The 72,089-nt window shown below is 34.6% G+C and overlaps 4 protein-coding genes and 1 pseudogene across 13 annotated transcripts; all 5 read left to right on the top strand.

The window, feature by feature from the left end:
• The first annotated feature begins 10,767 nt into the window (after positions 1–10,767).
• Positions 10,768–17,349, top strand: ARP5 (actin-related protein 5). Of its 2 annotated transcripts, XM_078974202.1 has the most exons (12): positions 10,768–10,994; positions 11,121–11,191; positions 11,746–11,870; positions 11,997–12,041; positions 12,182–12,284; positions 12,349–12,458; positions 12,608–12,717; positions 12,802–12,892; positions 13,347–13,778; positions 14,077–14,204; positions 15,505–15,850; positions 16,606–17,349. In XM_078974202.1, the coding sequence occupies exons 1-12, from the start codon at positions 10,894–10,896 to the stop codon at positions 17,119–17,121; spliced, it is 2,178 nt and encodes a 725-aa protein (XP_078830328.1). In that variant the 5' UTR covers positions 10,768–10,893; the 3' UTR covers positions 17,122–17,349. The 2 variants fall into 2 exon arrangements, with proteins under 2 accessions (XP_078830328.1, XP_078830329.1); XM_078974203.1 differs by lacking the exons at positions 10,768–10,994; positions 11,121–11,191 and having other exon boundaries at positions 11,803–11,870; positions 12,177–12,284.
• Positions 17,350–25,150: 7,801 nt separating this feature from the next.
• LOC145015100 (uncharacterized) lies at positions 25,151–29,770 on the top strand. Its single transcript, XM_078973550.1, has 2 exons — positions 25,151–25,402; positions 26,199–29,770. Exon 2 carries the CDS (start codon positions 26,311–26,313, stop codon positions 29,620–29,622), a length of 3,312 nt encoding a protein of 1,103 aa, XP_078829676.1. The 5' UTR covers positions 25,151–25,402; positions 26,199–26,310; the 3' UTR covers positions 29,623–29,770.
• Positions 29,771–37,849: 8,079 nt separating this feature from the next.
• LOC145014533 (uncharacterized) lies at positions 37,850–47,214 on the top strand. 9 transcript variants are annotated; one of them, XR_013665555.1, is made up of 3 exons: positions 37,850–41,534; positions 42,325–42,643; positions 47,079–47,214. XR_013665555.1 is itself a non-coding variant. In XM_078972922.1 (3 exons), the coding sequence occupies exons 1-2, from the start codon at positions 38,362–38,364 to the stop codon at positions 41,497–41,499; spliced, it is 2,955 nt and encodes a 984-aa protein (XP_078829048.1). In that variant the 5' UTR covers positions 37,850–38,361; the 3' UTR covers positions 41,500–41,534; positions 42,325–42,759. The 9 variants fall into 9 exon arrangements, 6 of the variants coding, with proteins under 6 accessions (XP_078829048.1, XP_078829047.1, XP_078829043.1 ...); XR_013665553.1 differs by lacking the exon at positions 47,079–47,214 and adding an exon at positions 45,172–45,280; XR_013665554.1 differs by lacking the exon at positions 47,079–47,214 and adding an exon at positions 42,882–43,272.
• LOC145016500 (actin-related protein 5 pseudogene) lies at positions 42,211–42,890 on the top strand (annotated as a pseudogene).
• Positions 47,215–66,946: 19,732 nt separating the features above from the next.
• Positions 66,947–70,229, top strand: FZR3 (FIZZY-related 3). The gene is made up of 7 exons (XM_078974207.1): positions 66,947–67,700; positions 67,883–68,005; positions 68,096–68,200; positions 68,299–68,478; positions 68,822–69,181; positions 69,712–69,843; positions 69,922–70,229. Exons 1-7 carry the CDS (start codon positions 67,143–67,145, stop codon positions 69,973–69,975), a joined length of 1,512 nt encoding a protein of 503 aa, XP_078830333.1. The 5' UTR covers positions 66,947–67,142; the 3' UTR covers positions 69,976–70,229.
• Positions 70,230–72,089: the final 1,860 nt, after the last annotated feature.

Genomic DNA, 72,089 nt, shown 5'->3' on the forward strand with positions numbered 1-72,089 from the left:
CGGCTAAGCTCCTCCAGAAGCTCAAGCCTATAATCCACTTTCACAACCTTGGCAATGATCCTGAATGGCCCAATATACCGAGGGCCCAATTTTCCCCTCTTCATGAAGCGGATCACACCCTTCCAGGGCGAGAACTTCAGAAGTACCATGTCACCTATCTGAAATTCCAACTCCGATCGGTGTCTGTCGGTGTAACTTTTCTGCCGACTTTGAGTTGTCTGCAGTTGCTGTCTGATCTGCTGAATCTTCTCGGTAGTCTGCAAGAACACCTTCATCCGACCCATCACCCTGTGACCCACCTCTCCCTAACAAACCGATGTGTGACACCTCCGCCCATACAACAGCTCGAATGGTGGGGCGCCAAGACTAGAATGATAGTTGTTGTTGTAGGTGAACTAGGGATGAGATTTAGAACCGGAAACCCGGACCGGAACCGGAACCGTTAGAACCGGAATATATAAAACCGGTTCCGGTTCCGGGTTTAAAAATTGGCTTTATCCGGGTTCCGGGTAATCCGGGTTTGGGTCCATCGGGTCCGGGTAAAACGGGTCCAAAAAACCGGAACCGGTGTTTGGAATCGGAACCACTTTTAGGGCCGGAACCGGTTTTTGTGAAACGTTTAAAAGATGCATATCTCATTCGTTTCAACTCCGATTCACATGCGGTTTTTCCAACATGTAGATTAGAGTTTGTACATGTTTTTAGACTATAAATTTGCCATTTATAGTTTAATATTCATTGACTTACAGTCCCCCAAAGTCGAGATATCAAAGCTGGAAGTTTTTAGTTTTTTTGTATTCGGTGAAAGTTTTAAAACATGCATATCTAATTCGTTTGAAGTCGGATTGATTTGTGGTTTTTTGCAACTTGTAGTTTACAGTTTGTACATGAGTTTAGACTTTAATTTTGTCATTTTTGGTTTAACATTCAATGATTTATAGTCCTCCAAATTCGGGATATCAAAACTGAAAATTTTCAACTTTTCAGCAATTTGTTTTTGTACTTTGTATTATGTGAAAATGTTAACACATGCATATCTGATTCGTTTAAAGTCGGATTGACATGCGGTTTTTTCCAGAGTGTATTTTAGAGTTTGTACATGATTTTAGACTATAATTTTGTTAATTTTAGTTTCTTATTCAATGAGTTACAGTCCCCCAAAGTCGGGATATCAATATGAAAATTTTCAATGTTTAATCCGCTAAGTAGTAAGAAATTACCAAAAAATTCTGTTTTTTTCGGTTTTTCCGGTTCTAAACCCACTTTATCCGGTTCCATCCTACCCACTTTATTGTTTCCGGGTTTTCCGGTTCTAGACCCACTTTACCCAGAACCGTACCCGGAACCGAACCGGAACCGGTTCCTATATACCGGTCCGGTTTTCGGTTCTACAAAATCCCATTAACCGGTTCCGGGTTTTCCGGGTCCGGGTCCATCCGGTCCGGGTTTAGACCCACTTTCATCCCTAAGGTGAACTCCACAAGCGGTAGGTGAGAATCCCAACTCCCACCGAAGTCGATGACACACGCCCTCAACATATCTTCGAGGATCTGAATAGTCCGCTCGCTCTGGCCGTCTGTCTGCGGGTGGAATGTTGTGCTGAAGTGCAATCGCGTGCCTAGCTCCTCGTGAAACTTTTGCCAGAAATGGAAGGTAAACCTGACATCCCGATCACAGATAATGGAAACAGGAATCCCATGGCGAGACATGATCTCGCAAACGTACACTTCGGCCAATTTCTCGGCCGATGAACTCTCCCGTATGGCCAAGAAATGGGAACTTTTGGTCAATCGATCCACGATGACCCAAATGGAATCAAACCCCTTCGTCGTCCTTGGCAGCTTTGTGATAAATTCCATCGTGATATGTTCCCATTTCAACATTGGAATCTCCAGGGCTGCAGCTTGCCCTGCGACCTCTGATGTTTGGCCTTGACCATCCTACAGGTCAAGCACCTCTTGACGTACCAAGCAATCTCACGCTTCATACACGGCCACCAATAGCTCAAACTCAAATCCCGGTATATCTTGGTGGCCCCAGGGTGAATAGAGAAGTGAGACTTATGAGCCTCCTCCATAACCATCTGCCTAACCCCACCAGACATCGAAACCCAAACCCAACCGCATCGGGTCAGTAATCCCCGACTATCTTGCACGAACCTGGTGTTCTCACCCTTGATCCTCTCCAGCTTTAAATTTTCTGGTCGTATGCCCTCTATCTGGGCATCTCTGATCAAACTCACAAACGGGGAATCCACTGCTATCCTCATACATATCGTGGGGGTGGAAGACCCGACCGACTTGCGGCTCAAGGCATCCGCAACCACATTCGCTTTACCAGGGTGGTAAAGGATCTCACAATCGTAGTCCTTGACTACATCCAGCCACCTGCGTTGCCTCATGTTCAGGTTCGGTTGATCCATGATATGTCTCAAGCTCAAAAACTCATGTGCCAAACGTTCCCACTCAACCCTCGGAATGTAACAGGCGCGAAATATATCCCTGAACTACTCCCAAGTAACAGCAACTCTCTGATCATCAGTGTAAGACCCAGTCGTAAGTCTCCACCAGTCCTTGGCCCCGGACCTAAGCAGGTTCAGAGCACACCTGACCTTTTGGTCAGTAGAACATGAGCAAGTGAAGAAACACCCCTCCACATTTGAAATCCATCTCATAGCCTTGATGGGATCCTACGTCCCATAAAAAGTAGGGGGCTTTGTGTTATCGAAGTCCCTGTACTGAAATCCACTACCAACTCCTCCCCCTGTCGTAGATACAGCTGAAGCAGCTGTTGCGGTGGCTATCTCTACGAGGATTGCGTAGAGCTTATCAAAATACTCCACCTTGACGATCTTAATCGACCCGAACATTTCCGGCAACTCAGTTCGGAACAACGCAACAACCTCATCTTGCAGGATCGCTTGGATCCTGTCATCCATCTCATCTGGCCTCATCTGGCCGATAGTCTCGAGTGTTGTCAGCTCCCCCTGTCAGCCCTCTCCTGATCCTGATCCTGATCCCGAAATGGATCCGGTGACAAAGCACCTGGTCATCACCATTCTGAAACACAACACAAGGCATCAGATAACTCATACGAATAATTGGGGACCAACCCCCGACAAAACCCTAGGGGTTGTCACTTCCTTGTTACGCGTATGGGTCCTATGATTTCAGTAGTACGGGCCCATACTACCTTCCACACCTACCCATATTTGTCCCAAGTATCATCACAAGGCCCCAACAATACACATAATCATATCAAGCACTCAAGCCTCACTCCTAAAGCAAGGCTAAATGCCTCAAAGTTGGCGGACTCCTCCCAACAACCTATCCACCCACGAAACTTCCACCAACCCTGCAACACTAGTGTACGCTATCCATACATAACGCAGGACCATATAGACTTTCGAATATTCAATCCTACCCTAACCTCCCAATCAAACAAGAACAGAACATAAGGCTAAATCAAACGTTCTCAGGTTATAAGATCTTAATTACGTACAACCGTGATGCCTACACTAGATAACTACAATAATGGTGTCAATTTCATATAAGGAAAACCCTAGGCTAGCAGACATCATGTATCAAGCAATTCCATCATGCAATTCCTGAAGATTCCTAGCCTAGTACTAGCATGTTGTTCTAACATATCACATAATCAAATAATTGTATGGTATTTTGGGGTTTACTTACTGGCTCCGGCTGATCGTACACCTTGCATCGTCCTTTATTTATTTTGAAAACCAATTTCTTAAAACATTTTTGAAAACCTTTCCTTGATTTGAGACTGGATTCACACGAATGTTCCTCCAATTCACTCAAACCAAGGCTCTGATACCAAATTGTAACATCCAAAATTTCAAACCAATTTAAACTTTTTAAAACATATCAAGTTCATTAAACATTACAACTTGTTTTCAAAATATTGATTATCAGAGTTTTTCCCAGAGACATAAACACAATAGGAGGAGCTGTACGATCACATCTTGGCCTTGCCTCGATCCCCTGAAGTACCTGAAACAATAAACTGAAACTGTAAGCCCGAAAGCTTAGTGAGTTACGCCCCAAAATACCGATACACATACAGTCCACATAGCAACATCAACATTAACATATCATATCAATCAAACCAAAACAGCAAGCACTGGGTCCACAGATTTTACAAGCTGGACTACCCCTGAGCCCTCAGTACGAGTCTGGAATGCCTACTGGGCCCTCAGCTCGTATCTGGAATGCTCCCGAGTCCTCAGTATGAGTCTGGAATGCCTACCAGGCCCTTAGCTCATATCTGGAATACTCTTGGCTTTGTTGGCTACTACACGGATCAGTACAACCTCAACCCACCCCACATAACATGTCGACATGTAACATATAAATGCACATACAGGTAATCAATCAGTATCACAGGCAGTCCTACAGATCTACCCGACTAGCATATCAACTCGCATACATTACTGTCTCAACTCAACATATCAATAGCTACTAGGATATCAAATCCAATGGGCCGGAGTTAGTGCCTTACACCCTTAGTATAGTGAGAATAACTCACCTCGCAACTGACGTCAAAAAACCAGAAAGCTTCAACTCCTGGATCACCAACACCAACTTCACTACCTATAATTACCATACAACCCTTTTTTTCATAAGTTCCCAAATTATCAGAATACCCTCAGAAGTTAACTGGTCAACTCTTGGTCAAAGTCAACACCCACAGTCAAAGTTAACAGTCCATGTTGACTCGACTCATCGAGTTCCTTCTGGACTCGAGAAGTCATGAAATCCTTGATTGGCTAGCCGAGTCCTCCTTTAACTCACCAAGCTCATACGTGTCCAAGAAACGGGGGAACTTTAGTCGAATCGCCGAGTTTTCTAACGACTCGTCGAGTTCAATAAAACTTCAACGAACTCATCGAGTTGTTCATCAACTCGTCGAGTTCACGACCAAATTCATCGGGCTCGCCGAGTTGTTCATCCAACTCGCCGAGTTCACGGCCAAATTCATCGGGCTCGCCGAGTTGTTCATCCAACTCGTCGAGTCCTCGTAGACCTCCATCCATGCAGACGCTTTTTAAGCAATGGCAAGGCTCCAGATTATAGATCCAAGCCTCTAAGGCATGTTTATCACGTAAAGTTGCAAACTTTACGCACATGCAAGGTTCTAAAGGCTCTAAATGACCAATCTATGCTTCCAATGGAGCTCTACACCTTAGGAGAGTCCCATTCTTGCACAAGCTGGAAACTTTATGTACTAAGAAGCCTAAAGGAGCTCAATTCTGAAGTTACAACTTCAAATTTGAGGTTGCAAAGAAGAGTAGCTTCCAAACACACTATGAAAACCCTAGAAGTTTCCCAATAGAATGAATGAGGTTAGGGTAACGATTTATACCTTCCAGAAGATGCTAACCACAATAGATCTTAGGTCCTTCAAGCTCCTTATTTCTGAATGCTTGGTCTCCAAGCTCTTTTCTCTTCAAGAATTCCTCCTTAAAGCTTAAAATGCACAAGATGAGCTCACACACGCGATTTGGACTTTAGAGGGAAAATAGGCAGTGAAGGGGGGCTAAGGGGTGGCCAATGATCCTTTAAATAGGGTGAAATGCCCGAAATTTAGGTTTTCATCTGCTAGCTCCTACTTGTCGAGTCCCTTTGTGGACTCGGCGAGTAGATCACTAAATTCGCGATCCCACCTCGCTGCTACTCGACGAGTAGGGCAACCTTAACTCGTCGAGTATGACTTAAACTAAAGAAATTCTTTATTTAAATTCATACCTGAGAATCGGGGCGTTACAATTTTCCCTCACTTGAACTAGACTTCGCCCTCGAAGTCCTCTGGAATAAACAACGTTGGTCTTTAAAATCTAAAGTAAAAGTATATTACATTTTTAAAGGAAATAATCTAAACGAAAGGTGTATTATACTCAAATACAAACATGTGGATATTAAGATCTTTAAAACCCGAGATCATATGAAGAAGTTACGAAGTTCAAAACACAAGACCTAAACTAAAACATAATACCGAAATAACCAAACAGCCAAGGTCGCGATGGCCATGGGTACCAACAACCTCAAAGACATTATTAATGATTGTTCCACATGTGATGTCGTCAGCAAAATCTAAAAAACCGAGCACAATAACTGAATGTGTAAAAAGCAACGAATTATTTTGCACCAAAAAAACATTGTTGATTAAATATGTACAAATATATTACCCTATTAAATCATTTTTCCGGTTTACCTAAAGTAACCTGTTATATATATATATATATATATATATATATATATATATATATATATATATATATATATATATATATATATATATATATATATATATATATATATATATATATATATATGGTTAGGTTAATGTGAGACGTCCTAATTTTGTGATACCGTGAGACGCATTTTTTTAATTATTTTCTTTTTTTTATTTTTTTTAGTTAATTCAAGTTCCGAAAATAATATTTAAAAAAAAAAGAATTTTTGGATTTTTCCATTTATTTTGCATTTTAAAATTATTTTTAAGAATATGTCAGTGTAATATTCTATTAGAATATTTCACGTATTTTTCAAAAAAAAAATGGAATTTATTTTTATTATTTATTATTTTTTTTTAGTTAATTCAAGTTCCGAAAATAATATTTAAAAAAAGAATTTTTAGATTTTTCCATTTATTCTGCATTTTAAAATTATTTTTTAGAATATATCAGTGTAATATTCTATTAGAATATTTCAGTTATTTTTCAAAAAAAAAAAAAACGAATTTTTTTTTAGTTAATTCAAGTTCCGAAAATAATATTTAAAAAAAGAATTTTTGGATTTTTCCATTTATTTTTCATTTTAAAATTATTTTTAGATTTGATCTCACGGTCTCACAAAATTAAAATGGTTTCAAATGAATCTGAACATATATATATATATATATATATAAACAAGTTAAATGATAGATATGGATAAAATAAAATAAAATTTAGTGACTAAATATGTAAAATAAAAGAAATGTAATACATAAGTCATTTTCAAACCCTTAAAATTATTCTAAAACAAATGTAATACATCAGTCATTTTCAAACCCTTAAAATTATTCTAAAACCACCGGTTCAATTATGAAAACCGGATTTGATTTGTCGACTCAAGCGCCTTGGGGCATAAAAATGTTAATAGGGATCTTTATTCCATGATATTTAGATTTATTAGGCTAACATGTAAGGGGGCCACCATTCAGCTTCTTTGTGAAAAATGACTTTGGGTGCTTGAAAGTTCCGGTCAATGTTTTAAAACTCGCATTTTTTATTGATCCGGTATGATGATCGGTTCAACGGGTCAACTGGTTCAACCGGTTGAACCGTCGGGTCAACCCGGTGTATGGTCTTTTTCTATTTTTATATATTTTTATTTTCATGTATAATGCATAAACATATAAAACCAATAATTTAATGTCCACAAAGTTTATATATTTAAAAACATTGAAAAACATTAAAGAAACCGCAAACGGCTCGTTGTTTTAGCATTCGCTACTTGTTTCCAACTATCCAAACCCTATTAAAAACGGATCAATCCGGTTTTAACCGGTTCGACATAAGCGGTTGAACCGCGGTTTAGAGGAAACCCGGCCGGTTCGATCCGATTTGTATTTTTACAAAAAAACGATCTCAATTGACCCGCCTTCTACCCCGGGTCACGGTCCAACCGGTTGAACCGGCCGGGTCAATCGGGGTTTTAAAACATTGGTTCCGGTGTAAGCTATGGTTAGTTTTTGTCTGTAAAACTTTTTAACATTTTATGTTTGTGCGATGCAGATCACGCATAAATATTAGCCTTCACAGATTGTTTGTATTTTTGAAGACCTGCAGACCTAAAAATGTCTGTACGTCCTCTTCTTGGTGCAATTGTAGACCGTAGTCTTTTAACATCTTACTTAAAAAAAACACATATATCTTTATTTTTTTAGTTTTTTTGAATTTATATTTATTCCAACTTTATTAGTGAAACAATTTGAAAAAAAAAAGTTACAATATTTAAAAAAAAAAAAAAAGGTTCAAGGACACAACCATAATATTTTTGACAAATTTATAAATAAAAATTTATTACAATAATGGTTGTTGAAGTTGCTTATATAAATATGAAAAAAAAAAATCATAATACAATTTTATATTTTTTGTGTCAAATTTTATAAAACAATATTTAATACAGTATCATCAATTTCTTGAAAAAATAATTACGACACGTTTTTAATTGATTTAATTGAAAAAATCGAAGTTTATTTCCATCAATTTATGTATCAAATTATTTGATTCTTAATTACAATGTTTAGGTATAACTTTGCGATCAAAACTGTTGGTTTTTATCAAATATACACGATAATTTGTACCATTTTTATTTTCACTTTTTATACAATAATATATAAAAGTTGATATAGATTTGTTAATTATTTATAACAAAGTCATAAAAATATTTAAAAATCACTTTGAAGTTTTAAAAAAATCAGTTTATTTAGATTTTAGTTTATTTTAATAGTCTGCAGATGTTAAAAAAACAAACATTCTTCTTTTTTTAGACTGTAGACGTTTGGTTTACCTCTTCTGCTGCAGAGATCTATAGATACGGTTCACAAAGTGTAAACATTTTGCCTTAGAAAAAACAACCACCTAAGAAGTTAGGCTGTTAGGGCACGCATTTAAGGACTGTATGCAAATTTACAAAAATGGGTCCGCATAATATAAAATTTACAAAAATTGTCCTTTTATTTTTTAAACTTATTGAAAGATCCCTCACCTAATCGGGAATTTACAAAAATGGTCCTCGTCTTTCATAAAGTTGTAGAAATGGTCCCTACCTATTACCGAATCGACATAGATTGTCGATCTTTTCATAAGAGTACATAAATGGTCAATATATATAACAAAATAACAAAAAAGGCCTTATATAATAATAGAATTACATACACGGGCCTTATGTTCCATAAAATTACATAAATGGTCATTGACTAGTTATGAAATAATAGGAATGCTCCTTTATCTTCCAAAATTACTAATTTAGTCCCTATCAAATTAGCGATTTTATAGACATGATCCCTTGCTTCACATAAATTACAAAAGTTGACCTTATATAAGAGACCATTATAAAAATAATGTAAATAATATATTATTAAGGGAAAATGACTTAGGAGGGTAACTATCTCTTATCCGTGTTCACATATTGGCAACTTCTTCTTTTTTGTACATAATAAAACAACTAACTTGTTTTAACTGTTTAAATTACACCAATATTACCGATTAATACCTGTTTTAACCGGTAACTCAAAGGGAAAATGACTTAGGAGGGTAACTACCTCTTATCCGTGTTCACATATTGACAACTTCTTATTTTTTGTACATAATAAAGCAATTAGCTTGTTTTAACTGTGTAACATCCCAAAAATCATGAACAAAAATTCCGTTTTTAATTTAATACTAAAACCAAAATTGTCAAACTATTAATTTAATACTTCGGCATCGGGCTCCGCCCGACATCAGGCCCCGTCTGGCATCGAGCCCCACTCGGTATACAGATCTGTCTCTCTTAGGCCCCGCCCACTGAACACATGTAATCATATAACATGCTAACACATAAAGAAACATACTCTACCGTATCCCTGTCCTAAGAAAAATACTCTGCTAATAATGAGATATGGAACTTCGTCCGTACTCAACTAGTTCCAGCCAGGGCTGCAGCAGTGCAAGGTGAGTCTCCTCACTGTGTGAATGGGTCTAAGGCCACAATGTCATCCCATGTAGTCTATGAGTAGGAAGACCTGGGGGTTAGCCCTAGACATTGTATGCTAGTATGTTATTCCAGACCAAGGTCCGATGCCGGGCAGATGCCCGAGGAGTGTTTGCATGTTAGATTATACTTGTTGTCTGTGTGATACTTGTATGTGTCTGGTAAGGAGGTGAGTGTGGGCGATATCCCATATCTCATCACTAGCTGAGTACGGATAATGTTCCGTATCTCATTATTAGCAGAGTATGTTTCTTAGAACAGGGATATAGTAGAGTATGTTTCTTTATGTGTTAGCATGTTATATGATTGTATGTGTTTAGCGGACGGGGCCTAAGAGAGACAGACATGTATACCGAGCAAGGCTCGATGCCAAACATGGCCTAATGTCGGGCGGGGCCCGATGTCGGAGTATTAAATTAATAGTTTGACAATTATAATTTTAGTATTAAATTTAAAACGAAATTTTTGGTCTTGATTTTTAGGATGTTACACAGTTAAAACAACTTAGTTGCTTTCTTATGTACAAAAAATAAGAAGTTGTCAAAATGTGAACACGGATAAGAGGTAGTTACCCTTCTAAGTCATTTTCCCTTTGAGTTACCGGTTAAAACATGTATTAGCCGGTAATATTGGTGTAATTTAAACAGTTAAAAAAAGTTAGTTGCTTTATTATGTACAAAAAAGAAGAAGTTACCAATATATGAACACGGATAAAAAAGATAATTACCCTCCTAAATTATTTTCCCTCTTATTAATCAACCCATCCGTCGCAGTGCCTTCCGGTTTCCACTTTATAAAAGTAAATAACAAGAACATGTTTCTTGTGGTCAAACCAATAATAAACCTTTTGGGCCTAAGAATATTAAATATAGTGATCGGTGATATTTGGAGCTATTGGGCTAAACATGTTAGGTGGCCCAAAAACTAGAAAAAACCCGGTCTAAAACGGTGTTGAATATTCTCAGCAAACCGCCCGGTCCACTGTTAGCTTCTTCTGTGAAAGATGAACAGGTGATGTTGAGTTTGGACTTTGGGCGCTTGAAAGTTCCAGTGGAAGAAGTTAGGGCACGCTTTCTCCCTCTTCATCGTCGTCAAGTTTTTTCTGATAAAAATTGTGAGTTAAATAGAGCAAATGCCGTTCATATCGCAAACGCAGAGGCAATCAGATTACAATCTCATACCTGCAAGCTGCCCAATCGTCATCGACAATGGCGCATCTTATTTCAGAATTGGGTAAAATTAAAATTTTCTGATAAAAGTTTGATATTGGTCTTAAAGCTACTTGACACATCATTTGTACTGTACATGCGTTCGTGAGTGTGTTGATATTGCTATTATGTTCGTGTGTGCTGGTTGTAGATGGGCAGGCGAAAGTGAGCCTCGGATCATCTTTCGCAACATTGTTCAGAGACCTCGCCACAAGATAACCGGTATACTAACTCCTATTTTACAAGTTTGTGTTGATTGTGTGATTAATTGCGATGAAACACTTGTTCTCTTCCCGACCTTCTTATACTCATTCCATTTCGTCATTCTCAGGAAATGCCATGCTTTGATTTTGAAAATTCAAATTCTTTTCTTTCCCCGCTGAAGTTAATTGATTTTTGTGTGAAATATTACATGTTTATTATTATTTTTTCATTACTATGTAGTGACACATTGAAAAGAGATATTGGTAAATTAATAACATAATGTACATCCAATTAAGATTTCATAAGCAGAAAGTTTGTCATAAGTCTACACACATAGCTTCTTTTAATGATTGTAGTAACACATTGGAAAGAGATATTGATAAATGAGGGATGATGGATGGAAGATGTCTCATGAGCTACATTGAGGATCTCATTTTCTTTAGGGTTTTAACAACAGTGCACTTTTTTAGAGAATTCTTGTTAAGATTTTTAGAGAATTGATTCAAGAACGTATATGACAATGTGGAAAAATTTCATATGTTAGTAACCATTTTTTCTTTTTTCTCATGCAGGAGAAACAGTAACAATTGTTGGTGACCATGATCCTGCTTTACTAAAGTACTTTGATTGCACCCGTTCTGGACCACGTTCAGCATTCGATAATGATGTTGTCTTCCAGTTTGAGATAATGGAATATGTAAGCTTTTCATCTTTAGTAATGCTTCAGTTAACCATGAAAACAATCTTAAAATTGCAGATTTGTATGATTTTGTTTAGTTTTCTTTATCTCTGGTAAATAACCTTGGTTGCTTTTTCCTTGTAGATTCTTGACTTTGCATTTGATAGATTAGGGGCAGATGAATCTCCGGTACATCTGCATACTTATTTTGTTCCTTTCAAATTGTCATTAGATCATATATATAAGTATATAACCATGACATGCATATTTCTAGTTGTATTGCATTTGCTAACAATTTGTTATTTTCTTTGTCATTGATGTCAGAACAGATTAATCATCCTATCCTCATTACAGAATGTGCATGCAATCCAGTACAATCACGTAGTAAAATGGCTGAACTTTTATTTGAAACATATGGGGTTCCTTCTATAGGTATGAAACATATGATATTCATTATTTGTTTATTTTTCTTATTTTAACCATCTTTATTTCTCAGCTTTTGGTGTGGATGCTGCTTTCAGCTATAAGTACAATCAAAAACTTGGAATTTGTGATAGAGATGGTCTTGCAATTTGCTCAGGGTTTTCCACAAGCCATGTGATCCCTGTATGTGTGTGTATATATTATATAATACTGATATTTATATATATATATATATATATGTGTGTGTGTGTGTGTGTGTGTTTATGTAATTTTTGGTTATGTAGACAGTTTGACAAAGTTTCTCTTTACTCCATTGTCTGATTTGAATTCAGTTTATCAATGGAGAGCCTGTGTATGAAGCATGTTGTCGTACAAATGTTGGTGGTTATCATGTGACTGATTACCTAAAGCAACTTCTATCACTTAAATATCCACATCACATGTGAGAATAGACTTTCTTGTTTCCTTGTAATCATGTTTGAGACTTCCATGAGTATCTTTTGACATCTTGGAATGTATAAAACAGGGCAAGGCTTACATGGGAAAAAGTAGAAGATTTGAAAATGGAACATTGTTATATCACCCTCGATTATGCTTCGGAAGTTAGATTGTTTCAGGTTTTATGATATCATCAACTCTATATTTAATAATTCTTCCCTCTACTCTTCTAGACTTAACAAGCTTTCTAGGGCTATTTTCAAATTATTAGAATGGTGAGGACATTATCGTCCTTTGCACAAACGAGAGATTGAGTCTCTGTAAAAAAAAATCAAATTTTGTCCCATTCACATCAGTCCCACTCCCGGTCTGTAGTACAATCATGGCATTTACTTTATCTTATTGTCTCATAAGTACAACCTGTTCTGTCATGTCATGTCATGTCTAATGTCAGTACAACCTGTTCTGTCATGTCATGTCAGTACAACCTGTTCTGTCATGTCATGTCAGTACAACCTGTTCTGTCTTGTCATGTCATATCAATGAATCTTGTTAGTACAACATTCTGTGTCCTGTCCTGTCAGTACAGCCTGTCATGTTATGTCATGTCCTGATTGGAATTTAATATTACAGAAAGGGGGAAAAGAAGCTGAAGAGAAGACAAGGTGTTGGCAACTTCCATGGACACCAACACCAGTGGAAGAGCCACCTTCAGAAGAGGAGATTGCTAGGAAAGCAGCCTTAAGGGAAAAACATGGCCAAAGGTTACGGGAAATGGCTGAGGCAAAAAGATGTTCAAAAATTAATGAATTAGAAAATGAATTAAAGGGGTTGGAGTTTCTTATACAACAACTTAGACATGTAAATGGAAATGATATTCCATCTTTCTTGGCTGAGACTGGTTATATTTCTAAGCAAGAAATTGAATCTGCTATTGTTAAAGTAACACAATCATTAAGGAAAGCTAAAGGAGAGCAAGATGAGATTGAAGAGAAACAAGATCCTTCTGCAACAGAAAAGTATACCCTCATTGATATTCCTGACAATATGCTAACCCCAGAACAGGTATTGTGATTCTGACAAAATTGGATTTTGAAATTCCATTTCATCTTTCTTTTAATAAAAGACCAAAATACCCTTGTTATATAAGTGAAAAATATAATATATATATATATATATATATATATATATATATATATTCAGTCTTTGTTATTGAATCCCATTCCTATTTACAATTACTTTTACAAATTCCATTCCTTAATAAACATTAACACCACCCTTAGTCTTTTAATCTGTATTCTTTGTAAGCTTGTATGGAATTAGCTAACTTTGGAATATATAATATTTGTGGTTTAATTAATAGATCAAGGAAAAGAAAAGACAACTATTTCTTAAAACCACATCAGAAGGAAGACAAAGAGCAAAACAAAAGCGTTTTGAAGAAGAATTAGAACGTGAAAGGCGTAACAAGGAGGATGAACAAAGACGCCTGTATGTTATCTAGACCTTATCTTTCTGAAAACACATATCAATGAACCTATAATTTCTATTTTTGGCTAAATGCAACAAATAACAATGTTCTTCTATTACAACATTATACTTATCAACACATTTTTTTACTATAAAAACAATTGTTTTTCAAACTAGATTGCTGTAATATGAAGTAATGAAAGTATGATGATGTATAATCAACAAAAGGGCAAATTACAGAAGAATCATAATAGTTTGGGGAATTTTACGGTTTAACCACTTATACTTAATTTTTTTCCAATCAAAACATAAAAATTTAACATTTTTTTGAACTAACCATTTTGACCTGATGACAAGTCAAAATGGTTAATTTGAAAAATTAGTTGTGAAACTGATATATACCAGGTCAAAGTGGTTAGTTTGAAAAAAAGTCCAAAACTTTTGTAATTTAATTGGAAAAAGTGAAGTATTTGTAGTTAAACTGCAAAACTTCCCACAATATAATAGGTCTTTTTTATAAAAAAATATTTTTATCTGTTTTTTTTGTGGTTTGCCTCGAACAAAATAATGAAAGTACATTGCTATTTTTGGCATTAATTTGAAAAAAGTCTGAAACTTTTATGGTTTGATTGGAAAAATTAAGTATTAGTAATTAAACTGCAAAATCGCCCAAAATATAATGTTTTTTTTTTGGTAGTTTTCCTTGAATGAATCAATGAAAGTATTTCTTAATGTAACCGTTTTATTTTTCCATAATCTGAAAAAATAGTCTGAAACTTTTATGCATTGATTGGAAAAACTAATAAAGCATTATATATACTATTAATTCTCATTGTGCCTATGAATAGTGATGTTTTTCACTTTTGTACTTTTGCCACAAATGTTTTACATTTTGGCAGATTTAGTCCCTGCAACAATGGTTTTCCATTTTGACAGATTTAGTCCCTGCAACAAATGTTTTACATTTTGGCAGATTTAGTCTCTGCAACAAAGGTTATACATTTTGACAGATTTAGTCCCTGCAACAAAGGCTTTAACCTTTTGGCAGATTTAGTCCCTGCAATTTTCTAATTTATAGAAAAGCTCCTTCTAAATTGATTTTTTCAAAAACAGTGCATACGTGTAAGATTTTTATATTTTGGCACGTTTGACCCCTGTGTACAAAACTAATTACAAAAATTGTCCCCGTTGGCTTTTACTAAATTGCAGATAATACATAAAAAGAAAGAAAAAAAAACCCGACCCCATATGGGTTTTTTTCTACATAGTAATTAAACCGCAAAACCATCGAAATTATAACTTATTTATTTATTTGTTGTAGAGAGAATCCGGAACTTTACATGGAGCAATTGCGAATAAAATACAATGATTTATCTGAAAAAGTGGAACAGAGAAAAAGACAAAAAACAAATGGAAACAACCATGGAAATGAAAACAATAATGTGTCTGGAGGTGTTGGCCGTGGAGAGAGACTGAATGCTGCCCAAAAGGAGAGAATGCGTCTTTTGACAACCGCTGCTTTTGATAGAGGGAAGGGGGAGGATACTTTTGGAATTAAAGATGAAGATTGGCAATTATATAAAAAAATGAGTAAAGATAATGATGACGAGGATGATGGCCCCAATGAGGATGAAGCTGAGCTCACACGTGTTGCTTCTAGACTCCGGGTCAGTTGTTATTTATTTATTTATTTTTAAATATGTACAATGACTGTTTTACCCTTCATCGCTTGCAAGGAGCCCAATTCTCACAAAGAGCCCAACCAAAATGATTACAATGACCATATTGGTAGTGTAAAGGAAATGTTAAATCTTTATCTCCATAAAAGTAACATTAGCCAAAAAAGAAATGTGTAACTTGAGTGTTTTACCCTTCATGGATTGCTTTAAGTACACGTGCCCAATGCAATTAATGAGCCTAGCCAGAATGTGTGGATTGACCGTTTTACCCTTCATGGCTGGCAGCATAAGAGCCCAATGCAAACAAGGAGCCATCCCAAAGTGTAAATGGACCTTTTTACCCTTTGGCTGGCATAAGAGCCCGGTCAAAATGATTGAAATGGCTGTTTTACGTGTAAATGAATGGCTAATCTTAATCTGTAAAAGTAAAATTAGCCAAAAATCTTGAGAATGTCCGTTTTACCCTTCATAAGAACCCAGTCCCCACATGGAGCATAGCCACAAATGACCGTTTTACCCTTAATGGTGCTAGTGCCTACAACGAGCCCAGCCAAAAACATATAGTTTGACAATTTTACCCTTAATAGCAGGCATAGAACCCTAGTGCCCACATGAAGCTCAACCAAGTTGTGCAAATGGACTGTTTTACCCTTGTTAGATGAAAAAGCCAAATCTTTTTCTTTTTAATAAAACTAACATTACTCAAAAACATGTAAAATGACCGTTTTACCCTTGAATGACAGGAAATAGACCCGACATTCTTTCCAAAATCGGAAGCCAGCTCCTCCGGCAGCGAACCACCACGTTTCCGGCCTTTAACACAGGAAGACTTCCAGATTCTGATCGGAGTGGAAAGATTCCGGTGCCCGGAGATTCTTTTCCACCCAAACCTAATCGGAATTGAACAGGCAGGATTAGACGAGATGGCTGGGGTATCAATGCAAAGGCTGAAATCAAGAGCTCAAAGATTGGATTTGGAAGAAGAGGCGATGGGAATCACCAATTCCGTCCTCATAACCGGTGGGAGTTGTCTTTACCCTGGAATGAGTGAACGTCTAGAAGCCGGAATCAGAATGATGAGGCCATGTGGGACCCCCATAAGGATCCTTAAAGCATCGGATGCTGTTCTTGACACGTGGCGTGGTGCTGCTTCTTTTGCATCCACCATGCATTTCTCACGACAAGTTTTTAATAAGATTGATTATTATGAGAAAGGTGAAGATTGGCTTCGTCAATACCAATTGAAGTATACATTTTAATATTTTAATTTTCTATTATGTCATATCTTGTTTATAGATTTAAATATAACCTATTTAGGTTAGCTGGTTAATCCCTAATGGTCATTGCATGGGACTAATTAAACTTTCCTTTAACTATTTTTCCAATTTGTTTTCCTTTTTCCAAATGGATAAATTGGTGATGATGTATGTTTGGATGTGTGTAACATGAAACGAAATACAAGATACGAAACAAAATTAGGACGAAAATCGAATTTCAAATTCGTGTTTGTGTCATGTATAAGAAACACGACACCGTTTTGTGTTATGTTCGTGTTCAAAATTCATCAAGCTAATAACACAAAAAGTTGTGTTTGTACTCAAAAGTCGTGTAGATTTAGTAGCATTCTATGTTTATATATTACTCAAAAGTCGTGTTTCAAAATTCATCAAGCTAATAACACCCATCTTCCATCCCGTTTGATCACTCAAACCCACACTCAAATACCACCACTTATAGCCTTCCATTCACGTTTTTCTACTGTCCTTCCCCTTTTCCTTCACTACTGAGAAACACCACCACCCCTAAGGGTGGTGTTGCTGTTGTTGTAACCCAAACACCTCATCGAGTGTGGCCTGTTCGAAGTGAGAGCCAATCTTCTTCTCCAAGTGTGAAATTATACACTTTCAGTTTTGTGAAGGAACATGTCTTTCAGGTGTTTTATCGAGCACTTGGAGTGCATTGGTGGTGAAGTGGGTTTTGCCAATAGTCGGTTATTTTGGCATCCGGTGGTTCACGACGAGAAGGAAGGGGAAGGCTGTAATGGTTGATGGTAGTGAAGGTGGGTTAATATGGTCCTTAATTATTTTGGAGAGAGAGAGAGAGAGAGAGAGAGAGAGAGAGAGAGAGAGAGAGAGAGAGAGAGAGAGAGAGAGAGAGAGAGAGAGAGAGAGAGAGAGACCCTTGCATATTAAATATTATTTATTTATTTATTTAACAAAAAGTAATTGAAATACCTCATAAATGGTCCATGTGTAGTGAAATGACAAAAATGCCCCTGACTTAACGGTTAAATGGTAATAGAGTTAGCTGAAAGGACCAAATGCTAAAAGTTTTGAAACCACAGGGACGATCCGTGAGGTTTTTGTAAATTAGGGACCAAATTTGATATTTTTGAAAACCACATGGACCATTTTTAAGTTTTGTCTTTTATCAATGTTCTAACTAGTGCGTCATGGCTCCAAGGTTTATATTTGTCGTCAAGCTTTGAAAAAATGTAGTTAAGTCATATATATATATATATATATATATATATATATATATATACACACACACACACACTAAATTGCTACTTTAAGTCACGCTTTACAAATGATGTGGTTTGTTACAGCTTAAAAAAGCTTGAGGTTTGACATTGCCGCTAAATCACTATCAAGGATAATCGCCAATTATGATCAAGCTTGTACATATATTTCTTTGTATTTAGATTACAATCATTCCATGTATAGTCTCTAATTTCTGACTTACCTTTTGTACAAATCTTGTACATATATCTCTTTGTATTTAGATTACAATCATTCCATGTATAGTCTCTAATTTCTGACTTACCTTTTGTACAAATCCCTATATATGTACCTATGTAATCAGTGAATAGAATATGAATTACAAGCCTGCTTATGGTATCACAGCTTCACCTACTCTAACAAGTCTCAGCTTCACCCACTCTAAAAACTCTCGATCTTCTCTTTTTCTCCCTTTCGAAACTCTAATTCTAATAGCTCTCATGGTACCTTCTGAAACCATCATTCAACTTACAGCCGCAAGTCACTTTCCAATCAAACTCACAACCAAAAACTTTCCAGTGTGTCGCAAGCACGTCCAATCAGCCCTTATTGGCCTTGCCCTGGACGATTTCATTACTGACACTACAACAACACCATCTAAAACTCTCACCAAAGACGCCACCACCACGCCAAACCTTGCATACACACTCTGGTACCAGACAAGACCATATCATCTTCAGCGCCATACTTGGCAGTTGCTCTGTTGCGATTCACTGGACCCTCACCTCAGCCTCCTCTGCAAAGGAAGCTTGGGATCGACTAGGTACAAGTTATGCTAGTCAATCTCGATCCATAATTATCTCCCTCAAATCTAAACTCGTAAAGAACCCTAAAGGAAATCACCTTATTGTTGATTTTCTCAATGACATGAGGATGATTGTAGATGAACTTGCAATTGCACAAAGCCCCATTAATGAGGAGGATCTCATGGTTCATATACTAAGTCAACTTGGAGATGAATATGGACCCATCACGGTTGCCCTCAAGATTCGAGAAACATCCATATCTTTATCTGAACTCTTTGACAAATTAGTTGATTTTGAACGATCTCTCAAGGAAACAGATTCAACCCCGCTCATTGCTACTAGCAATTACAACCAGGGAAGACCAATAACCAACCTTCTTTTGATTCTCAACCTTAGTCACAAAACTTCAACCGCTTCAACCCTGACAGTCAATCATGCACCAACTGTCGGAACAACAACAATTAGTACTGCAACAACCACTCTTCCACTTACCATCACTTCTGTCAGATTCCATGTCATAAAATTCATGACTGTAGAAAGTTTGTTTGTTTTCTTAAAGATCAAAATATCACTGGAACTCATCACTCTCAAAATTATGTTGCCAATGCCACATCATCCAGCTCCAATTCAACTTATGTGAATGCTCCATGGTTGTTTGATATTGGTGCTTCACTCCATCTCACTTCTGATCGAACCTCTCTTCATCATGTCTCTGAGTATGGTGGACCGGACAAAATTCTAATTGGAGATGGTACATCTCTGTCTATTTCCCATATTAATCACATAAACATTAACACATCCACTCGTTCTTTAAACTTGTTTGATGTTCTGTTTGTTCCTAATCTACGCCAAAAACTCATTTCTGTTGCTAAACTTTGTCGCACTAATCAAGTTTCTGTTGACTTTATTCCCTATTATTTTGTTGTCAAGGATCTTTGCACAGGGGAGCTTATTATGTGGGGGAGAACCGAAATGATGCTTACTATGCTACTCAACTCTCTCCTCCACAAATCAACACCACCATCAAATTGTCGTCTCTTGATCTTCACCACGTTTTTGGTCATCCATCTTACTCCTGTTTTTAAGTCTCTTGTTAAAGACTTAGGTCTTCATTTTTTTGTATGAATTTTCATTGTGCATCATGTTTAGTTAATAAAGCCACAAACTTCCTTTTGGCCTAACTCCTTTAATGACACTCAACCTCTACAACTTATTTACTAAGATGTTTGGGAGCAGTTAAAAAATCTTTTGATAAATTTGCCTATTATGTCATGTTTGTTGATTATTATTCCAAGTATGTTTGGCTTTATCCTATTAAAAAAAATCAGATTTCTCCAAAATATTCCCACAATTTAAGCTTTTAGTGGAAAAGTTCTTCCAACAACCCATTATCTCCATGTTTACTGACAATGGTGGTGAATATCAAGCTCTTATTCCTATATTTCAGTCTATAGACATCTCTCACTATACCACACCCCCGCATACCCCTGAATAGAATGGGATTGTTGAACGCCGTCACCGTTACATAGTGGAAACGGGTTTGGCTCTCCTACATTTTGCGGGTCATCTTCTTTCTTTCTGGTCCCATGCATTTCAAAAATCGGTTCATCTCATAAAATGCCTACCAACCCCTATTTTAAACTCCAAAAGTTTGTTTGATGTTCTATATGGTCACTCTCCCAACTACACCAAACTTAAGCCATTTGGTTGCCTTTGTTATCCATGGCTTCGTCCCTACACCCCCCTCAAAGCTTCATCCATGATCCACCCCGTGCCTTTCCTTAGGTTACTCCACATACAAGTCTTCATACAAGTGATATTATCTTGACACCCACCGTATTATCACTCCTGGCACGTTGAGTTTGTCACAAACTAGTTCCCTTAAAAAGTTTTTCCCTCTACAAAATCCATTATTCCAACTACCGACGAGTTCTTCACACTTACATCTTTACCCTCTAGCCCCCCATCCCATCCAAACCCCACCAACATGGTCAACCCCACTACTGTTCCACTCACTCCCATCAACCCCTCACCTTCCGAACCAACCTCTCCTATCATCTTTGATCCGACCTCTACTACTATCTCTAAATTGGCCTCCGGCTCTCCCTAATCACCCAATGAGCCTCAGTCACCACCTTCCCCATATCATCGCCACCTCCATCACCAAATCAATATCCCAATCGTACCACTCGCCTACGTAAACCCAAATCTAAATATTTTAATTCATCTTTTATCAACAACATAATTGTTCATCCTAATTCTGCTACCCTTAACCGACCACTCCTACCCAAGCTTCCAAAGATCCTATATGACGTCAAGCAATGGAGGATGAATAGGATTCTTTGATTCATAACGCCACGTAGGAGCTAGTTCCTCCAAGATCTCATCATCCAATCAGTTGCAAGTGGGTTTTCCATATTAAAAGACACCCTGATGGTACTATAGAAAAATACAAAGCCCGTCTTGTGGCCAAAGGTTTTTTTATAATAGTATGGGAAAGACTACTTTGAAACTTTCATACCTGCAACCAAACCAGTTACAATACACACATTTCTTTCCCTTGCTCTCTCCAATGATTGGCCCCTCATGCAACTAGATGTGAACAACACATTTCTCCATGGCACATTACAGGAAGAAGTGTACATGGTTCAACCACCTGGCTTTATCAACTTTGACTACCCTAATCACATTTGCAAACTTCGAAAATAACTCTATGACCTCAAACAAATGCCACGTACGTGGTATTTAGACCTAACCTCTTTTTCCTCGAGAATGGTTTTCGCAAATCATAAGCTGATGCTTCTTTATTTGTTTACAATTGTAATGGTATTATGTGTTATTTCATGGTTTATGTTGATGATATTGTTCTCAACGGGAATAATCCATCTTTCATCAAAAAGTTTGTAGATATGCTTGTTCACAGGTTCTCAATCAAGGATCTTGGTCAACTTAGTCACTTTTTGGGGGTTGAAATTATTCCCACGAAGTCTGGACTTTTTTTTTTATCACAGCATGCTCACATTCGTGACATTCTTACTCAATTCAAAATAGATGGTGCAAAGGAAGTAACAAATCCTTCATGCACAACTGTTACACTTACCGAAGATGATGGAGCTCCCAAAGTTGATCCTATACCATATCGCAAACTTGTTGACACTCTCCAATATGTTGCTTTTACTCGTTCTGACATCTCCTTTATTGTCAACAAACTGTCACCATTCATGCATGCTCCATATGATGTACATTGGCAAGCACTTAAACGTTTGCTTCACTATTTAAAAGGTACTATATACAATGGACTTTACTTGCATCGTCACTCCCCCTTGGAGCTCACCACCTTTTCGGACTTTGATTGGGTCAGAGTTTACACCAGAGGGCGCTCGATAACAACTTATCTCATTTACCATGGTAAAATAATCATATCCTGGCGGTCTTTTCGCCAAAAGTCGATCTTTAGATCTTCGACTGAAGCCGAGTACAAAGTTATGGCTAATGCATCAGCTGAGCTATCATGGGTTAAAAATCTCTTACATGAACTTGGTGTACCTATCTCTTATTCACTAACCCTCCATTGTGACAACACGAATGCTACTTACCTCTATGCAAACCCAGTCTATCACTCGTGCATGAAACATGTCGCTTTGGACTATCATTTTGTTTGTAAACAAGTAGCTGTTGGAACCCTCAAAGTTTGACACATTTATACTCTTGATCAACTTGTTGATGCTCTCACCAAACCATTGGGATGGGTACATTTTCTGAAACTCATGTCCAAGATTGGAGTCACTAATGGATCCTCCATCTTGCGGGGGCGTATCAAGGAGAATCGTCAATTATGATCAAGCACAACTGTACATATATTTCTCTATATTTAGATTACAATCATTCCATGTATAGTCTCTAATTTTGACTTACCTTTTTTACAAATCCCTATTTATGTACATATGTAATCAGTGAATAAAATATGGATTACAACCCTTTTTAGTCACACCTTATATTATTTAGAACAATGATTTTTATTGAGTCGTGTTCTTATTAACAAACAAAAACACACTATTGTGTTATGTCGTGTTCAGGTTAAGAAAAAATAATTCGTATCGTATCGTGTTAGGCAAAAACACAAAATGACCGTTCAATTTGCCACCCTTGTATAATATAAACCAAATTATCATGGTTTTATGCAATTTACCCGATGGTTTATTAACAACTAATAAAACTAATAACAAAAATTTGTTTGTTGTGGTGTAACTGGAGGTGCAAAACACGACCAATTAAAAACGGTAAAATAATCTGAATCGGATATTTTAAAACCAGTTCAATAATAATCGAACAAAAGGTTTGATGTCAGTCTAAAAAGAAATTGCAAACCGGTTTTTAGTCTGTTTTTTATTATTCTTTTTTTTTTTTTTTAAATTGAACCGAACTAGTTTTTCAACCGATGTTTTAACTTAATTTCATTTCAAAAAAGTTAAAAAATGAAACCAATTTAAATCGAAACCAATAAAAAGACAGCTAGATTGATTTTTTATAAAACCGAAGCTGATTTAAACCTCTTAGGGCCTAAAAATATTAATATAGTGATGAGTATTCCATGATATTTGGACCAATAACTATTCGGCTAACATGTTAGGTGGCCCAAAAACGAAAAAAAATATTTCCTCAAACAAAACAATAGTTGATTATACTAAGGGGTGTTTGTTTGGATTGATCGGTTTTTAAAACATGGATCCAAATAGTCCAAACTAAATTCAAATCCGATCCGATCCAATTACAATTCGGTTGGATCGGTTTTTATAATTTGGTTTTCAAAAACCGAAACATTTTAAAACGACATATTATAAATATATACAAAATGTAACTTTCTTTTGTGTGTAAAATCACTATGGCTAATAGTATAACTTATGATGCACATTGTACAAGTTGTTAATTTCGTGTGATTGTCTTGGCATCTTTCGATTGTTTTTAAGTTGGTCAAAATTTCTTTGAATATGTCCTTGAATTTATTCGAGAAGATGTATAGAACTTTTCAATGAGATAAACCCAGTCTCTCTTGGCAATAGTTTACCTTTCTAATGTTCTGCATTAATGAGTGGGAGAGGTAGCCGAATTAAGATACATAAATAACCCTTACAATTTTACTTTTTATTCATAAATCATCCAATTATATTGAATTTGTTTAAAAGTGAATACAAATTTATAGAAATGGCCCCTTCATTTTTTTCTTTTATTCACAATACATACAAATTATAAAAATACTCTCTTGACTCTTTTTTGGTAAAATCACTTACACTTATTTCTTATAATTTTTTGTTGTTTTGTAGCCCATTATCATACAACAAATAAATTTTAAAACTTGGATTTTTCGAGAAAAAAAATATTACTTATTTATGGAACCATTATGAATCATATCAAAATCCGACCAAATATTTTGGTTTTTTACAATTTTCAATAATGTGCTTTTTTTCTTCGTTTTTTTTTCCATACATTCATCTTTTCTTCCCTAATTTAATTTTTTTTACTGTTTTCTTCCAAGATTTAATCAAAAGTTTTTTAAACTTATTTTTTTAATAATTTTTACGTCTTATATGTGATATGCTATACCGGTTTAATCAATTCTTATTTAAAACATGTAAAAACCCGTGGTAGAGCGCATGCTCAAATACTAGTAATTATAATATTACTCAACGTTACACAAGAAAAAAAATAAATAATTTAGTTGTGATTTGAAATTTATAAACAATTAATAAGATATATTATAGTTAACTATTTTATAGATACAAAACTTTTAAGAGAAAATACATGTTAATATTTTTTTATTAGTTTTTTTTGGACTATTCAATTCTTATTTTATAAATCAAAACCAATCTAAAAATCCAAAATAATAATTCAATTCCAAAATTCCGAATATCAATCCGATATCGTGGTTTTAACCGAACAGTGAACGGCTCTAATCATACCGATCAAAGTGTCTGGTCTAGTCTACTGTTGGCTACTTCTGTGAAAGATGGACAGGTGTTCAGTTTCGACTTTGGTCGCTTGAGAGTTCAAGTGGAAGAAGTTAGGGCACGCTTTCCCTGCATCATCAGTCTAAGTTCTTTTTTGTGATCAAACCTGTGAGTTAAATAAAGTAAATTCCGTTCTTGTCGCAAACGCAGAGGCAATCAGATTACAATCTCAAACCTGCAAGCTGCTCAATCATCATCGAATAATAGCGCATCTTGTTTCAGAATTGGGTACAATTGAAAATTTCTGATACTGCCCAACCGTTGAACTTATTTGGAATTTTTTGAAATATTACATGTGAAGTTTTTTTCCTTTACTCCGTCCTGACAGATTGAAAAAGAGAATGTGTGAGAAATTAGATTTCATAAGCAGTTTGTCTAGCAGTTGTGTGATGTTCATCGAGGTTGACAAAGTCCTTACTACTAAGTATTAACTGCCTTAAAATTTGGATCTAGAGCTCTTCTATCTGTTTTTCTTTTTCTAGGTTTGAAGAGGAGACATGATTGATAGTACATTTAATTCATAGTAGGTTAAATACTTCAAATGATAGGCAATCTTCTTAAGATACCTCCCAAATTGGTTTAAGAATGTAAGCTTGATCCACCTTCATTTTTAGTTAGTATATGATTAGCAAGAAACAATCTTTAAGCTGCAAATAGTATGCTTGTATGATTTTGACGCACGTCCACCTGTTAGTTTACTTATAATAGAAGAAATAAGTTAGGGGCAGTTTAGTCAATTCATGTTTGAGTTGGTTAGAGGCAGTTAGACATGTGTGAGGGTTTCTTGTGAAATTCATTCAATCCAGCAACAATTTATCATCATTTCATCTGTTTTTCCTTTGATTCTCTGTTATTGCTTATCAAATTGGTATAGAGTCTAGTGGTATTTTTCCATTTGTCCTTTTCTTTTATAAAAATAGAAATATTCCAAAACAAAGTTGTGATACTTTGGATTATGTTAATATCATATATCTTCGATAGTTTTATAAGTGTAACTCATCTCAAAGGTAATTTTTTTATGCAGAGCCAGCTGGATTATATACGGTTGATGGGACATCCATTTTCACTTTTCCCCATCTAATCTATCTCAAGCAATTTAAAAACCCTAGTTTAATTTTGTTTGCTACTTTCAAACAATGGCTGTAGTTTCTAATCATGTTTCTTTTGAAGAAGAGTCTTCATTGCGGACTCTTACTTCTCAGTCAAGCAATTGTCAAGCCATTTTGAATCCATCCAAGTATCCTGAATCTCTTCAGATTATGGTGGAATGTATGAAATGTTCTTTTCTAAATAGAGCTTTGTCAACAGCTAAAGAGATTCCAATGAGAATCGTAACTCTAGCATTCACTACAGCAATTGTCAACAAAGCGAATGATACAGTTTCTTTTGAACTTCAAGGTGGGAAGCGAACAACAATTTCTAAGACAAATTTTGCAAAACTTTTATGTCTTCCAACTCAAGGACCGTATGCTACTCCAACAAGTCAAGAGCTTATTGATATGTTCAATTCTATGGGTCATGAACCTTATATGAAGAAGGTGTCTGATTTCAAAAAGAGCAAACTTCCTGCTGTTTGGAGTCTGCTATTTGGTTTCATTCTTCGTGGCTTAACAAGTCGTACTGGTGGATTGGATGCTGGACCTAAAGAGTTATTGTCTCTTATGTATGGGTTATATAAAGGTGTGAAGGTTGATTTTGCTACTGTGCTTTGGAATGAATTTGTTGATAGCATCAAACATTCCAAAAGGGCAACTGAACTTTCTTCACATAGATTTTGGGCCTTAATAGTTTCTCAGGCTTATGAATTTCACAAAATTCCAATTGAAGAGTCTGAAGTTCCGAAGATGGTGATTCATCAAATTAGTATTCCAACCAAAGTTGATCAATCTAATTTCTCTTTTGTTGGTCAGATTCCTGAAGAAATGTTGAGTTTGATTAAACGTCCAAGTAAGATTTTGGATCAATACCGGGCTTCTCTTATCATTCCTTACCCTGTTCGACCTGCACCTCAAGAAGGAGAAGATGTTAAACTTACAAAAATGATTAGGAAGAAAAGAAAAACTCCACGTGTTAAGAGTAAACTTGGTTCGACAGATGTTAAAACTGAATTTATGAAAAAGTCAAAGCGAGTCAAGAAACCAAGGATTGTTGAAGAACCGGTTGTTGAAGAAGAGGACATGCAACAACATCAGGGTGGTTTGAATTTTGAAGAGGATATTTCTATAACCACAGCTCTAACAATTGTCACTTCTTTAGTGGAGACAATTTTGATGTCTACTGTTACAATTCCAGTCGAAACTACATTGATTGAGACAGTACCCATTTCAGAACCCGTTGTCGAAAACTCTATTTCTGAACCAATGTCTATCTTTGAACATTTGACCACGTCTGAAACTCATATTTCTACTTCAGATCATTCGGAAGCTACAATTTCTGAAAGACCTTTAAAGAATACATTAGGGAATGTTTTTATAGATGAAGAAGAGGAAGTGATTGATGGATATGTGTTTAAGGCCGGGGAAGATCCTTTTTTTGATGATGTTGTCGATGATTTTGAGATGGCTGCTCTTGGTGAAGACTTTGTTGCTTCTGATGAAGAAGACGATGAAGATGATAATCAGTTGATGTCTAAAAGAGATTTTAAGAAGTTAAATCGTAAGCTTAATGTTGTATTACGATCTCTTGATTCCAATACTCAGTCTGCCCAACATTCGAATCAAGAAAAAATGCTTGCTGATTGGTCGGTCACACTTTCTGATCAAAACAAAAAGATTGATTCATTAACAACTGGTTTTGATCTTTTTAAAGATCACATAAATATTGAAACCAAGTCCCACATGACGAAGGTACAAGAAGTTATGTTTAATGAGTACAAAAAGCTTCTTGATGAAATCTCAAAGATGAGAGAAGAGAATGAGAAGTCTTTAAACAAGGCATTTAGTGATCTCAAAAGTGAACATGAAAATTCTCTCAAAAGTCTATATGAATCTCTTACTGAAGCGAAACAGAGAGAAATTACTTTACAAAATGAGTTGACGAAAGCGTTAGCCCATATCGAGTTTCTTCGTTCTTACACGAATGTTGTTAATCCAGAAGAACTTGCAAAGCAGGTTGAGACTCAAATGGTTGCATCTCATCTCAAGTCTCTACAACCTGTTATCGAAGCATACCCAAACAGTGTTCCGAAGGTATCTTTGTCACCTTCTAAACAAGGGGGAGGAGAAAGTCAGGAATTCAATCTCATGACTCCAGAGATCATTCTTATATCATCCGAAGGTACTTCTTCTGTTCCGTCTTCTGAAGCTACGTTTCTTGCAACCTTACCATCTACCATATCAAACAATGTTGCATTTCCTGTTTATACTCAATTCACAAAGAGTATTCCTTTGCCATTATCAAAACCTCTTTCAATTGGTTCAACTGCTGTTACTACAATGCTTTTATTAAGTTCTGAACCAATGTCTTCAAAAGGAAAAGAAAATATGGAAGTGCTAAGTAAGAAAGAATTGAGACAGAGAAAAGTTGAGGAAAGAAACCGTTCCCAATTGAATTTTGATGCAGAGTACATTAAAGGAGTTGCTGAAGAAGAGAAAGTGGAAGCTGAGAATAGGGTAAACTTGATAAGAAGTCTGGGATTTTCTGAAAATACTGTGTTTGACCTTGTTCCCAAAGAAAGCTGCTCAGTTATCAATTCTTTGGAAAAGCAATTTGATTTTCCTATATCTCCAAGGGCATATGGCTATCCTATAATGAGTCCAAAGACTAATGAAAATATTGGTGATTTGTCATATAACGAAAGACTTGTTCGTTTCTATGCTCTTGTTGGGAAACCTTCTGAATATTCCTGGAGTCCAAAGATTATCAGAAGCGTTGAGTCTGTCATAGAAACCGAAAGTTTTGAAAATGTGTTTCAGAATTTCAAGTTTGTTGTTCGGAGAGACATTATGGATGATATTACTTTCACGATTGCCGATTTCCCAAATTTGAATCCACATGATTTAATTGTTCTATTGAAGCTCTTAAAAGACCCAAATTCTGTTGCGATGCACTCTATCAAGACTTTTCTCTGTTACTATTACAGAGACATAGCTCGAACTGATATAGTCTTGGCTGGAGCTATAAATCAGAAAGTAAAGTTACCAAATAAAGAGGCTGAAGGAATTGATAATATTGGTGCTGGAGAAATTGTTACAAAACCAACATGGGGTTCGACTTATTCAGTTAAGGTAGTAGGTGGTAGATCAAGAAAAGTATTCTTCAGGATGAATGAGAAAGAGAGGTTCCCTAATAACGTGTTGGAGGGAATAATTCAAAGGATTATGTTGAATTCTAAGAATTCAGAATCTGTGAGAAAGAAAGCTGTGGATATGCTAAGATGGTGGTTGAAGATCAGAGAAGTTTTGTTGGAATTGGCTCCTGTTTTATTCCCAGATTTGATGAAAGATTAATATCCAAAGTGACTGTCATTTTTGAGTGTCGAAGTGGTTGTGGCAGTCAAGACTTCCAAAGTTTAGGTCCTAACATGATAGGTGGCCCACGAACCCGGTCTCAAATAGTGGTTTAACTTTACTCAGCAAACCGCCCTGTCCACTGTTAGCATCATCTGTGAAAAATAAAAGATAAACAAGCAATGTTCCGTGAAGACTTTGGGTGCTTGAAAGTTGCAGAATTGGGTAAAATTAAAATTTTCTGATAAAAGTTTAATATTGTTCTTCAAGCTACCTGAACCATCATTTGTAATGTATATGTGCCTTTGGGTATGTTGATGTTGCTACTATGTTTGTATGTCTAGCAATTTTTTTTAATATTCATTAATATTGCCTGATGAGTTACATTGAGGATTTCATAATCTTTAGGGCTTTAATAAATAGTACACATAACTGATAATAATTGCAATTCTTGTTAAGATGAGGGAATTGATTCAAGAACGTATATTGAGGATTAAGGTTGCCTGATTAGCTACATTGAGGATTTCAAAATCTGTTGATAACCATTTTTTCTGTTTTCTTTATGCAGGGGAAACAGTGACAATTGTTAGTGACCATGATACTGCTTTGCTAAAGTACTTTGATTGCACCTGTTCTGGAGCAATCAAAAATAAATACATAAATAAATAAAAATAACTTTTGTTCCATTAACATCAGCCCCACTCTAAGTCCATAGTACAACATGATGTGTCTTGTTTGTACATGTTATGTAAATATGTCCGACATGGGAAATGGTTGAGGCAAAAAGATCTTCAAAATTAAATGAATTAAAGGTTTTGGAATTTCTTATACAACAACTTAGACATGTAAATGGAAATCATAATCTAGCTTTCCTGGTTCAGACTGGTTATGTCTCTAAACAAGAAATTGAATCTTCTATTTTTAAAGTAACTCAATTATTAATGAAAGCTAAAGGAGAGCAAGATGAAACTGAAGAGATACATGATCCTTTTGCAACAGAAAAATATACCCTTATTGATATTCCAGATGACATGCTAACTCTAGACTCCAAAACAAGTATTTTATACGTTGGATTTTTCACCTCTAAATGCAAAAAATAGCAACTTACTTTCATTGGTTTGTTTATTATAGAATCCTACTTTCATATGTTCTTATTACAACATTGTAATAAAAGACCTACACGGGTATAGCAATGTCATCCAAATTATAAAGAAATTATTTATAATTTTTGGTAGATTTTATAAAAGTAATAATGTCATAAAAAGAAAAAGATCGAAACTGCAATGCTATAATTATGTAGATTTTTCAAAGTACTATCCCTTAATAAGACATAATTTGGTAGTGCAATAACGTAAATTGTATAGAAGAAACTGGATATTAGATGCTATAATACACATATAAATGAATGTATGTTGCTATTTCTTGCATTTAGCCCTATATGAGAATCACATGGCATGTGGAAAATCCTCAGCAAATTGCAAGAACATCTATCACAAATTCCAAGTTTTTGATTGTACTTAATAGCCGAAAGCAGCATCAACACCAAAAGCTATGAAATAAGGATGGTTAAAATATGGTAAAACGATGATAAAAACAAATAATTATTATAGTATAGTTTTGTGTTTTCATACTTTCTTCTTTTATATTTTGGCCACAAAAGTTTCTTATGTTGACACATTTGGTCCCTAGACTTTCATATATTGCCAATCTTCTTCCCCTTATTTTGTAGAATGACACTTTCCACCCCATTCTTAATAAAATGGCACTTTCCACCCAGTTATTTTGTAAAATGTCACTTTTATTCCCTCAAGTTTGAACAACGATAACGTCCACCCCTTCAACTTTTTGTATATTGCCATGTTTACAAGCTTGGTCCTTGGAACCATTCCCTCCAACACATTATTAGGGAATCTCTCTTTCTCATTCATCCCAAAGAATACTTTCCTTATCTACCACTTGCTACCCTAACTGAATAAGTCGAACCCCATGTTGGTTCTGTAGTCATTTCTCCAGCACCAAAATCATCAATTCTCTCAGCATCTCTATTTGGTTATTTTACTTTATGATTTATAGCTCCATCCAATACTATATCAGTTCGAGCTATATCTTTGTAATAGCAATAGAGAAAAGTCTTGATATACTACATCACGATAGATTTTGCCTTAAAACCCCAGTCTTTTGAAAACTTCAGTAAAACAACTAAATCATGCGGATTCAAATTTGGGAAATCACCAATCGAGAAAGAAATAACATCCATAATGTCTCTCCGAACAACAAACTTGAAATTCTGAAACGCATTTTCAAAACTTTTGGTCTTCATGACAGACTCAACCTTTTCGATCATCTTTGGACTCCAGGAACATTTTGACAGTTTCCCAGCAAGAGCATAGATACGAACAAGTCTTTTGTTATATGTAAAACACCAATATTTTCATTAATCCTTAGACCCATTATAAGATAGCCATATGCGCTTCGAGATATAGGAAAATCAAATTGTTTTTCTAAAAAATTGATAATTGAGCAGCTTTCTTTTGGAACAGGGTTAAACACACTGTTTTTAGAAAATCCCACACTTCTTATCAATTTTACCGTTATTCTCAGCTTCCACTTTTTCTTATTCAGCAACTTTCTTAGTGTAATCTGCATCAAAATTCACTTGAGAACTACTTTGTTTTTTCTGTTTTAATTCTTCCTTAGCACTTTCATCATTTCTTTTCCTTTTAAAGAACTTGGTTCAGAACTTGATGAAGGCATTAAAGTAACATCAGTTGAACCAATTGAAAGAGGTTTTGATAATGGCAAAGGAATACTCTTTGTGAATTGGGTAGAAACAGGAAATGCAACAATGTTTGATATGGTAGATGGTAATGTTGCAAGAAAGGTAGATTCAGAAGATGGAATAGTAACAAATGTCGAAGATGTTGGTAAAAATATCAAAGGTTGAACTGAAGAAATACCTTCGGATGATATAAGAATGATTTCTGGAATCTTGAGATTGAAACCCTGACTTTCTCCTTCTCCGCCCCCTTGTTTCAAATGTGACAAAGATACCTTCAGAACACTCCTTGGGTATGTTTTGATAACAAGTTGTAGAGGCTTGAGATGAGATGCAACCATCTTCATAGTGAGATTTATGGCATTAGCCATTTGAGCCTTGACATGCTTTGCAAGTTCTGCTGGATGAACAACATTAGAGTAAAAACGAAGAAACTCAATACAGGCTATTGTTTTCGTTAACTCATTCTGTAAAGTAATTTCTCTTGCTTCAGTAAGAGATTTATTTAGACTTTAGAGAGGATTTTCATGTTCACTTTTGAGATCACCAAATGCCTTGTTTAAAGATTTCTTATTCTTTTCTCTCATCTTCGAGATTTCATCAAGAAGCTTTTTGCATTCATCAAAAATAACTTATTGTATCTTCGTCATTTGGGACTTGGTTTCAATATTTATGTGAGCTTTAAAAAGGTCAAAACCATTCTCTAATAAATCAATATTTTTGTTTTGATCAGAAAGCATGACTTACCAATCAGCAAGTATTTTTTCTTGATTCAAATGTCGGGCAAATTAAGTATTGGAATTAAGAGATCGTAATAGAACATTAAGTTTACGATTCAACTTCTTGAAATCTCTTTTAGCATCAAGTGGTTATCATTTTTGTCATCCTCTTCATCAGAATTAACCAAGAATTCACCAAAAGCAACCATCTCAAAATCATTGACAACATCATCAAAAGAAAGATCTTCCCTGGCCTTAAACACAAATCCATGAGCCTCTTCCTCTTTAGAAGTGGTTAGAGGTTCAGAGATAGACATTGGTTTGGAAATGTGTTTCAAAAACAGGTTTTGAAATGGGAACTATCTCAACCAATGTAGTTTCAACATGAGTTCAAGTTGTAGCAACAAACATCGAATTGTCTCCAATAAAGCAGTTTTGACAATTGTTTGAGTTGTGGTTATAGGAATATCTTCTTCAAATTCAAACCACCCTGATGTTGTTGTCCTTTCTCTTCTTTGACAACCGGTTCTTCAACAATATTTGGTTTCTTGACTCACTTTGACTTTTTCATAACTTCAGGTTCCCCCATTTCAGGCTTAACAAATGGAGTTTTTCTTTTCTTCGCAGTCATTCTTGTAATCTGAACATCTTCTTCTTGAGGCGTTGGTCCAACAGGATAAAGAATAATAAGAGAAGCCCTATATTGATCCAAAATCTTACTTGGACTTTTACTCAAACTCAACACTTCTTCACGAATCTGACCAACAACGGAAAAATAAGACATATCAACTTTGGTTGGAATACTAATTTGATGAAACACCATCTTCGCAACTTGAAACTCTTCAATTGGAATTTTATGAAATTCATAAGCCTGAGAAACTATTAAACCCCAAAATTTATGTGCAGAAAGTTCAATTACCCTTTTGAAATGTTTGATGCTATCAAAAAATTCACTTTAAAACACCGTAGCAAAATCCAAAATCACACCTTTATACAACCCATACATAAAAGCATATAACTCTTTGCATCCAGAATCTAATCCACAAGGTCGACTTGTTAAACCACAAAGAAAAAAACCAAATAGAAGACTCCAAACAAGCAATAAGTCTGTTCTTTCTGAAACCAGACACCCTCTTCATGTAAGGTCATGATCCATAGTACTGAACATATCACTGAGCTCTTGACGTGTCGGAATAACATACGTTCCTTGAGTTGGAAGACATAAAATCTTTGCAACCTTTGCCTTAGCCCTTAGACATGGTTATGCGCTTTCTACCTTGAAGTTCAAATAAACCCTATCATTCATTTTGTTGACAATTGTTGTAGTGAATGCTAGAGTGACGATTCTCATAGCTATTGACAAAGATTTATTTAGAAAAGAACATTTCATACATTCCACCATAATCTGAAGAGATTTAGGATATTTTGATGGATTCAAAATGGCTTGACTGAGAAGTAAAGGTCGGCATTGAAGACTCTTCTTCAAAAGAAACACGATCAGAAACTGCATTCATTGTTTGGAAATAGCAAATGAAAATTTGAAACTAGAGGTATTGAATTGCTTGAGATAGTTGGGAGAAAAGTAAAATGATCTAATATTTCCAAAAATTCTACATAATTCAACAGGCTAATAAACTGCATTTGACTTTTCAAAGTCATAGCATATGAGTCTTTGTTCATCCTTCTTTCACAGAGTAATTGTGAGCATAGTAAACCTACTTTTTGAGACCGGAATTTTTAGTTTGTTGGGCACCTAACATGTTAGCCCAATTCATCCAAATATTAAAATAGGATCACTATATAAATGAGAAGATACAAAAGCTATTGAAAAGTATGGGATACTAATATGAATCTTTTCTTTATAGAAACCTACAACAAGGTACTCTTGTTCGCCATTATTTTTCTTTTTACCATTTTTTGATTTTATTGAAGATTGATGATGAGATACAAAAGCAAATACATCAAACTCATTTTTCTTTTTACCATTTTTTTTTTAATTTTGTTGAAGATTTATGAGATACACAAGCAAATACATCAAACTCGATGGAAGGAAAAGAAGGAGATACATGCTTGATGTGCAGATGGTAGTGATAGGAAGAACGGAAGAGATGGAGACGCTTTTTCGGATGGAACAATCAAATGATGGGAAAAAACGCACATGGAATATCAATAGGAGGATATTTAATTTCTCTTTTTAGAATATATTCATACTAATAATTTCAATAACAAGTAAATACAACTTGAATATTTATTAGAATTTGATTGTTGATAAATATTTATATTTCTTGCAATTAAATGGAAATTAATAATTTGTTAAAATAATAATTTTTAATATTAAGTATCAAACTTGTATCATAAGATATGATAAATTCGTGTACATCCTTTGGACTAAAAGGGTTTTGTTCTTAAAATAAATGTACATAAGTTTTATAAAATATAAAAATTGAAAGATCTTTATAAATCTTTTCTTCTTTCTTCTAAAAATAAGAAGGCTATGAGAGGGGGCAAAAAATATTGCTAGTTGATTATTATAAGAAGTTAGTTGTATTTTAGAAGCATGGCAACTTACCATCATTAAGCATAGATGGTGTGTTAAGACACATTGGATAAGGACTAAGGTGCTGTTTGTTTTTTCGAAGCGAAAATTTATAAAGTCTGCAGACCACCTCTGCAATCCTCTGTAGCAGAAGAGGTGGAACAAATGGCTGCAGCCTATAATAAGAAACATATTTGTTTTTTTAACATCTGCAGTAAACTAAAATTTAAATAAACTAATTTTATAAATTGAAATAATTCTCAACATTGAAATTTAATAATTCTAGTCTTAAAACATTGAAATAATAATAACAAGAACATGTAAAAAACAAAAATATAAAACTTTTTATAAAAAAAAAACAAAAAAAATGTAAAAGAAGCTAATAGTTTTATTCTAGAAAAAAGATTAATTTAATAAAAACATTAAAAAAGAAAATAAGAAAAAAAAAATAAGAAAGTATTGCAAACGTTGTCTACAAAGTTCGTAAAAAATTACACACGTTAAAAAAAATGTAACAGAAATTGAAAATATTATTAATAAAATGGTAAAAAAATTTTAAAAAATAAATTAAAAACATCGTGAAAATTATAAAAATAAATTGTATCACATCCGTAAATAAAAATTTAAGAAAATCAAAGTTAAAATTTTTTTTTTTTAAAAAGTTACACAAAAATTCTTAAAAAAACACTTAGAAAAAATGAAAGCTGAAGAGGTTAGAAGAGGCAAGTCAAGTGATGTGCCACGCAGCACACGCGCAGAAGTTTTGTAGTCTGAAGTCTTCCAAAAAACAAACTGCTGCGAGAGGGAAAGTGCTGCGCGTGTGCTGCGCCGCGCAGCAATAAGTGGTTTGAAGAGGTTTTTATAGAAAAACAAACAACACCTAAAAGAAACTTCAAGGCTTTCAACCTGTTCCGATCATTTGATGAAAAAGTTAAAGACTATAATTTTAGGATATATGTTACTACAATGGAATAATATGGACCTATAATAACATAAAAGAGTATTTTAGTTAATTAATATGAAGTTATATATGGAAAATTCCGAATTTTAAGGGATAATTAATCCTATTAGTTTAATTTTTTTAAATAACTAGTTTCCAGATTTTTGTTTATTCCAAAAAAAAAAAAAATGAAACAAAATTAAAATTCCAAATATGTCATTCTCATTCATTTATCATGTTTCATACATAAAATAATGAAAAAAAATATATTGCAAATTTATCATTCTCATTCATTTATCATGTTTCATACAGAAAATAATGAAAAAAATATATATTGCAAATTTATCATTCTCGTTAATGTAACATACAAGTACAAAACTGAAATTGTGTTGAGAATATAAAAAATAAATGTGAAGGATATGTTAAATTCTAACTATTATTAAATCATTGATACTAAACCAAAAAGGTTTGTGTTACATGTATAAAAATTTACCCATAAAATATATAACTTAGATTAAATCATTGATACTTTAATTTATTCATTCAGGGCAAAACTCTTATTTTTACATGATAAAAGACTCTTCTGGAGAGCCTATGATTATTACAAAACGACAAATATTACCTAACAATTATTTTACATGACTAGACTATACCACTAATACGCATTCTATATTATGAGACAAGACACTACTATAATACTTTATTTTCCCACTATCTTACATTATTAGAAACGACATAATTATATTATTATATTATTAGTGTTGTATTTGACAATTACTTACGTAACTGTCTAGTAGAATCTTTGTTTATTACTTCTTTGTTTGCTCTTCTTTTTAGTGAATAATTTTTTTTGCTTGTTTGTTGTTATTCGTCCATCACTGTTTACCGTGAGCTCCATGTTTGGGTTAATAGACAGCCACAGTGACAGCTAATGTGGAAACACAAAGTGCTATCAACTTTCTTTTCTACTTAACATCGGCAACCGGTTACAATAAGTGGGTTACCCAAATTAATCGGTAAAAATCAAGTTTATAATTGGTTAAGCCATAATAATACTAATCCTAAAAGTTATAAAAGTTTTTTTTTTTTTTTTTTTTTTTTTTTTGTGTGTGTGGTGTAACTTTCAAGCCTTTTTGGGCCTAAGAATATTACTACTACGCTGATCCCATGTGACATTTGGACCAATTGGGCTCAGCTAACATGTAGTCAACAAACTAAAAACTATGGTCTGAGACATTGGTTTTTATTATGGTCAACAAACCGCTCGGTAAGTGTTGGCTTCTTCGAAAAATGAACAGGAGTGTTCAGTTCGGCTTTTGTCGCTTCAAAGTTCCAGTGGAAGAATTAGGGCACGCTTTGGTCAGTCGTCATTGCGTTTTATTACTACAATCTCATACCTGCAAGCTGCCAAGTCGTCGTCGACAATTGTAATCTTGTTACAGAATTGGGTAAAATTGAAATTTTCGGGTAAAAGTTTGATATTCTTCTTCAAGCTATTTGAGCCATTATTTGTGATTTATATGCGTTATGTTAATGTGATGATTGTGGATAAGCATGGATATTTTTCGTTGAAGTGCTTGTTCTCTTAACTACATTTTGTCCTTCCAAGGAAGACTCATATGCTATGACTTTGAAAAGTCAAATGCGCTTTTTCGCCTGTTGAACTTATGGGGATTTTTTGGAAATATTAGATTATTTTTACCATTCCCAACTCTTTCAAGCAAATCAATAACCCTAGTTCAAGATTTTCATCTGCTATTCCCAAACAATGACTGCAGTTTCTGAACGTGAAGATTCTTCAATGCCGACCCTTACTTCTCAGTCAAGCAATTGTCAAACCATTTTGAATCCATATAAGTATCCTAAAAATCTTCAGATTATGGTGGAATGTATGAAATGTTCTTTTCTAAATAAAGCTTTGTCAACGGCTAAAGAGATTCCAAGGAGAATCGTCACTCTAGCATTCACTACAGCAATTGTCAACAAAGTGAACGATACAGTTTCTTTTGAACTTCAAGGTGGGAAGCGAACAACAATTTCTATGACAGATTTTGCAAAACTTTTATGTCTTCCAACTGAAGGACCGTATGTTACTCCAACAAGTGAAGAGCTCATTGATATGTTCAATTCTATGGGTCATGAACCTTATATGAAGAAGGTGTCTGATTTCAAAAAGAGCAAACTTCCTGCTGTTTGGAGTCTGCTGTTTGGATTCATTCTTCGTGGCTTAACAAGTCGTACTGGTGGATTGGATGCTGGACCCAAAGAGTTATTGTCTCTTATGTATGGGTTATATAAAGGTGTGAAGGTTGATTTTGCTACTGTGCTTTGGGGTGAATTTGTTGATAGCATCAAACATTCCAAAAGGGCAACTGAACTTTCTTCACATAGATTTTGGGCTTTAATAGTTTCTCAGGCTTATGAATTTCACAAAATTCCAATTGAAGAGTCTGAAGTTCCGAAGATGGTGATTCATCAAATTAGTATTCCAACCAAAGTTGATCAGTCTCATTTCTCTTTTGTTGGTCAGATTCCTGAAGAAATGTTAAGTTTGATTAAATGTCCAAGTAAGATTTTGGATCAATATAGGGCTTCTCTTATTATTCCTTACCCTGTTCGACCAACACCTCAACCAATACCTCAAGAAGATGTTCAGATTGCAAGAGTTACAAGAATGACTGCTCAGAAAAGAAAAACTCCATTTGTTAAAGTTGAAGCTATGAGAAAGTCAAAGCGAGTGAAGAAACCAAAGATTGTTGAAGAATCTGTTGATGAAGAAGAGGATGAGCAACAATATGAGGGTGGTTTGAATTTTGAAGAAGATATTCCTATAACCACAACTCAGACAATAGTTAAAACTTCTTTAGTGGAGACAATTCCGATATCCACTTCTACAACTCCAGTTGAAAAAACATTGGTTGAGAAAGCTCCCATTTCAGAACCTGTTTTTGAAACACATATTTCCAAACCAATGTCTATATCTGAACCTCTTACCATTTCTGAAGAAGAAGAAGAGGTTTTTGGATTTGTGTTTAAGGCCGGGGAGGATCCTTCTTTTGATAATGTTGTTGATGATTTTGAGATGGCTGCGCTTGGTGAAGGTTTAGTTGATTCTGATGAAGAGGATGATGAAGATGATAATCAGTTGATGTCTAAAAGAGATTTTAAGAAGTTGAATCGTAAGCTTAATGTTGTGTTACAATCTCTTGATTCCAATACTCAATCTGCCAAACATTCGAATCAAGAAAAAATGCTTGTTGATTGGTCAGTCAAGCTTTCTGATCAAAACAAAAAGATTGATTCATTAATGAGTGGTTTTGATCTTTTTAAATCCCACGTAAATATTGAAATCAATTCCCAAATGACGAAGGTACAAGAAGTTATGTTTAATGAGTGCAAAAAGCTTCTTGATGAAATCTCGAAGATGAGAGAAGAGAATGAGAAGTCTTTTAACAAGGTATTTAGTGATCTCAAAAGTGAACATGAGAATTCTCTCAAAAGTCTTAATGAATCTCTTACCGAAGCAAAACAGAGAGAAATTACTTTACAAAGTGAGTTGACGAAAGCGTTAGCCCACATTGAGTTTCTTCGCTCTTACACAAGTGTTGTTAATCCAAAGGTATCTTTGTCACCTTTGAAACAAGGTCGTGAAGTAGAAAGTCAGGAATTGAATCTCAAGAATCCAGAGATCATTCTTATATCATCCGAAGGTACTTCTTCATTTCAACCTTCGACATTTGTTCCTCTTCCATCTTCTGAATATACCTTACCATCTACCATATCAAACACTGTTGTATTTCCCGTTTCTACCCAATTTATAAAGAGTATTCCTTTCCCATTATCAAAATCTCTTTTAATTGGTTCAACTGCTGTTACTACGATGCCTTTATCAGGTTCTGAACCAAGTTCTTCAAAAGGAAAAGAAAAGATGGATGTGCTAAGTAAGGAAGAATTGAGACAGAGAAGAGCTGAGGAAAGAAATCATTCTCAAGAGAAGTTTGATGCTGAGCATGTTAAAAGAGTTGCTGAAGAAGAAAAAGTGGAAACTGAGAACAGGATAAAACTGATAAGAAGTTTGGGATTTTCTGAAAATACTGTGTTTGACCTTGTTCCCAAAGAAAGCTGCTCAGTCATCAATTCTTTGGAAAAGCAATTTGATTTTCCTATATCTCCAAGGGCATATGGCTATCCTATAATGAGTCCAAAGACTAATGAAAATATTGGTGATTTGTCATATAACGAAAGACTTGTTCGTTTCTATGCTCTTGTTGGGAAACCTTCAGAATATTCCTGGAGTCCAAAGATGATCAGAAGCTTTGAGTCTGTCATGAAAACCGAAAGTTTTGAAAATGTGTTTCAGAATTTCAAGTTTGTTGTTCGGAGAGACATTATGGATGATATTACTTTCACGATTGCTGATTTCCCAAATCTGAATCCACATGATTTAGTTGTTTTGCTGAAGCTTTCAAAAGATTGGGGTTTGAAGCCAAATTCTGTTGTGATACAGTCTATCAAGACTTTTCTCTGTTACTATTACAAAGATATAGCTCGAACTGATATAGTCTTGGCTGGAGCTATAAATCAGAAAGTAAAGTTACCAAATAAAGATGCCGAAGGAATTGATAATATTGGTGGTGGAGAAATGGTTACAAAACCAACATGGGGTTCAACTTATTCAGTTAGGGTAGCAGGTGGGAGTTCAAGGAAAGTATTCTTCAGGATGAATGAGAAAGAGAGATTCCCTAATAATGTGTTGGAGGGAATGATTCAAAGGATTATGTTGAATTCTAAGAATTCGGAATCTGTGAGAAAGAAAGCTGTGGATATGCTAAGGTGGTGGTTGAAGGTCAGAGAAGTTTTTTTGGAACTGGTTCCTGTTTTATTCCCAGAATTGAAGAAAGATTAATATTCAAAGTGACAGGCCACAAAGGGTAAAATTGGGTAAAATTGAAACTTTCTGATAAAAGTTTGATATTGTTCTTAAAGCTACTTGAACATTCTGTTGTACTGTATATGCTATGACTTTGAAAATTCAAATGTGTTTCTTTGCCTGTTGATGCATGTCCACCTGTCATGTTTACTCACAATAGAAGAAATAAGTGAGGGACAGTTTAGTCAATTCATGTTTGTGTTAATTGTTTGATTGATTTGGATGAAGGGCTTGTTCTCTTCCTGACCCTATTCTATTTCTTCATTCTGAGGAAGAGCCAAATTTTGATTTTGAAAAAATAAATGTGTTTCTTTGCATGCTGAAAAGAGATGTTGAATTAATAACATAAATAATGTATGTCCAAGCAAGTTTGTTATAAGTCTACACACAGCTTCTTTTGTTGAAAGAATGATTGATACCTGAAAGATCCACCTTCATCTTTAGTAATGGTTGAGTTAAGTAAGATATACATGATAGACCGTTTTACCCTTAAATGAAGGCCAAATCTTTTGTGAATTGACCGTTTTACCCTTGATTGAGAAGCAAAACCATTACTCGTATAAGGTGCATCCGAAAAAGTGTAAACTGACCATTGCCAAATCTTTATCCATATAAGTAGCATTAACCAAAATGTAGTTGACCATTTTACCCTTAATGGCTGGCATAAAAGCCTAGAGCTCAGCTAACATGTGTAAATTGACTGTCATGCCCTTATTAGATGAAAAGCCAAATCTTTTTCTTTTTAATAAAAGTAACATTACTCAAAACATGTAAAATGACTGTTTTACCCTTGAATGCCAGGAAGACTTTCAGATACTGATCGGAGTGGAAAGATTCCGGTTCCCGGAGATTATTTTCCACCCAAACCTAATCGGAATTGAACAGGCAGGATTAGACGAGATGGCTGGGGTATCAATGCAAAGGCTGAAATCAAGAGCTCAAAGATTGGATTTGGAAGAAGAGGTGATGGGAATCACCAATTCCGTCCTCATAACCGGTGGGAGTTGTCTTTACCCTGGAATGAATGAACGTCTAGAAGCCGGAATCAGAATGATGAGGCCATGTGGGACCCCCACAAGAATCTTTAAAGCATCAGATGCTGTACTTGACACATGGCGTGGTAAGCATTCACCATGCATTTCTCACGATAAGTTTTTCATAAAATGAATTTCTATGAGAAAGCTGAAAACTGGGGTTATTATTAATTTGTTTGATAATCAAACTTTCTTTTAACTATTTCTCCAGTTTGCTGTCGTACCAGTTTTTTTTTTTTTTTTTTTTTTTTTTTTTTTTTTTTTTTTTTTTTGTGTGGGTAAAATGGATAAATAGGTAAAGATGTTTGTTTGGATATAATGCAGTGTATATAAAAGATTAAAAGGTCTATATAGGTCTATTTTTTATAGACCGAATACACTAGGGATGAAAGTGGGTCCAAACTCGGATCGGTTTACCCGGACCCGGAAACTGGAATTGACGATTTATAAGAATCAAGAAATGGACCGGTATATGGGAACCGGTTCCGGGAAACTGTTACGGAAAACCTGGAAATGGAACCAAAAACCTGGAATTTTGGAACAAAAGAAAAACTAAAAATTTTATCTGACCAAGATTTTTTTTTTTCTAGTCTCTAAATTAAACTAAAAAATTTATATTATAAATTGATTTATATATTATAAGTAATATATATAACTGATCAGTTTAAGTATGTATTTTATTTGCTTACGCTTGTACATATGAATTAGGATATTTGAACGTGTGATTTCAATTGTTTTATTATAGATTCTGTATATCAAACTAAAAGTTTTGTATTATAAATTGATTTATATATTATTATTAATAGATATCTGATCTATTTAAATGGCCAAAGAAGAAACTAAGCTATGATGTTGACATAAGTGACTCCATTTGTATTTCTTTATTATTTTCTTCTAAATTTTATAGAAAATTGATGTAAAAGAATTAGAATAATTGGAAAAAAATGAATCAAAAAAAGAGAATTTAGTGAGAATCCCACATAAATCAAGGGCCACTAAACCGTTCCGGTTCATTAAATCCGGTTTTAGTATTTTTAACAAATCTGGTTCTAAAACTTGAAATACCCAGACCCGGAATACTGAACCTGGATAATGCTATATTATAGACCCAATACCCATTTAAACATTTTTCAGTTATATAGGTTCCGGTTTTCGGATTTTTAACTCATTCCTAGAATATACTATTTGAATGATTTAGGATCTTATCTTGAATTCCAAAGAAAATAATCACAATATTTATTAATTTCATCAAGATGGGTGGAAAAAAGAAAACCAAATAGATAAAGGGTTAGTGTGTTAATATATAGTCCTTTTTTTTTTCTTACTTCATATTTTTAACCATTAATATTCAAATTAACTTTATATTTTTAACCATTAGTATTTAAAGTAATTTGAAACAACCATGTCTACTCTGTAAACGAAACGTATACACATACATACTTGTAAACGAACAACCCATTATGTGTATGCACATACACAATACTATAGAAAGCATCATTGCATGTTGAAAAGAAGATTGATGCAGCTAAGTATGTGGCAGAAAAGTACCAAGTGGCAAGCACATGGTCACATCAATATGTGGTAAACTTAATTGACGTTTTGGAAGATTACATGTTTCCCATGTAGACATGTTATCTGTGCTATATGGGATAAAATTGAAAACGGTGAAAATGCCCCACATGTTGATGAATGGGTCCATCCTTGCTATAGGTTATCAATAAGGGTGAGCGCGATACGGTTCGGTGCGGTTATTAGCTAAAACCTCCCCACTAACCGCAAATGCGGTTAATCCATTTTCAAAACCGTTTGGTGCGGTTCGGTTAGGTGGTTATTTTTGCGGTGTAGTTTAGTTTTTTTTTTTTTTTTTTTTTTTTTTTTTTTTGTTGCGGCTATTAACCATATGGATTTGGTGTGGTAATTTTGTGTGGTTTTTAACCACAGTTTAGAGCTCAAACAGTTTTAAGAGTCCAAACATATTATTTGTAATAATAAAAAAACCATAAGGTATAAGAAAACAAATTTAAATCACAAACAACTAATATCTTAAAAATGTCAAATCATTAGTAATTAACAATAAATATCTTAAATTTGTCTAATTTCATCATTTTTCAAAGGTTAACATCACAAAAAACCAACACTTTTGTCTTTTGGTATTTATCCATCTTTTGTCTATGAAACCTGTCTTATTTTTAATATTTGATATATTAATAATTAATAAAAAAAATGTATAAAATATATGCGGTGCGGTGTGGTTTTTTTGCGGTTTTTGAAAACTAATTACCGCACCGCACCGCAAGTTTGCGGTTTTTGGAAAACAGAAAATATCACCATAGGTTTTTATTGTTGTTGCGGTTTATTGGTTGTGGTTTTTACGGTTAATTTTAGTTGCGGTGCGGTTTTTGCTGACCCCTAGTTATCAAACATGGAAAGCCATGTATTTCAACAAAATTGATCCATTGAATGGACGTTCAATGTGGCCTAAAAGTGATTGTCCATTCACTTTACTTCCACCAAAACATAAAACACTAGTTTGTATTTCAAGTAAACCAAATATATAGTATACATGTGAACATGGAATGAATTCAATTTTAACTATATTATATAATATATGTAGGTTAGGAGGCTAAAGAAGAAGAAGGAGGGTGTTGATGAGTGTAACGCCCGTGTTTATGAGATTCTCATTAATAACGATGTAATAGTTTAGGTTAATCTTTGTAACCCGTCTTGAAATAATAAAGATATACTATTTGAGTATTATGTGTTTTGTGTTTAATTGTGTGATTTAAATGAATTAAGGATAAAAATATGAGTTAAAATGAAATATTAGATAAGCCCGATATCGATACATGGAGAGGTAGTGGTCGTAACGAGCTTTCCGAATATATAAAGAATGTCGAAATCTGAGTTATAACGAAGAAGTTATGACCTGTCGAAGTTTCGCGACAGAACCAACACGACATTGAATGACATAAAATACGAATTTAAGATATAGCGATATCTAGCCTTAGTAATCTAAACGAAAGCCGTAGAATACGTTAAACCGAGAGCGTACATAAAAAGAACGCCTAAATCTGACTTCGTATGAGGATAATTATGATTTTCCGAAATTTCGACTTAGTAGTAGACAGCCCGAAGTTCGAATATGAGATCGAGCGATATTTAGCCAAAACTTTCTAAATGAGAATTGAAGATTTCATCAATAGTAGTGCAACGACGGAAAGACAGATGAAAACGGATGTCAGACGAAGGAGTTATGATTTTCTAACAGGGTTTTCCTGTTCTGGCCTACTAAAAATAATATAATAAATATATTATAAAAATAAAGTGAAAATTAGCCGACGGAATCTAAACGAAAGTTGTAGATCTTGTTTTTATTTACGCGTGCATATAAAGAACGTCGAAAACGGAACTCGTATGCGAAAGATATGATTTTCTGAAGTTCAAGGCACGAAACCCGATACTGTGTCAGAGTTCACGATGGGAACACTGTGTTCACGACGTGAATTCAGAGATTTGACCCTTCTGGAGCTGGCAGACCCAAGTGGATGAGTGACGCATGCAGTGACGATCAAGCCCCACGACGTGAGCATTAGAAACTCACGACGTGAACCTAGAAAATTCACCCTATAAATAGAAATCAAGGGTCAGCCGATTTAGGTTGCTCCTCTCTTACTCTCCCACTCCTGATACCCTCTCTAAGCCCTATTCTAACCCACCGAAGCCCTTGTATCATCCCGAGACCCGAAGCGAGTCCCGAAGCCCGAAGATCCCAAAAAGAAAAGAGTTTTCGAGCCACAGCTCTGCCTGCGAGAAGCCCAGTGTGTGAAGGTCCTCCAGATCTACCGAAGAATACTACTTCTGCAAGTCGTAGTGTTGTACGATCATCTTCTAATCAAGTGAGTGTATATTCCTTTTTTTTCTAACACATAGATATAAAGTATCTCGGAGTGAATACGTGCTATGTGTATATAGATATATATTATCTGTTACTTGGAATGAATCTGTATATTTGGAACGAGTATTAAATGAATATCTTATCAGTTTTTAAGTTGCACATGTATATTGTTATCTACAAAATGTTGGGTAGAACTTGGGTAGATAGTTGATGTGTGATAAACTGATGAGAGGCCTCGATGTCGTTGTTGTTGACCTAGTCATTTAGCAGAGTTTGGATGACGACCACAAACTCTTTCTAGATAGTTTTGTGGAACGCTAGCAGCTTCATAACCTGTAAGTGTTGTGAACGATGTGTTCACCGGTGTACTCTATCCCCCTCATGTTTTCCTTTAGGACATCTATTGTTGAGGAAACCCCTTGTAGTAATGTCCGTCCCGATGAAAATCCTTGATTAGGTCCCTTGTAATAGATGTTGTTTTACGAACGTAAAGTGAGGATAACGGGAATGGGTAATCGGGTTATTGTTGGTTGAAGAAATTAAATATAATTATTTATTGTGGGTTGAAAACCCTATATGCTCACCAGGCTTTCAAGCCTGACCCACTCAGTTTTGTTGTATTACAGGTAGTGGCGCGAGAACATAAGTTGGATGACTTATCAAGATCTTTTGATATTAGACCAGTTGTTATATGTGACTGTTGTATGGTCTATCTTTTGTTGTTTATACTTTTGGTCTGTTTATCGGAACATGACATCCCGAATATTGTTATATGATAAAAATGCATCTCTTGATGAAATGCTTTGATAAACTTTATTTTATCATATATTTTTTTGGGAACAAATTCCGCAACTCTTTTAAATCAAAAAGATTTACTCTGAAATTATTTTAAAAGCATAAATGAAACCGGTCTTTTCTGACCGTGATTTTGGGGATGTTGCAATGAGCCAAACAACCAAGCTGGTAAATTAAGCAGGAAATATCTGGTAGTCAGTTGTTCAAAGTGTCATAACAAAGGGCACAATTCCAGAACATGTAAAGGGCAGGGAGGCAATGGTGAAGTTGGAGGGGGCTAAAAATTATGTTTAGTAGTTATTAGGATGTTTGTGTTGTAGGTGTTTTGAAACTTAAGTAATGTGTACTTGTTTGAAGATGTAATGGATGTATGTTTAGTAGTGTCATCATTATTTGCTTTGAAACTTAGTATGATGGTTGTGTTAAGAACTTTAAAACTTTGCACGTAATGGTGTGTATGCACATTTTGGTAATGAATTTGTGTACTACCCTTCAAAGATCAATTTATAACATTGTACATTTCAATTGCAAATCAAAACCATCTTAAAGATGCATTTACAATATACTTAACAATTTCATTTCAAAAACATTCAAGAAATTCAACAATAAACTATAACAAACTACATTCCATTACCATTACCGTTACCACTCCATTACAAATTGATCTGATATATAAACCATATACAATAACACCAAATCCAAAACCCCCTACATTAACTAAAAGCAAAAAAACCCACATTCGATTAAAAAAAACCCAACAACAGTTACAAACCAAAAACCAAAGCTCCATTACCATCCAAACTTTCACAAGATACTTAGAGATTAAAATAAAACCAAAAAAAGAACACCCGTGAACAAAACAACATCAACCGGTAGTTACACAATTCTGCACTCACAATGACAACTGTCACAACTAGGAATTCTATACCATGTAACAACAACAATGATAACAATTGTGAACCAAAAATGTGAAAGCACATATGATGCTTATTCAATAACAACAAATTGTCCATCAAACGCTCTATGCAAGCACTTCAAATAGTCAACAAAGAATTGGAAACCTTAGAAATCCCGGTTTAAGTCCATTATGGACTAGGATTTCCTTATTGGGCCTAATGGACCAATAAGCTTCCAATTTGACTATTTTGGGCTTAGAAATCTTAAATGGGCTCTAATTGGATCCAATTCCATTTATCTTAACATTTTGGGACATATTGGGCCTAGAATGAAATAAAATACCCTAATGGACCTTAATGGGCCATAATTAACCTAATTAACTTTAATGGACTATGAAGCCAATTATTTTTGACAAATTGGGTTTTAAACCATCATGGGAGCCAAATGGGCCGAAAAATCATCAAATTGGGCCCACAATATGGATTTAAGCAAAAAGGCCCAAAACTCTCTTCTATTTTCTCTAATTCTCGGCCCAAGTCCAACCCAAGAAGAGGAGTTGACTCTTGGATGCCACTCACAATTGTTCAAAGGATTTCCATGCAGAATGACTCATACTTCCATGCACCATTTAATCACTCACTCTATCTTCTCTCCTCTCTTTCTTGCTCTCGGCCGAATCCAAACACACACACACCCACACTTCACTCAAAAATCCTCTCAAGAAAACTCTCTCCACTTCCCTACATACTTTCGAGATTCAAGGGCTTTGCAAGGAGGATTCTTCATAAAAATCATCATCTTAGGTAAGTTGATGCTTGGATCCACACTCTAAACTCTTTATTCTATCAAAAATCTCTTCTTAACTCATAAAAATTCATGATCTTGCATCTTATAACCCTCTAAGTTCGAGATCCATCCAAGAAACTTGCTAGGGCCGAAAATAGCAACAAACTCTTCTCTTTTCTTCTTCAAATTGAAAACAACAAGAAAAGGTGAGTTTCATACCCTTTTGTTTTCTGTGTTTTTGAGTTTTATGGGGGAGAATACAAGAAAAATGTGTAGATCTATGTGTATATGTATGCTATGTGTGATTTGATGCATGTATGTGTGTGATTTCATGTGTATTGTGATGAATATGTTACCAAAAAGGGAGTAAACCCGAGATCTAAGACATGAGAAAGGAAACAAACATAACTTAAGCTATCTTACACTAAACAAGTCAACAATAATAGCTTATAAGGTCATGATGAACAAATTCTAACATAAAACCCATTTTTGGGCTTAAATTGTCAAAAATACAAACTTGGGGTACAAATCAACAAGTCACGGTTTCTTGAAGGTTAAAAGGGTTAAAAAAGTTTCTATAAATATTTTTCTGAACACTAGGAATTTCAAGGGACTTAAAATGTAAATTTTTGGCCTAATGGGCTATTTATGGGCTTCTCGGCCCAATAAGCCTCAAAATGCGAAAATGATAAGTTTGAGGGGCTGAAAATGTAACTTTCTGTAAAACAGGGGGTAATTAGCATAACAAAATGTTTATAAGGGTCAAAAATGCTTTTCACTATAAAAAAGGACCAAAAATGTAAACTTTTTAGATTTTGGGTCAAAACTATAAAAGTTGTGAAAATGAGTTCCTAATCATGAAACACTATTTTAAAGGGGATAAAGTTGTCAACAAAATAAGTTTTGGGTTAAAATCATGTTTTCTTTTAATAAATAATACAAAAGTGTCAAGAAAAGGGTTTTAAGGACTAAAAATGAAATTCTTTTATATGAGAGGACCAAAAGCGTTATTTTATGAAAGGAAGGTGGTGGAAAGGTCAAATTCCATTTTCAAAAAAATTAAATTCATTAATACAAAATACAAGATCCACGGCTACCGACGAAACAAAAAACAATTACACTCCCAATAACAAATATCGTTACAGAACGAATTGATTCGGTCTCGAATCAATAATAAAACAAAATCGTTAAACCAAAGCCATTCGTTAGACACGCGATAACTATGATAAGCTAACTTACAAACTTCAGGCTTGAAAGTTTCAAATCATGCTTGTTGGGCCTTGCTAGCCCATTAACATGATCTTTGGGCCCAAAGGGAATGTGCTTATGTGTTATTGGGCCTCTCATGACCCGATTTCATGTAAAAGGACTTTCGCTGGCTCTAATGTGTTGTCCGGCCCTATTGGCCCATTAGTACTGCTAGTAAGGTCGAGAAGTTAAATACGAGTTGGGCCAACGTGTCTTTCGCATTCCCGATAGCCTTGAATAACTCATGGAAATAACGAGACTTTGTACTCTCCTATCTCCTCGGTTGTTGGGCTTATGAGAAATCAAAGTAAACAGATTCAGGGCATTAAACAACAGTAATCATGGTGGGTGGATTAAGTGAGTAGTAACGACCGATGCCTTTAAGGATCGTTGGTAATCGGTAGTTATAAACTAGTCATTTTCTTTAATGCGTGATTATAACAACTCACAAACCCTAATTAATCTAACGCGACCCGGGTAATCAAAATCATTAGACGTATCGGTATAACAATAGAGAAGTTATTGTATTTTATGTATTGGGAAAACATCGGGTTTTCCTGGGAATGTCAACATTTTCACTTGCGCGATCTATACAAAAGTTCAACAATTATACATGTTTTGAAAAATCAACAAGCATATATTTACGGATCTTCACACTTTTTTTACAATAATCTTTTCAGAAAATATCGGATTTTCTGGGTATTACAAACTACTCTAAATCATTTTATCACAACATTGCTTATGAACTCACCAACATTTCATATGTTGACGTTTTTCAAAAATGACTTGTATTCTCAGGTGGCAGGTAAACCGAAGAATAAGTACCAAGTAATGTTAGGGTGTTTGCTTATGATATCCACCAGAAAATTTTTGTTATGAAGTTGTAATGTCTAAAACTATGTACTGGATGTAAACAATATCGGTTGTATTATTTCAATGCATGGTGATGATTTATGTTATGCTTCATGTATATTCATTGTGACGGTATTCAATTTAAGTCACAAGAACCCTCAGACGTTTCCGCCGTCTGGTTCGGGGGTGTGATAACAACCCTCTCTTCAAATCGGTTCATTGATCTTATCAAACCTGGAATCACCACCAATGCCCTAACACACATAGGAGGATTAGACCATCGAAGGAACCCACATCTTATACGGTTCCAAAATTATCTTCCAGGATTACGATCCGTCCATGAAGTGATCTTCATTGCTTCATTCCCACATCTACAAGTCACCATCTTTGAATCAGAAGCGATTAGATGCCGTAAAGGGTGAAATAGTGGAAATGAGTAGAGAGATGACGAACGCATAAATGTAAAGGGTTTGCCCAAAAATCGGACATGTAATTTCTTTTAAAGAGAGAATGTTACAACTGAAATGACGAAATTATCCCTACAATATAATATTGAAAAATGAGTTAACGGTAAAATGCTAACGGAGTGAGCCAGAAGGACCAAATGTTAAAAGTTTTGAGACTACAGGGACGATTCGTGAGTTTTTTTTTTTTGTAAATTAGGGACCAAACTTTAGATTTTCGAAAACCACATGGATCATTTTTGAAGTTTTGTCACATATATATATATATATATATATATATATATATATATATATATATATATATATATATATATATATATATATATATATATATATATATATATATATATATATATAATGTTAGGTTCATGTGAGACGACCTAATTTTGTGAGACCGTGAGACGCATTTTTTTTATTTATTTATTTTAATTTTTTTAGTTAATTCAAATTCCGAAAATAATATTTAAAAAAGAATTTTTGGAATTTTCCATTTATTTTGCATTTTAAAACTATTTTTTAAAATATGTACACTGTAATATTCTATTAGAATATTTCACGTATTTAAAAAAAAAAACAGGATTTTTTTTTTATTTTTTTAGTTAAATTAAGTTTCGAAAATAATATTTAAAAAAAGAATTTTTAGATTTTTTCCATTTATTGTGCATTTTAAAATTATTTTTTAGAATATGTCAGTGTAATATTCTATTAAAATATTTCACGTATTTAAAAAAAACGGTATTTTTTATTATTTTTTTTAGTTAATTCAAGTTGCAAAAATTATATTAAAAAAAGAATTTTTGGATTTTTCCATTTATTTTGCATTTTAAAATTATTTTTAGATTTGGTCTTACGGTCTCACAAAATTAGAATGATCTCAAATGAACCTGAACATATATATATATATATATATATATATATATATATATATATATATATATATATATATATATATATATATATATATATATATAACGCCCCGAACCTAGCAGGTATATTTCGAAACCCGCCTTCTTGTGATTATTGTCGTTGATAGTCCTCAGAGAAGTTATGTTGAGTCCCGGGAAGTATAGGGACTAAAGTTGAAACTTTGGGCCACGGAGGGAGTACGCTAAGCGTACATAAGGGTACGCTGGGCGTATTAGGCGCGCCCTATTATGCTGGCTGTACGCTCATGTACACTAGGCATACTCACATCTGGTGAAAAACCCTAATGTTCGGGGTTGGGGCTATATAAACACCCTTATGGCTCATTCTTTTTCCTTACCTTAGCCTCCATACGTCAGAGAACGCCCCAAAACCCTAGTTTGTGTGTGAAGAGTGAGTTAGTGTGCATCTTGAGCCTTCGAGAGTGGAGTTATTGCACCAAGAAGCTAGAGGAGGAAAGCAAGGCCTTAGATCCGAAGTTTGGTTATACCATTAGAGCTCCAGAAGGTAAAAAGATTGAAACTTTATGCTTATTTACTTTATATCTAGACATTCTAGCTTTATGAAGGTCCTATGCTCCCTAGATTTCCCAAGATGATGCATGTGAAGTCCTAGACGAAACAAGTTGCCCTTTCAGACGTTTGGAGAGGCCCTAAGTGATAAAAATCGGTCCTTTTTAGCTAGACTTGATCCATGCATGTGATAAGGTCTTAATGGGTTAAGACTATGAGTTAAGGACTTTTTGGATGTCCAAAGTGATAAAGTCTGGAACTTTATGATTCTATGGCATATATGGTCGATGGATCTGGAATATGGATTCAAGAGCTCAACCCTTAAGCACTTATTAAGATTTTGGTAAAGCCTTGCGTACACCCCTTGTAAGATCTGTACGCCTAGCGAACGTGGTCAACGGTCCCGATGATAGTCAAGGAAGATCTATGTTACGCCCAACGAAACTGGGAGGTACGCCCTGCGTATGCCCCCTGTTGGACTTTTGGCTCGTGGGCTTAATGCCTTGGGATGGTTATGGGCCAATTGGGTTTAATCCCTTTATGGGCTATGGATATAGTACTGTTCGGGACAGATTGGACTTGTAGGTCTTGTGTAGGCCCAATAGAATGATGGGCTCAATTTAATAAATTGGGTCAATAATAGACTTGGACAATTTGGGTCTCTTGATATCTTCAAGGTCTCGTTGATTAATTCGTATTCTTTATCTTTCAGTCAGAGGTATCGGGCGTAGCACCTGAAGGCTCTCAGTTCAGTTCTGCACTATTGCTAGGTGATTTCTCCTCACTATACCAACAGGGTCTACGATTCTAGGTCGGTCCCTTGGGATTTTATCCCGGAGCTAGTATGTGTTTCATATTTATGATCAATTTAGATTGATACCTTAATAGATAGAATGGTGCTATGCTTAGCAATTAGTATGATCTGTGCTTATTGTGTGTTTATGTGCTATTTATATGTCGACATACATGGATGGGTTGGGTTGAGGCGGTGTCCTGCTTTGTGCGGTTGAGGCCAATATACCAGGGGCGGTCTGGATAGGTTGTAGGCCCGTAGGAGGCAGTCCAGTCATGCCGAAGGCCCGACGAGTGATCCGGATAGGATGTAGGCCCGTAGGAGGCGGTCCAATCATGCCGAAGGCTCGGGAGCGGTCCAGATAGGCTGTAGGCCCGTAGGAGGCGGTCCAGTCATGCTGAAGGCTCATTGTGCATGTCGTTTGTTATTATTGTCATTACCTGTCACAACTAGAAATTTTGTGTCTTGTAATCACTATACTCAAGTAAGATGTTGAATAAAAAAAAAAAACTTAAGAGCATGTATGATACTTGCTCTATGACAACAAAATTTCAATCCAATACACCATACAAGTACTACAAATAGTCAACAAGCAGTTGGAAACCCTAGAAGTTCTTGTTTAGGTCCATTTTGGACTAGGACTTCCTTATTGGACTCAATGGACCAATAAGCTTCCAATTTGACTATCATGGGCTTAGAACCTTTAAATGGGCTCTAATTGGACCCAATTCCATTTAACTCAATATTTTGGGCCATATTGGGCCTAGAATGAGATAGATTACCTTTATGAACCATTTGGACCATAATTAACCTAATCTAACCTAAAGGGTCATAAAAATCATATTTATATTTTTTTTAAGCCAAAAATCATCCACCCTAGCTATAACATGGGCTTAAGGGCATCAAGCCCAAAAATCTCCTCACACCCTCCCCATTCTCGGCCCAAGCCCAAAAGAAGAGGGGGTTGACTTTGTGAGTGACACCTCACAATGATCCAAGGGACTTCCATGCAAGGGGACTCATACTTCCATGCATCATCCTTTCATACTTCTCTCTTCTCTCCTTCCTTCTTGATTCTCAGCCGATTCCAACACACACACACACAATTCACTCACTTTTCTCTCAAGGAAACTCTCTCATAATTTACCCATATTTCGAGATCTAAGAAGGAATCAAGGTAATTTTTACACAAAAATCATCATCTAAGGTAAGAAATCTCTTAGATCCTTAAGCTAGCTACTTCATTTCATCCAAAAATCACCTCTTACTTCATTCAAACTCATGGTCTAGCACCTAAGAAGCATTCAAGTTCGAAATCATCCAAGGAAGGTTGCTAGGGCTGAAAATCACCTCATTTTCTTCCATCTTTTCTCCAAAACCGAAACCACACCCAAAGATGAGCTGCATATCCCCTATTTTTTGGTTTTATAAGTTTTTTTTTTTTTTTGGGGGGGGGGGGGGGGGGAATACAAGCAAATGCGTAGATCTATGAGTATATGTATGCTTTGTATGATTTCTATGCTTATTTACATGTTTATATGTGATTATGGTGTTGAAACTAGTCAAAAGACCTTAAAAATCGAGATTTGCATTAGGATGTAGGAAACAAGTGTTAAACATATTACTACACACAAATCATTTCTAGAAAAATAACCAAGTTGGTTAAAATGAACTCATTGGGCTAAAAATCCCATTTTGGACTCAAAATGCTAAAAATATAATGTTAAAGGGTCCAAAATGACAAAATACAAATTCTGATGGATGAAATGAGTCAAAACAGTTTTAATAAAGTATTTTTCTGGAAATATTCTCTTTGGGGGATTAAATGTGAAAATTTTAAGCATAATGGGCCAAAAATGAATTTTTCGGCCCAATAAAGCCCAATATGCGAGATTTCCAAATTTGAGGGGCTGAAACTGTGATTTTCTGTAAAACAGGGGACTACTAGTGCTCCAAATCCATTTCAAGGGTTAAAAATTCTTTTCATATTTAAAAGGGGCCAAAAATGCAAAAATTTTCTATTTTTGGCCAAAAGTGTAAAAACGGCGAAATTGAGGGTTCTAGCCGAGAAAAATTTCATTTGGTGGACTAAAACTGTTCTTCAAATAACTTTGGGCTGAAAAATAACTTTTCTACAAGTTTTGATACTAAAGTGTCAAGAAAAATAGTTTGAGGACTAAAATAGAAATTATTTTATATAAAGGGTTAAATGTGTAAATTATTCAAAAGAAAAGGGGCTGCTATAAAGAAATATCCTAAAGTTTTAAATAATAATTCCGTCATGATGAAATACTAGCATCTCGACTATCGGCAAATTATAATACACCTTCAACACCAAAAATCGTTATCAAACGAATTGATTCGGTCTCGAATCAATAATGAATCCGAAACTACTAATACGACGACACTTCAATACACACGCGGAAAATTCGGGAAGTCAATACACACGTGAGAATACACCAGACGTCGATACACCGTCTTTGGGCCCAAAAGTTTCAAATCATGTTTGTTGGGCCTAGCTAGCCCAATGGCATGATCTTTAGGCCCGAAGGAAACTCGCTTACATGTAGTTGGATTTTACATGACCTAATTTCGTGTAAAAGGGCTTTTACGGGCTTTGTGCTGTTGGACCCCAAGGGCCTTCTGGTGCTGCTAGTAAAGTCGAGAATTCACCAAATGCGGGTCGGGCTAAGGGCCCTTCGCATTCACGATAGCCTTGAACGACTTACGGAAAATATCGGGGCTTCGCACCCTCTTTTCCTCCTCGTCGTGGGGCTACATGAAGTCCGGGTGTTTGGATTAAGTGAATAGTGCGAGCGATGCCTAAGGGATCGTTTGTATGGTTGTAAACTAGTCATTTTCATTAATGTGTGTTTATAACAATTCACAATGAATAATGAATCCAACGTCACCGGGACTCAACGAATACACCTGTCGTAACGAAATAACATGATACAAATTTTTTTTGATGCAAAGTATTAGGAAAACATCGGGTTTTCCTAGTGTTTTCAATTAATACACCTACGAGTTACATACCGAGTTTTACAAATCGCTCTTTTACATTTATAGAAACAAACAAGCATACTTACGGATCTTCACACTTTTTATACTAAGTTCTTTTCAGAAAATATCGGATTTTCTGGTGATTTTCAAAACAATACAAACCACTATATTTCAAACATTACTTATGAACTCACCAACATTTCATATGTTGACGTTTTTCAAAATACTTGTATTCTCAGGTAACAGGTAAATCAAAGGGAAAAATGTACCTAGTGATGTTTTGTTGTTTGTCTATTCAGTTCGAACAATTTACTTTTTAGGAATGTAATGTTATGAAACAATGTATTAAATGTAAACACTACCAGTTGTACTATTCCAATGCTTGGTATTGTATGATGTTATGTTTCATGTATATTCATTGTGATGGTATTCAATTGAGTCATAATAGCCCTCGGACGTTTCTGCCGTCTGGTTCGGAGGTGTGACATTACCTTTATTATTAGATGCTAGAGGTTGGTTTTTTGGGGGTAACTTACTAAGCATTCGAGCTTACATTTTATTGATTATTGTTTCAGGTACATTAGTTGACCAGGGCAAGGGCAAGGCGAAGGCATGACGTACACATCCCCGTTTTTATGATTTTGGATTTCTGGGAACTTTGATATGAAAGCATTTTGAAAGTGATTAGAACTTGTTGATGTTGAGTAACATTTATTTGTGTAAAAATGGTTTTTGGAAAGTTTAAATTTCTTCGAAAATTTTTGGGTTGTTACAAAATATATATATATATATATATATATATATATATATATATATATATATATATATATATATATATATATATATATAATATTAGTCAACTCTAGGAAAATTTGTTTTATAAATTAAAATTTGTGAACTATTAAATATTAAGAAAAAATATAGGCAAAATTTCGAAAACGGTCCACGTGGGTTGTCATTTTATATGGCTAGTGCCTCAGATTTATGGATATTACGAATTCATAAGCCCTAGGTCCTACTTAGTAGACCGAAAATGACAAAGGTTTGCGAAACCAAGTATCACCTTCTGAATTGAATCTTAAGTAGTCTATCGGTAGTGTAAAGTTAATTGCCCATTTTCAGTAGGCGGCGAAAGGTTATACTTAAGAAAGTCAGCAAACAACGATTATTCTATGTAGGTATATCGTTCCCATTGACTCTCCTAACGTTGAGTTAATTGATTTCATAACCTTTTTGTAGCATACTAGACGGAAGGCTACGCACCACCACTCTCTTTTCTATTAGCCTAAGCGTCATCGTATCAAAATTGCAAATTGTCATTTTCAATAAGTTTTGTTATGGTTTTTGTCTGTTTTCAAATTGAAAATATTAATTTGCACTCATGATTTTTTTTATAGATTTTTTATTATTTAGTTTAATTTTTTATTAAATATAAATATGTTACCCACACCTAACCTGATACCCAGACAGTCAGATTAAATGATCAAATACAACCAGCAAGAACAAGAAAAAAGTTAACTCCAAAACTGAATTCTTAATTAATAATCGAAAAAACTGTCACGAAAACGAAACTTTCCATTTGATTAGTATAACATCCTCAATAACCCTTTTGTCACTCGTGATGATCATTAGGTCCATTAAGACCATTACACAATTAAGACTATGTATCTCAAATACATATAAAGACACATGCATATCTTATTTTCTAAAACCAAAATCGAAATTTACTTTTATATATATATATATATATATATATATATATATATATATATATATATATATATATATATATATATATATATATATATATATATATATATATATATATATATATATATATATATAGGGAGATGATCAAATGAGAACACTTAAAAGGTTGAGAACGCGAGAACAATTCTGGACCAATCATTTTATAAGGGCATATTAGTAAGTTTATATAAATATTAATTATTGATTTCCTAAAATCTAGGGATAATGATTTTAATTGCCTAACAAAATTAATATTTCCTTTTAGTTAATAAAATATATATAAATATTTTTCTTTTATGATTTTTTCTAAAAATTATTTATGACCGTTTCAAAAAAATCACCTATAAATTTTAATATTTCCTTTTATTTTAAATCTAAAAAGAAAATCTTAAATAAATATCATTTTCTACTATTTTACGTTTTTGTTTTTCAAAAAAAAAAAAAAGAATAGAAATCCAATCGCAAATCAATACATTTCCGATCATAAATGAAAACACATCAAATTACAAATAATTCAATGCATTTTTCATAAACTGAAAATAAAAAAAGAGTAAAAATTATCATTTTTTTCATAAAATGAATACCTCTAATCATAAATAAATACACTCATTCACATGAATACACTAATAATCATAAATAAATACAATCATTCACAATAATAAATTGCAATTCACAAATGAATACACTGTTATTTATAAATTAATACACATTCTATGATAAATGAATACACGTTCCATTCATAAAGGAATACAACTATTCACACACTTGTTATTCATAAATAAATACAACCATTCACGCACCCCTTTAAGAAATTATTACCAAAAAATTCGAAAATTAGGATTGTGTTTCTTTCCATTGGTACACCTCACTGTCGCTTTTTGGTTTGCAAAATCTCTCCCATAAGGTGGGAAATTACCCCTGAAAGGGTTCAGAATGTAGTTGTTGTTTTCAGGATCAGAAGTGAAGTCTCCGAACACCAAAATAGCAGAAACCTTGTGGCTTTGAGTAGACGTTTTGAAGATAAGATCTTGTGGTTCATAAAACTTAATTCCATAGCTAGATTCATGTATGAATAGAAAGAAATACAAGTAAAGAAATGTAGTTGATTAAACTTCATTGATTTACAGTCAAAATAAAAAGAAAAGAGAAGAAAATCATTACCGATCGAAGCAATTGCCCCATCGAGACCCCTTCCATCATTCCAGTCGAAAATGCTCTCACATACATTTTATCAAGCACCTTATGTGCAAAGTTCATCGCCTTTAAAAAAAACAACACATATGTTAGATCCATCTCTCCTGCACTCAATCATCCAAGCAATTTTCTCATATGATTTGTGAATGAATGTATCATATTGGGATCATAAAGAACAGTTTATCAATGTGATTGATCACATGTAGATTTTAAATCTATAGACAAAAACGTAAGAGAGATTTCTGCAATCGAGACTAACAAACCGCAAATTTAGGAAATAGAAAGTCGATTATCAGGATCAAAAACCAATTTTCAGAATATAAACACACAATTGAATCGAATAACAACAGCAAATCGAACGTACCTTTCTTTGATCGGGAGTTTTTGTTTCCGCTTGCCTTGCTCCATCGGGCCAATTGTTCTCCTCCCCTTCGCATATGCTACCACAATCGAAGGAGAAGCAGCCAAAAACTGCTTGAGCAGCCCTTGCTGCACCTACCGAGACCAATGATGATGGGAACAGATCTTCGTGGTGGGTTGTAGGTGATGCCCAGATCGATGATGGCGTGAGTTTTATGAAACTCTAAAAAGAAGATGTGGAAATATATACACGATAGATTAAAGGAAATATATGAACGGGTGAAAAATTATAGGAGATAGTAAAGTTGAAATTCCTGTTATGTCCTTTTAACCATTTAAAAGTTACATTTTAATGCCAACAGTTTAAGACTTTTTCATAAAACCCCCCTTTTAATAATGACCTTAGATTTAAGTATTGAAATGGTCCAAATTTGTTCTCGCGTTCTCAACCTTTTTAGTGTTCTCATTTGATCCTACTCCTGTGTATATATATATATATATATATATATATATATATATATATATATATATATATATATATATATATATATATATATATATATATATATATATATAGGGTTAGGTTCATGTGAGACCATTATATTTTGTGAAATGAAGAGACGTAATCCTAGACGTTTTTTTAAATAAGAAAAACATTTTTAAAATGCAAAATAATTAAAAATTTAAAAAAAAATTAATATTATTTTCGTCATTTATATTTCCCAAAAAATAATTACTGTTTTTTTGAAATATATGTGAAATATTCTAGTAGAATATTAGAATATTTTACATATTTGACAAATCTAATAGAATATTAGAATATTTTAATATTCTAATAATGTAGTGAATATTAGAATATTTCACGTATTTTTTTCAAATAACGGTAATATTTATTTATTATTTTATTATTTTTTTAGGTAAATAAAATGATGAAAATAATATTTAAAAAAAGAATTTTCGGATTTTTTCTTTTTAAAATTATTTTTATATTGTGTCTCACGGTCTCACAAAATTAACATGGTCTCAAATGAACCTAAACCTATATATATATATATATATATATATATATATATATATATATATATATATATATATATATATATATATATATATATATATATATATGGATTACATAAATAGACATTGGTGTTATGAACAATATTTTTCTTTTAATTACCAATTTAATTTTTCATAACAAATATATTTTTTTAAATTTCAATTTAATTGTAAGTGATATAAACGAGCTATTATGTATAAAAAGAAATAAATTAATCAATAATATATAATGATGTTTTTTGGTCATTTTATATGTATAAGCGAATTTTGTCAAATACTAAAAAGCAACTTATCAACTTATTGTGTTTTGATACAACATAAACTAATTCAAACATTTAAATTTGCAAAAATAGAAAAAAACATTAATTACTTTGTAAAAAATAGCAAAAATTAGCAAATTACACAAAATAACTATTGAAATCACTGGTGATTAGCCTCGTTTGCTATTTCTTCATCTCATCTGCAAACGTACAACCCATTAATGCATGTCATCTGCATCAACAACTTGTACATTTTCAGAAGATAGCGTCATATGTTATTTATTCCAAGCAATCTACGATTTCTTTACTTGGATTATATATATACATTTTTTTTAAAACGCTCATTTTTCTAGTTTCAAAGATGAGAAAACTCTCTATTGTATTAGTGTTTTATTCTACTGTCATTGAAATTTAGAACGTGTATTAAATAATTAGAGTTTAATTTCACATTTGATGTAAAGATGCATGGTTTTCTCAAGTTATTTTTACAATAAAAAGCAACTAATTGTTAGAATAAGTACCAACTTATATTGATAATAATAACCAAGAACAAGACCTAACTACAAACTAATCGTAACTTCAACTTCCTATTTTCGGTTTCAAATTGTTAACTCGAATTAGCCGAGTTAGATATTATCAAAGAAAAATGAGAGATTAAAAGAGTTTCCCCAACTTTGAAACTAGAAAAAGGAGAGTTAAAAAAGGGTATTTATAGTTCAAGGAAAGAAATTGCAGATGGCTTGGAAGAAATAGCAGATGACGCTATCAGCCGAGAATGTACAAGTTGCTGATGCAGAAGACGTGCATTGGTGGGTTGTACATTCGTAAAAGAGATGAGGAAATACCAAATGAGGCTAATCACCTATGATTTCGATGGTTATTTTGTGTAATTTGCTATTTTTTACAAAGAATTAGTATTTTTGGCTAATTTTACAAATTTCTCTTTATTTAATTATGTTTTGGTGCCGAATAAGTTAATAAATACCTTTTAAAATAAACATAAGTTGTTTTAAATAAGCAATACCAAATACCCATTCTCCCTTTGACCTCATTTCCACCCAATATGATTTTTTTTTTTTTTTTTTTTTTTTTTTTTTTTTTTTTGTGTGTGTGTAGTTCGTATTACATAATTAAAGGCTCCGGGAGAAGTTGCTGGTACAAAGCTTCAGGTGAAGTGCTTGACGAAGTTGTTAAATAGTGATTCTAGGCGAAGCTACAAACGAAGAGAGAAGTAGATCTACGGACAAAGTTAAGAAGCATCATTGTAAACTTGGTAGAAAAGCCAAGCATCGAAGCAGGGCCAAATTCTAAACTTCGTTTTGGCCTAGTAACTTGTGGAGCAAGTCTTCCATAATAGGTCAACTTATGTCATTGATGTCATAGATCTATGAGCCTTGGTCTAGAAGTAAGTAATTAGGTCAAACGTTGAATATAAATTGATCTCCCAATATGGTTGTAATCTTAATGCAAAAAAGTATGTGTATCATTGATTATTAAAAGAATCTATTTTTAGTTTACATATGGACATAGCTTGATTACTTTGTCAAATGAACCACGTTAAACCCTTGTGTTATTATTGTTCACCACATGTTTGTTATTGTGTTTATGACTGTTTATCGAAGTTCTTAATCATAACAATAATGATTGATCTATTGGTGGCTATCGTTTTCGATGTTTTTTCCTAATGCATACCATTCCTAAACCTTGTAATAATGACTCTTGAAGAGTTATATTTTTATAAACAAAACATTTTGGCCTATTTGTGTAGATTGTACTAGGAAGGAACAATGTCAAACAATGAGAGTGAAAAATATTTCAAGTTTCTTAAGGATGAACTTGAAGAGTGATAACTCTTCAATGGGTCAGAGAAAGATGATGAGAAAAGTCTAGTCGTGTGCTAAGGTGCATTTTTAAGCATATTGAAAAATATATTACGTTTAACCTGAACATAATCTTTTATAACATTATCAAACAACTGTAACATCGCCTTTAATAATTCATCAAGATATTCTCACATGTTCTCATAAATTCTTAACCAATAGTTTTTAGTTTCTCATATTTGATGTATTTAATATGACAATATTCACTTTTTTCCTTTTTTTTGTCTTGACCAAATCCTACCAATCTTTTTCCTTATATTGGCTCGTAATTAATTTTGTGGAAGGTTCTTATGATGGTCTTTTCTCGGTTGTTAAGTATTTTTGTTTTTGTTTCAAAAAATAACATTCTAATTAAAACATAATGAATTCAATGATGTAAGTAATTTGTGAAACCTTGCTTTTTAAAATTCATGATGGATCGTCTGTAACACCCAAAGTCTAGAAGGCCAAGAAAGGAAAGAAAACCCTAAATTAAGGGGCGACTCGGCGAGTCCAAGGAGGAACTCGGTGAGTCCGAGCGGGATCCGGGTCGAGGAGTAAGTGACCGACTTGACGAGTCGGCCAAGGGGACTCGGCGAGTCTGGTCTGTGCGAGGAAAACCCTAAATTCGGGACTTGGAGCCTATTTAAGTGCCTCATTCTCTTCCCTAGGGTTCCTTTACTGCCTCTCTAACCCAGAACACCAACCCTAGCCGCCATATCCATTGTTTGAGCCAATTGTTGCCTTGAAGAGTGCATTAAAGCTTGGAGAAGGATGAAGGATCTTGGAGGTGCAAGAAGGGACTATAGATCTGGGACTGTGAGGATATTTCTGAGCATTTGGAGGTAATAAACTAGTTCTTGGACTCTTTTATACCTAGATCTATATGTGGGTGTTGGGGCTTTTTAGCCATAATGGTATTCATTTGAGTTACAAGCCAGATCTGAAGTTGCTACTTCGGATCTAAGCATATTATGGTCTTGAGAAGCATAAAATATTTTCCCTTGAGTTGATTATGGAGCCTCTTTGCCTTAAACCCTAGTTTATGGTGTATTTTGCCTAGATCTCCTTCTCTACACGTAAAGTTTGCAACTTTACGTGAGGAATAGGCTTGGGAAGGGTAGATCTACAGTTTGGAGTCCATGCATGACTCAAAAGTCCTCTGAATGTAAGGAGATCTGAATGGACTCGGCGAGTAGCATGAAGATTAGGAGCAACTCGACGAGTGGGATGAACAGCTCGTCCAGTCAGATGAAGATTTCCTTGTACTCGGCGAGTCAGGTCGCGAAACCCCAAACCCTTCGAATTGAGACTCGAATCAGTGAGTCGAGTGGAGACTCGGTGAGTTGGACAGATCAGGACTCGGAAATCGGTAGACTCGGCGAGTCATGGGCTGACTCAGCGAGTCGAGACGCAAATGGAAGGACTCTGAACATATGAACTCAACGAGTTAGTAGGGTGACTCGGCGAGTAGGGTTGACTTGGAAGGTTGACTTTGACCAGGACTTTGACTTTGACCAGAGTTGACTTGGTTGTCTCTCGGGGGTCAGTTAGACTCAGTATTGCATTAATATTGGTAGTTCGGGGAGCAGGAGTTCAGAGAGTTGCCGGGCAGCAGCTAGTGAGATCATCAACAAGTTCAGCCAGTGCAGGTGAGTTTCCCTTTGTGTGAATGGGTCTAAGGCCACAATGCCGGCCCATGTAGTTATGAGTAGAAGGCCCGGGGGTTAGCCCTAGGCACAATATGCTAGTATGATATTCAGGACGAGGTCCATTAATAGCGGGCGGGTGCCCAAGGATTTGTTTATATGATAGTTTATACTTGTTGTCTGTGTGATACATGTATGTGTCTGGTAGGGAGGTGAGTGTGGGCAAGGTCCCGTATCTCACCAATAGCAGAGTGTGGATGGTGTTCCACATCTCATTAGTAGCAGAACAGGGGCGAGGCCCAAGTTAGGGAAGGAGTGAGAGTGGGTTGGGCCCGTATCTCACTACCAGTAGGAGCGTGGACGGGGTTCCATGACTCATTAGTAGCAGGATAAGGGCGAGACCCAGGATAGGCGAGGCCTTAGGACATGATCAGTCGTATGAGTTTAACTTATGTGTTGTGATATGTTTATGTGTTATTATTTGTTGGCGGGCGAGGCCCTGTGATATGTTTATGTGTTATTATTTGTTGGCGAGCGGGGCCCTGTGACAGGCTAGGCCTAAGTGAAATAGATCTGTATCCGAGCGGGGCTCGAAGCCAGGCAGGGCTTGGAGCGGCGGGGCCGTTCTAGCGGGCGTGGCCCAGTATGTGCAGTATGTGGTTATGCATGGTATGTGGTAGGGTGGGGAACTCACTAAACTTCGTGCTTACAGTTTTCAGTTTTGGTTTCAGTACTTCCGGTAGTGGAGGGAAGAGCTCGGGGTGATCGCATGGCACACACCATTGATTAGAGAGCCTGGGAATATTTTACTCTGATAACGAACATGTGTTTTGGAAATTAATACTCTGTTTATGTTTTGGATTGATGATTTTGCTTTAAGTAATGTTTTATTAAAAGAAATTTTTAGTCTTGAATTTTGGATCGTTACATCGTCTTTAGGTAGCAAAGAGAGACGTGTAAGATTCCTTCACAACCTTATAACACAAGACATTCCTTAAATAGTGAGCTACATATTCAAATTTCAAAATGCTATTCTGTTTGTCGCTTTCAACTTTTTATGCTTATGATTTACATCAGTTAACAACCAAAAAGTAAGGTATAGATTTTGTAACATATTTTTTTCCCCATAAATAGACTTCTTCGATATTTGTTTTGTTCGAAAAATAGCATTTCTAAAACATAATGAATTCAATGATATATATATAAGTACTTAATGAAGCCTAACTTTTTAAAATCTCATGATGAATAACAGCATGAAAGATTCATTTTTGACCTTATAAGACATTCCTTAAATACCAAACAACTATGAATTCATATTTCAAAATCATAATCTTTTTATAGCTCTTGACTTTTGATGGTTATGATTTACATCGGTCGACAATGGAAAAGTAAGGTAATAACTAATTCACCGGGCCAACTCGTATTCCAACTCATGAAACAAGAAAATTTCCTTTATTTTCCTAAAAAGCAATAATCAACGTTTGCTATATTGAAGACAAGATATTATAGTGACAACCTAAAGCATTCTCAAAGCGAGATCCAAGACCAGAGGAGTTTTACGATCGTTATTTTCACTCTCTTTCCATACTTCACCGAAGTGTAGAGACAATCTATTTTCTTTTAATTACGTCTAATATTTTTAGTTTTTTTTTTCATAACCAAACAAGACCACCAAATGCTTGCTATTTTTTTGCTAGTCACCACACATTTGCACATAATATAACAACCCATATAGGCCATATGCATACAAACATTTTCTACAACATGATATTCTTGTATCTATATAAATAAAACTTACTTTTAACTTAATAACCAACTCAATTAAAAATCTCAACTTCATGAAACCCTATTGATTAAATGTGATTGTTGTTTGAAGGTCTCTTAATGACCCTTATATAAACCATGATTATAATTTGTTAAACATAACTTACAAAAGTTACAAGTGCAAAGTTGAAAGCTCATATTCCACCCATACATAATTCCTTTGTTCCTTCTCCTCACGTGCAACTCACATGAGCAACACCAACTACATATGTCCAACGGCTACTTGGAACTTGCCAGGCTCCCACTTCCAGCTTCTCTTAGACAATTGACCGTTGTAATAATTTACTAGCGATTCCATATATAACCCCTAATGAGACCGTTATCATTTTATTTTTTCACCCCCGAAAGAGAAGCCGGATTTTTGCTTTTTCTTCGATCAAATCCATCGGCACTCTCAATCAGTAGCATAAGATCTCTTTTAGGATCTCGAATCCGAAAACCCATAAGTTATTTTTTACCAAAAAGATGGATTCGAATCAAAGAAGAAAGAGCGGGATCAATCTCCCGGCTGGGATGTCGGAGACATCTCTACGCCTCAACACCGGCACCGGATCTCCATCTCCTCTGATCAGAGCCCTATCGTCTCCGTCGCCTCGAATAATGTCGCCACGAACCATATCCAATTTGACGTCGTCGCCGTCGTCCAAATCCGCCGGAGCCTGCAGTGATCGGTTCATACCGTGTCGATCTTCTTCCAGGCTTCACACATTCGGGTTACTGGATAAACCATCGCCGGTGAAAGAAGGCGGAGGAGCGAACAATGAGGCGTATACAAGGTTATTAAGATGTGAATTATTTGGCCCTGATTTTGGTTTTTCTTCTCCTGCAGGTGGGACTAAAGGTTCGGGTTCGTATTCGTCGCCGGCGAGCAGTCCCAGCAAGAACATGTTGCGGTTCAAGACGGATAGTTCTGGCCAAAATTCGCCGTATTCGGGTTCAATACTGGGTCAAGACAACGGGTCGAGTTCGGAGTCTGCAACTCCTCCCAAACCCCCACGCAAGGTGCCAAAAACACCACACAAGGTAACAAACACTACAATCATTAAAGCCCTAATTTTGACTTTTCTGTATTCGATTAAACAACAATCAATGTCACTCCATTTCAATAACCCCTTTTGGGTTTTCTCTTAAATGATGCACTTGTGCCTTTATACGTTCCAAATCTTATGAAATTAACCAAATTTGTACTTTTCTTTAACGATTAGGTTTTGGATGCACCATCGCTTCAAGACGACTTCTACTTGAACCTTGTGGACTGGTCTTCACAGAATGTGCTTGCAGTTGGACTCGGAAGCTGTGTTTATTTATGGACTGCTACAACCAGCAAAGTGGGTTTTGTTTTTTGTCATATCAATTTGGTTTCTAACTAAAAATATGTTCAATTTACTTATTTTGACATTGTTTCTTGATGTTTTCAGGTGACAAAGTTGTGTGATTTGGGGCCTAACGATGGTGTATGCTCTGTTCAATGGACTAGAGAGGGGTCTTATATATCTGTTGGCACTAGTCTTGGAAAAGTTCAGGTACCCATTTGTTTAAATTTACCAAATTTGCCTTTTTTTTTTTTTATTATTTAATTGTGAAATAAGTAAGTATCATATTGAAGTTTTGACTTTGATAGGTTTGGGATGGGACCCAGTGCAAAAAGGTTCGAACCATGGGTGGACATCAAACAAGAACAGGTGTGTTAGCATGGAGCTCACGAATATTGTCTTCAGGAAGTAGAGATCGTAATATACTTCAACATGATCTTCGTGTCCCAAGTGACTACATTAGCAAGCTTGTTGGCCATAAATCAGAGGTAAACAAGAAAATATTTGTTTACCACTTTCCAAATATCTGAAAAAAGGGTTTAACGCAAAAAAGTTGACACTAGACACCCACCTTCATATATTTGTTTACAACATTTTATAGCAATGCCACTTTCCAAATGTCCCAGAAATATAATTTTTTTTCCATACACTACTTTAAAATGTTGTATTATACAATTTTATAAAGCATAAATTGTTGTCTATGGAGAATCACTTCCCATTTGAAAACCTACCTTCATATAAATATAATTTCATTGATATAATTGCATAGATTTTTCAGAAATATATTTTGATAGAAAGAAATGGAAATAAATAATTTCTTGTCGTATTCAGGTGTGTGGGCTTAAATGGTCTCATGATGATAGAGAACTAGCATCGGGTGGAAATGACAACCAACTTTTGGTGTGGAATCAGCACTCCACGCAGCCACTCCTTAAACTGACCGAACACACGGCAGCGGTGAAGGCAATCGCATGGTCGCCTCACCAGAGCAACCTCCTGGTCTCCGGTGGCGGCACCGCCGACCGGTGCATCCGTTTCTGGAACACCGCCAATGGCAGCCAACTCAACCATGTTGATACTGGTAGCCAAGTGTGTAATTTAGCATGGAGCAAGAATGTGAATGAACTTGTTAGCACTCATGGGTACTCCCAAAATCAGATTATGGTGTGGAAATATCCCACATTGGCTAAGGTATTGCATAATTTTTTTAAGTAATTTTGGTCCTCGAGTATAGCTGGTTTTTGCAAATTTGGAACACCTTTCAGGTTCTTGTTACGTTTTTTGGACCAAAATTGCAAAAATTAGCTACACTTGTGGACAAAAAGTAGTCATTTATTTTACTTGGAACAAGAAAAAAAAAAGACCTTACAAAAACTCAAATAAGGACCAAAATTGCAAAAAAGTTTACTTACTCAGGGATCAAATACGTAATTTACTCTAACTTTTTTAGGACGAGTTATATTTTTGGTCCAAAAAAGTTTTTCTTGATCATCATTTGAGGTTTTTTTGTCCCATAATTTAAAGAAGGGAAGTAGTATAATTGGTTTTTGCAATTTTGATCCAAGAAGACAAAAAAAAAAATTGCAAAAGAAAACTTGTTGGGAGAAAAAAAAAATGCAAAAACCGGCTATATTCAGGGACTAAAATGTATCTTCAAGGAGGAATCTGGTGTTATTTTACAGAATATAAATTTATTTGAACAATTTTGGTGAATTTTATAGGTTGCGACTCTGACGGGACATAGTATGAGAGTATTGTATCTAGCAATGTCACCGGATGGTCAGACAATTGTGACGGGTGCAGGGGATGAGACTTTGAGATTTTGGAATGTCTTCCCATCTGTTAAATCTCAGGTACCTATTTCTAAAATTACATTGCTATTACGTGTAAAAATACTGAAGTATATAATATTGTTGTTTTTTTTGTTGCAGGCACCTGTGAGGGACTCTGGACTGTGGTCATTGGGGAGAACTCAAATCAGATGATGATACAAGAAGAAGAAGATGAGGGATTGTAAAGTATGGTTTTATCAAAATAGTAGAAAAATATACATGCATATAATACATGCACATACTAAGTTTTCATTTGTTGATAGGGTTTTCTTGGATCTATATTGGTGATAACAATAATTTTTTTGTGCTTTTGAGATAAATATCATTAAATATTTCAGTTTTGTCCTATCAATCAGAAAAAACCCTTCATTATTTATTTATTTATTAAATATTTCAGTTTTACAAAAGTATTAACAAAATCAGATGTTTTATATAGAATAAGAAATTAAATATCCTCTTACATTTTCTTTCTCCTTATCTTTTTACTCACATGAAATGTGACTATTTAAATAAAATTAATGATATTTTAGGACACATACATGAAAAAAAAATATGACATTCAACATTAAACTATTTAAAAATTGTACATGAAAAAAAAATGACATTCAACTTTAAACTATTTAAAAATTGTCAATAAAAAATATTTCTCTTTTCATTAAGTGAAACTTGCAAGAAAGATCTTAAGAGTTTTTATAGTTTTACCCTATAATTTACCTTATTTTACCAAGGATCCGAGCAACATATCTGTGATTAATGCAAATCTTCTTTATTTACAAAAATGTATAATTAATGTTACTTTAATTACATGTTTGTAACTAGGGCAATACTCTTACTTTTACTTATTTTAATTATATTTTTTTCCTACTCATCTTCCTACCGATATCAAATACATGTGTCATATTTATTGAAAGTAATGAGATTTTAATCCATCTGTCAACATTTAATATGTGATCATTGGGGAGAACTCAAATCAGATGATGATGATGATACAGAAGAAGATGAGGGATTGTGAAGTATGGTTTTATCAAAAAGTAGAAAAATATACATGCATATAATACATGCACATACTAAGTTTTCATTTGATGATAGGGTTTTCTTGGGTCTATATTGACGATAACAATATACATGCATATAATACATGCACATACTAAGTTTTCATTTGATGATAGGGTTTTCTTGGGTCTATATTGACGATAACAATAATTTTTTAGTGCTTTTGAGATAAATATCATTAAATATTTCAATTTTGTCCTATCAATAAGAAAAAACCCTTCATTATTTATTTTTTATTTATATTTTTTGAGTTTTTACGGTTTGACCATTTTTCCATGTTTTACAAAAAAAGTACAAAAGTGTTGTTACAAAAGTATTAACAAAATCAGACGTTTTATATAGAATGAGAAATTAAATATCCTCTTACATTTTCTTTCTCCTTATTTTTTTTACTCACATGAAATGTGACTATTTAAATAAAATTAATGATATTTTAGGACCCATATTTGAAAAAAAAAATATGACATTCAACTTTAACCTATTTAAAAATTGTCAATAAAAAATATTTATCTTTTCATTAAGTAAAACTTGCAAGAAAGATCTTACGAGTTTTTATAGTTTTACCCTATAATTTATCTTATTTTACCAAGGATCCGAGCAACATATCTATGATTAATGCAAATCTTCTTCATTTACAAAAATGTATAATTAACGTTACTTTAATTACATGTTTGTAACTAGGGCAATACTCTTACTTTTACTTATTTTAATTATATTTTTTTTCCTACTCATCTTTCTACCGATATCAAATACATGTGTCATATTTAATGAAAGTAATGAGATTTTAATTCTTCTGTCAACATTTAATATGTGGTCATTGGGGAGAACTCAAATCAGATGATGATGATACAAAGAAGATGAGCGATTGTAAAGTATGGTTTTATCAAAATAGTAGAAAAATATACATGCATATAATACATGCACATACTAAGTTTTCATTTGATGATAGGGTTTTCTTGGCTCTATATTGGCGATAACAATAATTTTTTAGTGCCTTTGAGATAAATATCATTAAATATTTCAGTTTTGTCCTATCAATAAGAAAAAACCCTTCATTATTTATTTATTTATTTATATTTTTTGAGTTTTTACGGTTTAACCATTTTTCCATGTTCTACAAAAAAAGTACAAAAATGTTGTTACAAAAGTATTAACAAAATCAAACGTTTTATATAGAATGAGAAATTAAATATCCTCTGTCATTTTCTTTCTCC

Source organism: Lactuca saligna, chromosome 9, assembly GCF_052625555.1.
Source record: "Lactuca saligna cultivar CGN05327 chromosome 9, ASM5262555v1, whole genome shotgun sequence".
Classification (NCBI taxonomy): domain Eukaryota; kingdom Viridiplantae; phylum Streptophyta; class Magnoliopsida; order Asterales; family Asteraceae; genus Lactuca; species Lactuca saligna.

Bases quoted from the DNA above. Each gene is read 5' to 3' on its own strand.
- ARP5 (XM_078974202.1), top strand. From the start codon at position 10,894: ATGCCGTTCATATCGCAAACGCAGAGGCAATCAGATTACAATCTCATA. The intron at 11,192-11,745 runs GTATACTAACTC...TTTCTCATGCAG, and splicing joins ACCTCGCCACAAGATAACCG to GAGAAACAGTAACAATTGTT. The intron at 12,459-12,607 runs GTATGTGTGTGT...ATTTGAATTCAG, and splicing joins CCACAAGCCATGTGATCCCT to TTTATCAATGGAGAGCCTGT.
- LOC145014533 (XM_078972917.1), top strand. From the start codon at position 38,362: ATGACTGCAGTTTCTGAACGTGAAGATTCTTCAATGCCGACCCTTACT.
- LOC145015100 (XM_078973550.1), top strand. From the start codon at position 26,311: ATGGCTGTAGTTTCTAATCATGTTTCTTTTGAAGAAGAGTCTTCATTG.
- FZR3 (XM_078974207.1), top strand. From the start codon at position 67,143: ATGGATTCGAATCAAAGAAGAAAGAGCGGGATCAATCTCCCGGCTGGG. The intron at 68,006-68,095 runs GTGGGTTTTGTT...TGATGTTTTCAG, and splicing joins GGACTGCTACAACCAGCAAA to GTGACAAAGTTGTGTGATTT. The intron at 68,479-68,821 runs GTAAACAAGAAA...TGTCGTATTCAG, and splicing joins TTGTTGGCCATAAATCAGAG to GTGTGTGGGCTTAAATGGTC.